Source organism: Euprymna scolopes, chromosome 6 (assembly GCF_053919585.1).
Source record: "Euprymna scolopes isolate OS-2025 chromosome 6, ASM5391958v1, whole genome shotgun sequence".
Lineage (NCBI taxonomy): Eukaryota > Metazoa > Mollusca > Cephalopoda > Sepiida > Sepiolidae > Euprymna > Euprymna scolopes.
The window spans coordinates 93,808,853-93,880,941 of record NC_136487.1 but is presented as its reverse complement, the minus strand read 5'-3'; the positions used below and the strand labels follow the sequence as shown (position 1 = coordinate 93,880,941).

At 35.0% G+C, this 72,089-nt stretch overlaps 1 protein-coding gene and 1 non-coding gene across 2 annotated transcripts; one reads left to right on the top strand and one right to left on the bottom strand.

Annotated features, from left to right (window-relative positions):
- Positions 1-29,966: 29,966 nt before the first annotated feature.
- On the bottom strand, positions 29,967-48,428 carry LOC145278324 (galactosylceramide sulfotransferase-like). The gene is made up of 3 exons (XM_080130613.1): positions 48,262-48,428; positions 43,254-43,412; positions 29,967-31,211 (listed from the first exon to the last, which is right to left on the bottom strand). The coding sequence occupies exons 2-3, from the start codon at positions 43,401-43,403 to the stop codon at positions 30,039-30,041; spliced, it is 1,323 nt and encodes a 440-aa protein (XP_079986739.1). The 5' UTR covers positions 43,404-43,412; positions 48,262-48,428; the 3' UTR covers positions 29,967-30,038.
- A 19,181-nt stretch (positions 48,429-67,609) lies between these two features.
- On the top strand, positions 67,610-67,691 carry Trnal-uag (transfer RNA leucine (anticodon UAG)). Its single transcript has one exon. It is a non-coding gene; the product is annotated as a tRNA-Leu (tRNA).
- Positions 67,692-72,089: the final 4,398 nt, after the last annotated feature.

The window sequence follows — 72,089 nt, the reverse complement described above, 5'->3', positions numbered from 1 at the left end:
AATTATATTCATAAAATATCTTTGTCGGTTCTTCCTAAAATCACCAAAAACACCGATAAAAATGACTTGATTCTTAAACATGACAAAAAAAGAAGACAAGAAACTTTTTTGAAGAATGCCGATATCCACTAAAGTCCAATAATTTAAATGGCTTACTTAATGAGCCACCATTTAATTTTTTTTCCTGATTTACAAATACTTAGATGTTGTGCAGTTTCTTTTCACTACGTTTTCTCAGCAAAAAATATGTTCACGCTGAATAAATTTGGAGGATTTCGAAAGATTTTTACAGTTATCAGATGATTCAGATGACGTAACGTAGATTTTTTTCTTCAAAGATAAAAACAAAATTATTATAAAAGTGTCTATTATTAAGCGAAGTTATTGATAGAGATAATGAACGCTAATAAGCAAACAAACGTGACTCATAATCTTCTTGCTTGTTTTGATCGGGAAAAACGCGTTGATGACTAAAAAGAGAAAAAATCAATAAAAGAGAAAACATAAATTAATTGAGCGTTGTTTTTTTTTAGACACAATAATTGATATGTAAAAATAGTGATTGATTTTGACGTTGCGTTTGTCGTTCGATCATTTCGATTAAAGTTTTTCCAAAAGATCATCTGTTTTCAAGTTTACAGACTCTATTATTTGCTTTTTTTTGTTGTTTTGTTTTGTTGAGTTGAATATGACAAATATCCAAATAAATTTCTGTGTAGGGTTATTAAAACAAGTTGAAAAGCAAGTATTTAGTTTGGGGTGGAACATTTTATATACAAACGCAAAAAGTTAGTATGTGAAAAGTAAAAAAAAAATAATATACATAGTTATTTTCCATTCATTTTATCTATGAACGCGGCGATTTTTTTTTTCATCCTTGCTGGCAGTTGTGTTGGTATAAGTTTAACTTTTTCGGTGTTTTTTTTAACAATAAAAATGGAGTACTTCAACACTCTATCAGCTTACATACCTTTATGAAAATGTTTGACAACGATTCAATTGTAAGGCAAAAGGTGTCCGTATCCTCCTGAAAAGGAAATCCGAGGTATCCAGGATGGATCCCTTAACAGCAACGAAGGACAAGCTGATTCTTATCCTCTATGAATTAGTCGTATAAGAAAAAAATAAACACCAAAAAATACATCAACTTTCACTTTTTTTTCAATTTTGTTTGTATTTAAATTAATTTTAGATACAAAATTTTTATGCCTTTAAAATTTTGATTTGTAGTTGATCAGGGAGAATTCTTGGTTAACCTCCGCAGTTGAAAATCAAGCTCGAGAAATTGTTTAATTAGAATGAATCAATGAGCCAGATATGTTTTTAGATTTCAGAAATTCTAGAATATACACAACAGACACATTCTCCAACCAAGGGAACTTTTCATACGATTTTGGTCTTGTTTCTAAGCCCAAACGGGTCAATCAGTTTAAGAACGTAATTGTAAAATTGAAAAAAAGTTATTTTTCTTAGAATAGCTTCAAACATACCTCGATAGTTCGTTGAAATTTGAGCAAATGTTCAATTCCATTTGGGTTATTGTTTATATTTAGGCTTTCTTTCAAAAATATAACATGCATCTGATAAAGGGAATTCTTGATGTTGAAATCCACATTTCAAAAGTAGACGCGAGTCGTTTAGCCACAGATTCCTTAATTTGTATTCGTCGAATTTTTCCTTTCTTTTGCAATCATAGTTTTAGAATGTACAAAATGAACCAGTATTCTCCAATTAAAAAAACATGTCATACGAAAATTTCTGAAAATTTCATGACTCAATACGAGTCAATCTGTTAATGAACGTAATTGCAAAAGTAAGAAATAAAAATCCAATTTTGTTGGTTCTTAAAATGGTTTCTGATGTACAACTTGGACGATTCTTTGCAATTGTTTAGGCGTCGATCATTAAAACCCTTTGATTTACCGTAATAGTTTAAATCCAAATTCAAAAGGGCAGAATATGTTTGTGTCTCATTGAGAAGTTTTTTTTTTATTAATTGTACATTGCAACAAAATAATTTTCTGGAATTTCCCAAGAGATATTCTGTTCATCAAAGTTCTTGCGGTCTTCGTTTTCTTTTCAACATAATTTGTTGAGTCATTCGATACTTCAGTCAATCAGATAATTTGAATATTTACATCAGCGCCATTGAAAAGTGTTCAAATCAAAATTCAATAACGTTTATTTTTATATTTATTTTAATCGTACGAATTTCGATTAAAACGTCTGATTTCAAAAGAAACATCCGATTATTTGAATCATAATTAATTATAAGCGATAATAAAATATCCAAAAGTCTCCAATGTCATTTTATCATGTCATGGAAAAATAAAATATCCTTTTTTATAAAATCACAGTTTTCTTTGTGATTCAATAGCCAAAAAACAAAATTGCAAATATTTGAAATGAAGTAGAAATACAGAAATTTGAATCAATTCTGATATTTCTTTATAAAATATTTTTCACAAATGTTCATAATTAAAATATTTGATATATCTTTGAGCGACAAATGCCAACTCCGAAAGGAGTATCTGGTAGACTCGTCATAGATTCAATGATCTTTATTAATTGTATATTCGAGAGAATAAATCTTCCAACTGAAATTTACATTCATCTAATAAAAGGTTGTATACGATTCTTATTTACTTTTTGAACTTTAGTCTGTCAGTTGTTTGGAAGTTAACATATTCAATCAAATCCGAAATTGGTATGAATTTTAACTTTGCCATAATTGTAAAAGTGTAAAACGAAAATCGAACATTGTTTGCATTCAAGTAAAATTTCAATTTACTGACTTGTTCCAATTTTCTTATTTCTTTAAATAATTTTTAAAAAAGAATTAATGTGATTAATAAGAGAGAATCCTTGACTGACCTTAGTAGTAAGAATGCAATTCTCCAATATTAGAAGCATCTAGCACTCACAGATTATCAATTTTATAGAGGCACAAACTAAATAAGCGAACCGAAGATCCTTTAATTGTATTCGACATTGTCCAATTTAGAAACAAAACGTGCCAAAAGTTTGGAGAAAGTTTTCATTAGTTTTGTAAGATTGATAACGATCGACTTCAGACAAACAGCGTTAATCTATGTTGTTGCTTCTTCAAACGCCGGAAAATGTCAGAAAGCAAAGAAATAGTTTGGTTAGTGATCAGATGCATCGGTAGGAGTTTCCGGTATTCTTTACACTGGACAATGTTAATATTGGCTAAAGATTAAAAAGTGGTCATATAAATATTTGTAAAAAGCACATCTCTTAGTGATTTTTCTTCTTTTTCTTTCTAACTGTGGTTGTCCAATTAAAATGGATGCACACCACAGTTAACGTCTGCAAACAAACAAAGAAGAAGAAGAAGAAGAAGAAGAAGAAGAAGAAAAAGAAGAAAAAGAAGAAGAAGAAGAAGAAGAAGAAGAAGAAGAAGAAATGGTTCAGGATGTCTTGTCCGCACACGTCGGCAGCTGCTTCGACAAACAAGACAGCTTATTTGTGGCTTATTAGGCCCTTGTTTAAATCATTCAATTTGATCACCTCTGTTTCTCTTGTGTATTTATTTATTTATTTATCATTTGTTTTTGAAGGCTCGATTTATCTGTTGGAGACTCAATCGATTTTTGTTTAATTATAAAAATATATGAACAATCCCTTTTCTTTGCTTTCGTATCGATTGATTATGGATGTTCCTTTGTCTTCTGGTTTTCATTCGTTTTTTTTTCTTTTGATAATATACTTTCTTTCTTATTTTGATTGATCTACGGAAGGGCAAGAGAGATAGAGATAGACAGAGTAATGAGAAAGAGAGAAAGGTGGAAAGAGAAAAATGTAGAGAGAAGGGGTGAACGGCTAGGAAAAATGGATAGGAAGAACAATGGATAGAGAGTGTTAAACGTAGAAAAAGAGAGAAAATAAAGGAAGTATTTGTCTCTCCTCCTCCTCCTCCTCCTATTCCTCCTCCTCCCCTATCTCTCTCTTTTTATCTCTCCCCCCCTCTCTCTCCCCCCCTCTCTCTCTCAATATAAGCTCAATCAGTAGCTGGATTACTGAACTTGCCCCTCTGTTTTTTTGAACTATGATTGATAATTTGGATTATTTGGATTATGCAAACTACTTGGGACTGAACCGGCTTTAAAGGAGAATAGCAAACACCTTTCCAAAGCTATGAGAGTTACAAAAAAATAAGGTAATCCCTTTCGATACTGTCTTACACGTGCAGGCGCCACAAGTATCAGGTATTGCCCACGACCACTTCCTCTTTGGTACAACGAGTGTTGTATTAATTCAAAAGACCATGTCACTAATGCCAAAGCCTTAAATATAACCTTATACGACAATCATTTTTTATGACGCGAAGAAACAGCTTAGTTAAAAGGAAATCGATGCATTATATCTCTTAATTATATTCTTAGCAAAGGCAAGATAATTGATACTTATATTTACGATATAGCCAACATATCATTATAAATAGCACGGGATACGTGAAAAGTTTATTCGACTTCCTTGTAACATTATTCAGAATTGTAAGCATTATGTTTTATATGCATACTAGCAAGTGTGTGGTGGATGAGAATGCACAACTCTTTAGTGAACCTAAATTGATTCATAGGGTTGTCGGAAGAGTGGGTGTTTCTTTAGTTGGAGTCACCAATGTTAAAGTTATGCCGTTATAAAATAAAACAATGACAAAGGTGATCCATACAAAATATTTCGGGGTGTATGCATTGAACTTCTGCATGTCAGTACAGTTGGGAAGCAAGAATCCGGAAAGAAATTCCAGAGTCAAGTAGTTCTGAGGAAGAAACTATTGGAGTAGAAAGCTTTATTATATCTAGGGATCTCTACTGTGTAGGGATGGGACTTTGCTGCTTGTCGACTTTGTCGGGGGTATTTACATCGAAGGGTTACAAGGGCTAGTAATTCGTCGGAGCATCCACCATTAAAATACTTGTAAAACGGGCAAAGGGATGCAACATTTCGTCGATGGGGCAGAGGTTGAATGTTAGACGGCAGTTCAGGACCTATCAGGTTGGCGACTCTCTTTTGAATCCTGTCCAGGAGTGAGAGACTAGTAGCAGATGCACCAGCCCAAATGTGACAACAATACTCCATACATAGGCGAATGGTGGCCTTGTAGAGGTACATGATCATTTCAGGCGTAATTAACTTTCTACCTCGGTAGAGAGAGCCCACCTTTTTCGCAGCAGCTTTGGCAATGCTCTAGATGTATTTGTTCCAACCCAGGTTCCCTGTGAATGTTAAGCCGAGGAGTTTGAAAGAAATACTTTCCGATAATGTATCTTTATCCATAGCTATTTGTGGTTGAAAAGGTTTCTTGTAATTATTAAAGGAAACAAGCTTAGTTTTGGCAATATTGAATGTGACCATCCATTTTTCCCCATTTCACTACATATTGGAGGTCTTCGTTCACTGTTTTGCCATTTCCTTAGATATGTGTTCATTCATAATAAACCAAATCTATCTTTATTCTACGTCCTTAAATTGTCTAACCACCCTAAATCCATCATTAAATCTATCATTCCTTCTGTTTCCAAAAGATTGTCTAAATCTTCGTCCAATTCCTCGATCTTCAAACAAAATTCTCACTTTTATAAAAATGCCCTTTTTAATTCAGGTTATTCCCAAGAAATCTCCTGGTAACGCTTATAAACTTAAGATTCACTCAGAAATTATTATTCATAATTTGGCGATTAAAAAAACTAACTTTAAAAACGAAATTAGTTACTCTAAGAATAATAACTATAAAAAAAAATAATCATAAACCAACGACCGGTATAAAATTGCTAAAAAAGCTAACAAATCTAGGAAATATAACGTAAAAAAAAAATAATAATGTAAAAACTAATATTCCTAAAGATCTTTTTTTTGGAATTGTAGAAAATTCTTTAAAATATCCCCATGAATATATTCCTATTCTGAATAATAAAATAAAACACAGTGAAAATGTCTTTCTATGCCTAATTTAGCACAGAACTGTATTCGATATTAAAGAAAATGGAAGACTATATTATTTAAACAGTGTAGTTCTATTAAAAACCGGCTGCCATGACTTACAAACATGGCATAAAATTCTCGGGAACTACAATATTCCAGATATCAAAAAGTTGCCAAATGTGGTTGACGGTTGGTTGGTTGTTTTTGTTTTACCGAATCCAAAGACTTTGAAGAAAATTTTTTTTAATAGAATATATTTGTTGTTTTCAAGTCGGTTACTATTTAACCCATAGTTGGGACCCTAACAGGTACTACCACTCCGGGTCAGAGTGGACCTGGGAGCAATGGCAATTAAAGGGTGGCTCCACACTTCCCAAAGCCCGCAAGCTCACCACTGGATATAGTTTAAGGTCATATCTAGGACCGTGGTTGACGGAATGAAAATAAAAACTTCAAAAAGCTTGACAAACTGCGACGTTTATAAACAAGGTAAAATGAAAAGGTTCCAAAACAAGAGGCCAAACAAGAAAACCACGAAAATCCCATCGTTGGTACATTGTGACTTGAACGGTCCCATAGAATCTATGGGGAGAGAAAACTTCAGGTATGCATTAAATTTTGTAGACGGTTATTCCAGTTTAATAGTAGTCTTAAAGAAAACATCAGATACCTTGCTAACAACTAAAAAAATATTTAGCTAACATTTCCCCCTATGGTGCAGTAAAGTGTATTTGCTTCGACAATGACACAGAATTCACTAATAAAGACTTTGAACTTTTATCAATAAACTATCGTATCAAACATGAAAAATCGGCCCCTAATTCACCTCACCAAAACGGAACTGCTGCAAGATCATGGCGGATACATTTGAAATGGCAAGAGTTTTACTCATCGAATCAAAACTCTCATGAAACCTCTGGGTGTATGCACTAATTACTGCTGCATATATACGCAACCGGTTACAAACAAAACAATTAACAAAAGACTATCCAGAACCCTATGTGAAGCTTTCTGTGGTAGAAAGCCAAATTTAAGCAGAACTTAAGCAGTATTTGGTTCAACTTGCTTCGCTTTTATAGAGAAGAAAAGCAAATTAAATATGAAAACCGGTTGGGGGATATTCCTTGGGTACAAATAAAACAGCCCAACCTACTTTGTATTTTTTCCAGACAAAAAAAAAAGAAAAAAGAAAAAAAAGGAATGAATTAATATTTCGCCAAATCATAAAACAAGCGACGACAATAAAGATGCCGCTGACGAGGACAAGTGTATTTATGATGATGACAGCGATAATGCTGATGTTAAAGTCGAAAATTCATCAAAACGTTATCCAAAAAGTAGAAGACGACCTGATGTTTCTGTGGTCAACAATTTGGAAGACTATTACTTATATTCCTTGCAGTTCTTTAATTGATATATTTATTATTTTGATTGTTTTATTCAGTAACAGATTTTCGCGTTCATTCATTAAACTCTAGAAAATTGATTTGAAATATAGACTAAATAGATTCGAAAATTTCTATTCTTTTTATATCCCACCTCTTCCATGTATCTTGTATTCTATAAACTTTCACGAAACTAATCTCTAGAATAAGAGTAGTGTTTTACAACGGCTAAATTTTAAACTTTTTCTTGAACGCTGAAGTGAATCTAAAGTGAATCATATCTTTGATATTTTCATTGAGACGTAAACTGTTAGCAGATAAGTTGTTTCTTATATATTTTCTGTTTTTATTCTAGGCAAATGTTAACTATTATTTATATTTATTGCAGTTCTTTCATTGATATATTTATTATTTTGCTTGTTTTATTTAGTAACAGATTTTCTCATGCATGCATGTATTCATTAAAATCAAGGAAATTAATTTGAAATATAGCATAATGGATTCAAAAATTCTATTTATTTTCAGTTAGCGAGAGGGGAACCTATCACTATACTTTCCCTTAAACACGTAAATTGGACTTATATATAGTACATTACTTTATATTATCTTTTTTTAATGGAGAGTAGACAATGCATTGTGGATGCGTTATCGGCAGCTCCCGTTACTCTTGCTTCTCCTTATTTGTCTCTCAGTCCTCATTTTTCATGAATGATTTTTTCTGACAAAGGGAGAAGAAAAAGCTGTATTGTAGGTTGGCATTATTTTGCGTGAACAGTCACCTGAGATGTCAGAAATTTTCTGTTTCTATGTCTATCTTTGTGAACATGTCACTAGTAAGGGTGCTGGGGGTAAACGTTGTATCTAGGCTGACCTTATCCGTCTGATAGTCAGGGAATCAAACCTTGGTTTAACTACTAAGGAGGCTGTCCTATCAGCAGGTGCAAAGTACTGGGGCTGCTGTAGTGCCATTTGGTGAATGGATGCTGAACCATGCAGTAGCTTCTGGTGGGGCTTCTCGGTGCCATATTAGTGGGTAATTGTTACGGCTTTACCTTATCATGTGCTACAAAAAATATATTTCTTCGTTTCTTTTTCTGTCTTACTTTCCCTCTCTGCTCTGCTCTAAACAAGTCTGTCGACCTATTCCATAAATCCACAAAAACATCATGACAAGTTTCAAGAAAAAACACACGATTAAACCCAAATCTTCAACTTCCAATGTACACCCCCACTACCATGTCTCCTTCTCCAACATCAGGGGTCTACGTTCCAATCTTCCAGAGGTTGAAACCCAATTACAGGAGACTAAACCAGACCTATTATTCCTAAGCGAAACTGGCATTAGACCAACTGTTTCCCTAGAAAAGTTTGGAATTAAAGCATACTCTAAGTTAACATTCAAATCTGACCCCCAAGATCGCCATGAGCGTGGAATATGTGCTTACAGTGAAGATGGCTTTCCATGTGGTAGGGACATCTCCAGAGAAGATCCTAAATGTGCTTCTGGGCTGTACTTGCTCACACGACTGCGTTTATATTTGCCATCTATCGCCCCCACAACAGCGGAGTTGCTATCTTTAAGAGTATATGTCAGAAAATTGACCACATCGTATCTGCTTATCCTTCGGCTCAGCCAGCCGTGGTTCTCTTCAGAATATGCTGCTGCTATTGCGCACAGAAATCATTTTTTTCCATTGCTTCCAACGTAACAGGTGTACTGAGATTAAAGCTGCTTTCAGGACTGCCAGCAACCGCTGTAAAAGATTAATGAAGAACGCGAGAGAGTTGTATGCACAGTCCGTCAAGTCCAAAGTGGCTGAGAAGCGGCTTGGTTCCCACCAGATTTGACAAATAGCAAACAGCATCCTGAACAGAAGCGTGTGCTCAATCCAAACCATCATCAATGGACCTGAGGTAATCTCGTTAGCATCAGACAAAGCCAAACTCTTTGCCAAGAACTTTGCAGCTAATTCTACCCTATGCGACCAAGGCCGCCAAGCCCTCGTATTTCCTCCTGTATCAGAAAACACGCTATGCGACATACAAATATCTGTGCGTGATGTTGCCAAGCTAATCAAAAACCTTGATTCCAGTAAAGCAACCGGCCCTGACGGCATTCCAATTATATTGCTCAAAAAGGTTCAACCTGATAATACCCTCCGTATAAACGTGTCTATTTTAACCTATAAATTTCGTACATAACCCCCCCCCCCCCGAATTATTTTACTACCTCTCTATTTTTACGAAATTTTATCAATTACTGTAATTTTATCATAATAATCTTTAGTTTTTTCAAAAATTTTTTTTATTCAATTTTCAACCAAACAAAGCACAGTGCCACTTTGAAGTAGGTGGCTACTATCGGGGACATAATTTGCGGGGGCATTATGAAGGGAGATGAGTAGCAAGATGTTTGTTCACATTATACTTGAACTTCTGCATATCAGTACAGTTGGGAAAGTAGAATCCCGGAAGGGAGTTCCAAAGACTTGCAGTTCTGGGGAAGAAACTATTAGAGTAAAAGGCTTTCTTACACCTAGGGATCTCTACTGTAAAGGAGTGGGACTTAGTTGCTTGTCGGGTTTGTCGGGGGTAATCACGTCGAGGAGGTACAAGTGCTTGCAGTTCGTCAGAGCACTCACCATTAAAGTACTTGCAGAACAGGCAGAGGGATGCAACATTTCGTCGATGGGACAGAGGCTGAAGCCTAGATGACAGTTCAGGAACTATCAGGTTGGCAACTCTTTTTTTAACCCTGTCCAGGAGTGAGAGACAAGCAGCAGATGCACCAGCCCTAATATGACAACAATACTCCATACATGGGCGAATTGTGGCCTTATAGAGGTACAAGATACTTTCAGGAATAAGTAGTTTTCTGGCACGGTAGAGAGAGCCCACCTTTTTTGCAGCAGCCTTGGCAATGCTCTCAATGTATCTATTCCAGTTCATCTTCCCTGTAAACGTTAGGCCGAGGAGTTTAAAAGAAGTACTTTCAGGCAATGTGTTCTTCGCCATTGCTATTAGCTTTCCTTTAATGTACTTGCAGCCAATTTTCCCCAATACCCCCTATCTGAATATCATATCTTATTTTCCCATTTATTTGATCTAATTTTAGATTTATTCAATTTGAACTGTTTTTTTTTTTTTATCTTTAGTTACCACTTTTTCTAAATTTTTTTTATACTTTAGCGATCATTATCCATAAATGTTTTTATATACATATTCATATGCTCTTTGTGTGCGCGCATGTGTGGACGGATATATATATATATATATATATATATATATATATATATATATATATATATATATATATATATTTGGTAAAACTGGTAATTAGTAAAAACCTGAAGAGTGTGCTCAATACTATTGCAGGGCAAATATGTGTTTTATTTTTTTTTTATTACCGTTTTATCTGTTTGGGTACATATGTTTCGGATGTTGGACCATGTTTACGATCCAACAGCCTCGTCAGACCTTACAGAAATGGTTGTTAGTATTAGGAAGAAGTGTTGGTTGATGTAGGAGATAATAAGGGGGAAGGAGACGGGTATTGACAATATTTCAGTTTTGAAGGTTAAAGTACATTAGATTGTATTGTGTGTGGGGGGTAGCAGATTCAGGTAGGCGTGGGTGGAGATATATGGATATAGGGAGGTGGAGGTGGAGAGAGGATGGTAAAAAAACGAGAGGGGTGTAAGGTAGGAGGGGGAAGTTTTAATTTTTAGGTTTTAAATTTTGACTTCTTTTTGCTTGTTCAGCAAGTTATATTAAGTAGATGAGAGAGAGAGAGAGAGAGAGAGAGGGGGGCAGAGAGATAGAGAGGGAAAGAGAGGGAGAGAGGGAGAAAGGGAAGGGGTTAGTGTAGATCTCATGTGTTTGACAAGTACAGGTTTCCATTTAAGATTTTCGTAGTCGCTATAAGTCGACTTGTTCATTTCAGTTTACAATGGGTTGTTTTTTAGGCAGTTAAGAGTTAATACATACGTTAACGCACGCGCAAATACGCATACATACATATGCATACATATGTACATTTCTACACATCCATATACAGATATATAGGCACGTACACATATATATAAACAATGTATATGCAGGCATACATGGATCCATATGCAGACATACACACACAAACCCACAACTCTAATACACATATACATACTCACATATATACATAGACACATATACATATATATATACACATACACCTACCTATATACATATACGTGGAAATATAGATCTCCAGTAAGAATTAAATGTACATATATATACATACATGTATGCATACATATACACACGCATGTACCCATATACACGTATATACAATTACATAAATATACATATTTATAAAAATATAAATATACAAACATACATAGACATATACATGCATAAATATATGTATATACACAGACATGTATATATTTATACTAAGTAAATAAAGTAAAGTTAGGATAAATAAATAATAATAAATAAATAAATAAGTAAATACATGGGTGTAGTTAATAATGCGAGGTTAGGTAGACTCATCGTTAAGTTCATATATATATCGGGTGGGATTCTCTCTCATCTACTTAATATACCTTGCTGAACAAGCAAAAAGCGGTCAAAACTTAAAACCTAAAAATTAAAACTCCTCCCGCCCCCTCCCCTCTTTACACCTCTCTCTTTTTTCTTTACCATCTTCTCTCCACCTCCCCCTCTCTATATCCATATATCTCCACCCATGCCTACCTGAATCTGCTACACCGACACACAATACAATCTAATGTAATTTAACCTTCAAAACTGAAATATTGTCAATACCCGTCTACCTCCCCCTTATTATCTCCTAACTTTTTCCTTTTTTTTTCGTATTTCTTCTAAAACACTTCTTCCTACTACTAACAACCATTTCTGTAAGGTCTGACGAGGCCGTTGGATCGTAAACATGGTCCAACATCCGAAACATATGTAACAAAACGGATGAAATGGTAATAATAAAAATAAAACACACGCACACACACACACACACACATATATAAAATAAATATATATATAAAATATATTCATGTATATATATATATATATGTGTGTATATATATGTATGTATATATATATATATATATATATATATATATATAAGTAATATTATTATATATTATTTTGTATTCCTGCACGTCACCAATTGAAAACGAATAGAGAAAAGTTATAAGCTTTTATACTTTTCGTATTCTTTTTTATACATTTCTATTCATATATATATATATATATATATATATATATATATATATATATATATATATATATATATATATATATATATATATATACTAGCTGTACCGGGCCACTCGTTGCTGTGGCTCAGTTTGTTAAAATGGAACACATTCCTCAAGAAAAATACTTTTATTATTTTTTGCAATTTTTTTTAATCAATAAAAGTTGTTATTTTTTCCCCCACAAAAAGATTAATTTTTTACCATAAATTTTTAGGTGAAAGTTTTTTTTCAGGAAAACTTGCAGTTTTTTTTTTTAAAGAAATTTTGCAGTAAACGTTTCTCTTTGAAAACGGAATTTTTATTATAAAAAGAACAGATGAATGCTTTACATGAACACTAAATAGTCATGTGAAAGTAGAGAAAAGTTTGATTCTTTTTCAAGAGAATGTACAAATTATTTTTTTTACAGATGTTCAGAAAATAAACAGAAAAAACTTCCATCATTAATTATGCAAAAAATAAATAAAATGTTGATTTAGTGTTTCAACATTATGCTTATAAATTACGATAAAACTTGCTGAGTATGCGCTGTTTTACGGTTGTTGTAAAAATGGAACGGAAACTTAAATTTCACTTCGTTTAATCGTTCTTAATTTTTTAATTGTGCCCCCCAAACGAATATAATCAAAACAGTAACATTCAACAATTGTACTTTATGTATATAAAACACAAATTATTTATATATAAAAAAAGGTTAATAACGAAAGGGAAATATTTCCATTTTTAAACGAAAAAGTCAGTTTTTTGTTATTTTTTTACATAAGTCCAGCTTACCATTCATATTGGAAATGTCGACATTTATAGGTTGTCGGGTACGTTTACAACGAATAAACACTCCAATCTAGTAGATGTATCAGAATTTTTGTAGGAATTTTTGACACCCCTATCACGAAACTGCGAATAAAATATAAAAACTCGTAATTTCTCTTTTAAAAGTGGGTTGTTTATTTTCTTTATGGATTATACTTCCAAAATAAACTATTAAAGTTGTTTTAAAAGTAATAGAAATATTTTTTTTTATTTTTTAAAAAACAGTAATGAATTTTACGAACTCAATATTTTTAAGTTTTTAAACTTTAAAAATCTATCAAAATTTTTCTATTGATTCTATTTTTACGATATTTTCAGGGTCAATGTGAAATTTTATGGTCTTTCCAATAAACCGAATATAATATTTTAGACAAACGTTTTTTTTAATTCACGCCCCTCCATTTTCAAGTGTCTATTAAAAAGTAAAGAATTAATTTACTCACCAAAGTTTTATATATCACAGATTGAAGAGAAAAGTTCGATAAGTTATATATTCAAATTTAAAACAAAAAAGCAGTGTTTTTTTTTAGAAATGTACCTGTAAAGTTCGAAGTTTAAAACCTTTTTTTTTAAACAACGTTGTTTGTTTTTTCTTTTTTTTTATGAAACCTTGGTCCTTGCTCCTTTAATTGAACAAAAAATTAAGGCTTGAATTACATTTTTCGAGTAGTTATAAGCTTGGAAAGACAGGGGGTTGAATAATTCACTCCTCCCATTTTGAAATGTCTATTAAAAAGTAAATAATTTACTCACCAAAGTATTATATACCACAAATTGAAGAGAAAAGGTCAATAAATAATATATTCAAATTAAAACAAAAAAGTAGTGTTTTTTAGAAATTTGCCTGTAAAGTCCGAAGTTTAAAACCATTTTTTTTATAAAAACACGTTGTTTGTCTTTTTGTTTTTTTTTAATGAAACCTTGGTCCTTGCTCCTTTAATTGAAAAAAAAATAGGGCTTGAGTTACATTTTTCGAGGAGTTATAAACTTGGAAAGACGGGGTGGAATTATTCACAATTTTTCACGAAATTTCTGACGCACCTACCAATCTACCCATGTTAAGAACAGCTTTCGGAATAGCCAGCATACCCGAAAAGCTATAAAAGTTTACATGTCGAATGTGAACGATGAGTTGGACGTAATGTAAATATGTACCGAATTTAAAAGGGAACGAAATTCAAATTTCCGTTCCATTTTTACAACAACCGTAAAGCAGAGCATTCTATGCAAATTTTACCTAACTTACTGTATTAATGCTATTTTTTTAAGAAAAAAAAATATTTAGGTTTGGCTATAAATTCCTAAACTCATTTCACCCTAAATAATTTAGATGACTGAAATAGGAATCTAATTGAATCTTTAATTTCCTGAATAGTATGCGAGAATTCATTTTTCTTCGAATTATATCGAATTCATTAATACGGACTTTAGGGGCGTTTTTCGTAATGTTACTGTAAAAATTATTTTTATTGATACAAATTAAGATACTTTATTTATATAAAAAAAGCAAAAATAAATTCTTGCGTTTTTTATTTACTACTGAAAACCCTAACTTTAGTAAAGGTATTTTTTGTTTAAACAAAATAAAACATTTTCACTAAGAGTTAAGTAAAAATAATTAGTTCATTATATTCTGCGATCATTATTTGATAAATACTGCAATTTTCATTAAAATTGGTTAATTTCCTGATTTTTAGTGAATTTTTAAGTAAAGGGAGGGGTCAAAATGTTTATACACTATGAGCGTCGGCATTCATTTTATCTGTACCTACCATTTTTCGATGAGTATTTGATAGGAAAGCGACCATGTGTGGTTAATCTAAATTAAATTTCAATCACATGGTTACAATATCAATAATCATGTGATTAAACCCATTGAAAATTTACCGATATTGTAAACACATTCTGTTTACATTAAGCCTGTAGTGTTTTTTTTAGTGATGCAGTTTTGGCAACTGAGATTTAAAAAAAACCGCGAGATCAGGAGAAAGAAATGTCCAGAAAATCGCTAGATTTTTAACTTTCATCATCTGAAATTTTCAAAAATCGCTACCCCCCCCAAACTCCATATTTTAACTTCCTACCATAAAAAATTATAAATATAGTATATTCAATATATAAAATGTTCCGTGTTTTCTCACTATATGCTTCTGGAATTATATTGAAGCGGTTCGCTCCCCAGAAGGCTTACATATTTTATCAGCTAGTTTTACCTGTTTTTTCAGAGAGGGTATTTTTTTTTTGCAGGAAACAAATCATAAACTCAAACCTTTTATAATAAAAGTTAAATTGAAATATACTGCAAATTAAACATCACAATAATGGTGCAACATATTTTGAAATTAGAAAAATAAAAAAACAAAAAAAACTTTGTTTTAGCATGTTAAAAGTATTTAGGTTGGTAGATAATTAAATTCTACTGTATTGGTATAAGTTTTTTTTTGCTGTTGTTTCTTGCTTTTTACAATTTTCGACTAAATACTTCTAAATTAAGCAGGGTTGCTTAGATCGTATTTTAAACTATACTTCGGAGGTTGGAATGCCCCCCCCACTAAAATGTACTTGGAAAAATCGATTTTATAGCGAGATTTAAGAACGGTTAGCCGAAAAAAGTGAAAAACAAAACAAATAATCAATAAATAATTGTTACCAAAGGCAATAAATGCTACTTTTTTTTACTTACATGAATGAGTTTATTTTATGTTTTAAAGTATGTTAAAGCGCTTTTTGCTTTTTTAATAATCTAATGCGGGTGTGTGGGTGCCAAATACCTCCAGATTTTCTAGAATTTCCCGCTAGATTGTAAACGAAATCTCCAGATCTAGCAGGAAAACCGCTAAATTGTAACACTGGTCACGTGACAGGAAGCGGTAATAAATAATTGTCCCTAAATAAAAAATGGCCTATCGGTACAAAGAAAACCACCTATTTATACTAGAAAAATTAAGTATAATGTTATAATTAAAAAGAAATATATAAAAACACACATGGATATAACAAAACATATTATACCAAAACGCGGAAGCCATCCGTCCAGTGGTTTTTTAGACTATTAATTGCGAACGAACCAAGAGTTACATTTATATATATATATATATATATATATATATATATATATATATATATATATATATATATATATATATTTCAAGGTAGCATTTTTCGTGTTAGAAGCGTCGATTGAATTTGAATTTTAAATTGAAAACTGAATTACAAAGCAATAAAAAATAAACAAGTATTTACTTATTTTAATATATTTCGGAGTTATACTCCTTCATCAGAATTTCACATATATTTCTTTTTTTACCTCGCCATGATGTTAAGTTGAAGAAAAAACAAAAAGGTTAATGAATAGTCCGCGTACTGTTATCTGCGATGTTGTTTTTGAAATGCCGGGAGAATGCGTTTGGTGACGCAATTTGAAATTCAAGTAGGGGTTTCCGTGCTAGAAGCGTTGATTGAATTTTAATTTTCAACTGAAATACGTATGAAAAACGTTTGAAAGCCGAATTACAACGCAATAAAAATAAACAAGTACTGACTTGTTTAAAATTAATATATTTCAGAGTAATACTGTTTTATCAAAATTTTGCCAGACGCACTCTTCCGGCATTTCAAAATTAGTGTTTTATCTTTATTAGTGCTTTTACCTTTACATAACTTCTTCCCTTCCAAATTTTATTAAAATTTCTTTCTGTCAGCAAGATGAAATTAGCAATTAACTTTACTATTTATGTTTTCCCTAGTAAACACCTTTGCATATGCATATATATATATATATATATATATATATATATATATATATATATGATGATTGCAACGTCTTGTCAGACGAGTGCCACTCCCTAAGACACTTAAAGTCCATGAGCCCAAAAATGACTTCAACGCCACAGGACCATTTTAATAGAAAAATGCCTGAGGGAGTATCTATACACAGATGATGTTACAGAGTCTTAGCTTTGTACGACAGCTAAGTCTCTCTCTCCAAAATGTTGAAATCCAGCAACAAGCAAGAGCAAGATAGCCAGCAACAAGTTAAACTGCAGACCAGCTTAATGCGGGTACTGGTCTCTCGCTTTATGGTTTTTTAAATCAGAGATTTGCTTATCCTAGAAAGGTTGCCTTCACCACGGCTTACGGGAGCTCTCTCCACTTTAACACACACATACATACACACAAACACATACTAGTGCTAGTTGGCCGTTGACCTCGAAAAAGGGTTCATTCGCCCTTTGGAAGGTCTTATTTTTAATCCTTCGGGAGACTAGCCACCCTCCTCACCAAACAAGTCTGATGGAGGAACCAGTTTAGTCGCCGGTGACCCGACCATGAGGAAGGTAGTACTGGGTTACATGGTACCAGTAGTATATGACATATATATATACATATATATATATATATATATATATATATATATATATATATATATATATATATATATATATATATATATATAAGTGAAAATGTGTGTGCGTGTGTGTATGTGCCTGTGTCTGTCTGTCTGTCTGTGTACATTTCTCTGCACAATATCTCTTTTAATTTTCAGTCTAAGGAATGCCAGCATATCAGATTTTAATCTGCCATTTTTGGTTCACCAAAAGTACGCTAGTGCGCCAAATTTCATTCCGTCATAAAAACAAATTTCTACAGAAAAAAAATCATTTGTACATTTTTATCTAGCGATTAAATATAAAATTACATATGAAAAATCACGTTTATTATTTATTAAATCCAACAACAGAACTGAAGTCGATGTATTGCTTATAAAATATAATTAACTTTTTTGATAATTCTCTGTGGCGTACCGGGAAAATATTTTTCTGATAGAATAAAAATGAATAAAGTTTATTTTTACAAGAACAGTTATACATTTATCTAGCTAATAAACCTAAAATTACATATGAAAAAACACTTTTATTATTTTAAAAAATCCAACTTATATTCTAAGACATCTAAAAAAGAACAATTTTAGGCGATTACATGTAAACAGCTTAAAAAAAAGAGTGCTAAAAGTACAATAATACACAAACAATAAGTTTCTTTTAGAAATTTAACGCAAATGATCACAGCTTGTTAAGGACGTAACCATCATAATATATATTTTTATCAAAAAGCTAATTTTGTTTTAGAAGCAAAACATTGACTTCAGCTCCGTTGTTGGATTTTTTTAATATTATAAACGTCGTTTTTCATACGTACGTTTATGTAAAAACAAGTTGTTTTTTTTTTAGAAATTTGTTTTATGACGGAATGAAATTATGCGCACTGACGTACTATTTGGTGTACTTTATTTTCAATTTTATAAGTTCCAAATCATCCAGAGCCTATTTTCGGCACTTTTTTACAATGTTTAAATCATAGTCATTTTTCCTCAGTTTTACATATGAATTACAAAATATCTGATATTTCCCCAAAACCTCCAGCCTTGATGAAGAGGAGACTAAAACTTGCTGCTATGGTTTCAAATGATCTAAAATAACAGCAAGAGGAAAACGTAATTCCAAATATTTCTCATATGTTTTATCTCCTCTCTTTGGTTTTCATACATAAAGTTCACAGTCTATCATTTGATACTGGAGATATTCATAATCGTACCCTATTCCAAAAAAAGGGAGATATAACATATGAGAAATATTTGGAATCAAGTCTCCTCCTGCTATTATTTCAGATCATTTTAAAGCATAGCAGCAAGTTTTAGTCTCCCTTCCATCAAGGCCAAAACTTTTTGGGATATATATATATATATATATATATATATATATATATATATATATAAATGTAACTGTTGGTTCGTTCGGAATTAATTGTCTAAAAAACCACTGGACGGATGGCTTCCACGTTTTGGTATAATATGTCTACTATATCCATGTGTGTTTTTATATATTTCTTTTTAATTATAACATTATACTTAATTTTTCTATGATAAATAGGTGGATTTCTTTGTACCGAGGGGCCATTTCTTTTATTTAGGGACAATTATTTATTACCGCTTCCTGTCACGTGACCAGTGTTACAATTTAGCGGTTTTCCTGCTAGATCTGGAGATTTCGTTTACAATCTAGCGGGAAATTCTAGAAAATCTGGAGGTATTTGGCACCCACACACCCGCATTAGATTATTAAAAAAGCAAAAAGCGCTTTAACATACTTTAAAACATAAAATAAACTCATTCATGTAAGTAAAAAAAAGTAGCATTTATTGCCTTTGGTAACAATTATTTATTGATTATTTGTTTTGTTTTTCACCTTTTTTTCGACTAACCATTCTTAAATCTCACTATAAAATCGATTTTTCCAAGTACATTTTAGGTGGGGGGGCATTCCAACTTCCGAAATTTAGTTTAAAATACGATCTAAAAGTGTAAAAAGCAAGAAACAACAGCAAAAAAAAAAAAAAAAAAAAAAAACACGGAACATTATGAGTTTTTTTGGGGGGGGGAATTAGCGATTTTGTAAAATTTCAGACGATAAGTTAAAAATCTAGCGATTTTCTGGACATTTCTTTCTCCTGATCTCGCGGGTTTTTTTAAAATCGCAGTTGACAACATTGCATCACTAAAAAAACACTACAGGCTTAATGTAAACAGAATGTGTTTACAATATCGATAAATTTTCAATGGGTTTAATTACATGATTATTGATAATGTAACCATGTGATTGAACTTTAATTTAAATTAACCACACGTGGTCGCAAAATGAATGCCGACGCTCAAAATGTATACACATTTTGATTCCTCCCTTTACTTAAAAATTCACCAAAAATCAGGAAATTAACGAATTTTAATGAAAATTGCAGTATTTTTCAAATAATGATCGCAGAATATAATGAACTAATTATTTTTACTTAACTCTTAGTGAAAATGTTTTATTTTGTTTAAACAAAAAAATACCTTTACTAAAGTTATGGTTTTCAGTAGTAAATAAAAAACGCAAGAATTTATTTTTGCTTTTTTTATATAAATAAAGTATCGTAATTTGTAACAATAAAAAATAATTTTTACAGTAACATTACGAAAAAAGTCCCTAAAGTCCGTATTAATGAATTCAATATAATTTGAAGAAAAATGAATTCTCGCATACTATTCAGGAAATTAAAGATTCAATTAGATTCCTATTTCAGTCATCTAAATTATTTAGGGTGAAATGAGTTTAGGAATTTATAGCTAAACCTAAATATTTTTTTTTTTGTAAATATCCAGATGCGCTACTACAGAACACCGACCACTCTAATTTGTTTGGGGGGATGTGATGTTGGGGCGCGCGCGCGCCAACATCACATCCCCCTCCCCGCTCGCGCCCCCAATGTACAAAGTAAAATCTTCGGAAAATGTTAAATGGGGTTCTAATTGGTAAATGTCGGTGTGTTACTTACGGAAAATTTGGAAATTCGATGTTCCAGGTAAAAAAAAAAAACAGATAAATTAACCCCCCCCCCTACTCCAACTTGGTGTGCTTTCCTTTTCTTATTTTATTTCTTTTTCAGCTAATTTTAAATTTTCCACCCAAAAAGCGCTATAATGTATTTTTGAAAATTAGAAAATTCTATGTCCTGGAACCCCCCCCCCAACGTAGTTTGCTTGGTGAAGCCGTCGTTTATGCTACAGCGTGCATGCGCGTAGCATAAACGGAAGCTGCAAAATGGTGGAAAGAAGTTCGTGGGTTCAGGGGTAAATACCATGCAAACGGTAAATTTGCCCCAAGTTTGACTATCAGATTCGTTGTCAGCGACCTCAATTGCCTATAAAAAAACAAATTAGAGTGGTCGGTGTTCTGTAGTAGCGTATCTGGATATTTACCTTTTTTTTTCTTGCTTAAAAAAAATAGCATTAATACAGTAAGTTAGGTAAACTGACGTTTTCGTTTAAAAATGGAATTATTTCCCTTTCGTTATTAACTTTTTTTTTTTTTTAATTTTTTTTTTAATAAATATTTGGTGGGGTTTGTATTACTGTACACATAGATTCGAAAAAGTTGTCCAAAAAGAAATATATAACAAATAAATGTTATCAAAGGCAAGATAAGTTACTTTTCTACAAAACTGGATATATTTTTCGTGTTTTTATTCAATGTAAAATGTTTATTCAGCTCGAAAACCATACAGTGTTTACCGATGTATTGGAACATTCAAGATGGCGTCTGATTCTCTCTTTAACACGGTAAGTGTGGGAAAAGATGTTATAAATAAAAAAAAACCGGATAAAATACTGTTAAAAACTCGCTCAATATATGTTACCGTGACATAGGTTGACATATATTCGGCGGGTTTTTAATAGTATTTTGTATAGTTTTTTATTTATAACACCTTTTTCCATACTTACGGTGTTAAAGAGGGTGTGAGACGCCATCTTGAATTTTCGAATACATCGGTAAACACTGTATGTTTTTGGAGCTGAATAAATATGTTGCATTGAATAAAAACACAAAAAATATATCCAGTTTGGCAGAAAAGTAACTTATCTTGCCTTTGATAACATTTATTTGTTATATATTTGTTTTTTGACAACTTTTTCGAATCTATGTGTACAGTAATACAAACACCCATTTTGTGTTTTATATACATAAAGTACAATTGTTGAATGTTACTGTTTTGATTATATTCGTTTGGGGGGGCACAATTAAAAAATTAAGAAAGATTAAAATGAAGCGAAATTTAAGTTTCCGTTCCATTGTTACAACAACCGTAAAACAGTGCATACTCAGCAAGTTTTATCGTAATTTATAAGCATATTGAAACACTAAATCAACATTTTATTTATTTTTTTGCATAATTAATGATGGAAGTATTTTTCTGTTTATTTTCTTAACATCTGTTAAAAAAAAAATAATTTGTACATTCTCTTGAAAAAAAGAATCAAACTTTTCTCTACTTTCACATGTGTTCCATTTTAACAAACTGAGCCACAGCAACGCGTGGCCGGGTACAGCTAGTATATATATATATATATATATATATATATATATATATATATATATATATATATATATATATATATATATATATACTCCTATAAATTCGTTTTTCTTTTGTGTGTATTGATATTCATATTAAAAACCCTCTTTTCTATTAGTATTTATTCGCTTTCCCACCAAAGCAAAATGTGACACGAGGTCGTTTTTAATGTGGGGTTAAACCAGCTTCCCGAAAAAAAGGCAAAAGTGGCACTCTGGTTGGGACCGAAAATACTAATTGTCCCAGTATAGAGGGTTTCCCCTCCATTGACCGGCAGTATCTGCAGACCAGATACTACACTTTGATCTCGGCTCGAAGGCCAAGTACCACAGGAAAAAGGCAACGTTTTGGTTTCGATTTTCGGTGGTGGCGCATGAGTCTTTTTTTTTTTAATACTTTTTAAATCATTACTATATATTGCATCAAATCTATCTATCTTCTATACTCCTATAAATTCGATTTTCTTTTGTGTGTATTGAAATTCATATTAAAACCCCCCTCTTCTATTTATTTAAAAAGAAAATAAAATTTTCTTATATATGGGTTGTGGAATTGCATTCACTAGCAAAAGATCAAGCTAATTTGCATATTTTTTTTAAACATTCATTTTAATTAATTTCCTATTAGTTTTTTCGGTTTTCTCATGGGATGACCATCTTTAGTTAACTATAACGTATAATTATATTCATGCAGATATTCTACATGATTTATACTTGCAAAATATTTGTGTAAAAAGTTTACAGTAAACACAAAATTGTTTTCATATATATTTATGTATACGTATATATTTTTGTTTACTCTATTATATCTATAAAAGTGAACGTGTCTGTGACTGTGTGTGTCTGTGTATCTGTGTACATTTCCCTACGCAATAACGCTGTCACTTTTAAGTCTACAGACTCGAAATTTGATATACAGGGTACTGAGGTTTTGGAAAATCTTTGTGATCGGTTTTCGGCCAGAAATTTGGCTGTTAAGGGGTCAAAGTTCAACGATTTGACCTTTAAGAACTCTACCAAACTTCTTCGACAATTTTTGGTCTAAACACTTGAAATTTTAGATATAGGGTCCTTGGACATGGATCTAACTTAATAACTTGATTTTAACCCAAAACAATAAATATTAAGGTGTCATAACAGGGGTCAAAGTTTTAAAAAATTGACCGCTTTTTTTTTTTTTGCTGAACATACACCTCCAAACACCCGGGCAATGCCGTGCTGAAATGCTAGTCTATCTATAAAAGTGAACGCGCGCGCGCGCGCGTGTGTGTGTGTGTGTGTGTGTGTGTACATTTCCCTACGCAGTAACTCTGTCAATTTTTAGTTTACAGACTCGAAATTTGATATACAGGGTACTGAGGTTTTGGAAAATCGATGTGATCGGTTTTCAGCCAGAAATTTGGTGATTAAGTTCAACGATTTGACCTTTGAGAACTCTACCAAACTCCTCCGACAATTTTGGGTCTACACACTTGAAATTTTAGATATAGGTTCGTTGGGCATGGATCTAACTTAATAACTCGAGTTGAGCCCAAAACAATAAAATTTAAGGGGTCATAATAGGGGTCAAAGTTAAAAAAAAATTAGCGTTTTTTTTTTTCTCAGCATACACCTCCAAACACCCGGGTAAGGCCGGGCACCCATTGCTAGTATATCTATAAAAGTGAAAATGTCTGTCGGTCTTTTCTCTATAGTAGTTAAGGAAGACTATTATACAGAAAAGCATTACTTTACATATTCGCACTTTTTAATATATACATCTGCACATAACTTTATGAACAGTACATAGGGCCCGAGCAAAGCCGAGTGGAACTGCTAGTATATCTATAAAAGTCAAAGTGTCTATCTGTCTATCTGTCTGTCAATGTGTGTGTGTGTGTGTGTGTGTGTGTACATTTCTCTACACAATATCTCTGTCAATTTTCAGTCTACAGACTCGAAATTTGATATACAGTGTACTGAGATTTGGGAAAATCTTTGTAATCCATTTTCGGCCAGAAATTTGGCTGTTAATTTTGACCTTTGAGAACTCTACTTAACTCCTCCGCCAATTTTGGGTCTAAACACTTGAAATTTTAGATATAGGTTCCTTGGACATGAGCATAAAACAATAAATATTAAGGAGTAACAATAGGGGTCAAAGTTTTAAAATTTTTTACCTCTGTTGTCTCTACCAAATTACTTAGACAATTTCTGATCTAAACATTTGAAATTTTACATAAAGGGTATTCGGAGATAGGGCAAGTTTTTTAATCGGTTTAGGTCGAAAATTTGAGCTACCAATATATAAATGTATGTATGTATGTATGTTTGCATGCCTGCCTAAAACTTTCGATAGAGGAGACGGATTTTCATAAGATCAGTATCGTTTTGAAGCTCGACCCATCAGACCACAAATACCGAAAAATTGGCTAAAAACATTAATTTCTTCACCCTTAACTGGGCACTTTTCAACAGGGAGGGCCGCTTTTTTCGCCGATATTTTCGAAAGTCATTCACTCTTTTCGATTGTCTAGCCTTAATTTAAACCTACGGCACTTCCAGTTGGCCGGTGGTCGTAACAGCAAAGACGTCACGTTTTTCCCCCGTTTTTTCCTCCTTCGCGGTACGAGTTTGAGCCTGCCTTCCTACTACCACTTTTTTTTTATTATTTTGCTCAACACACACCTCCAAACACCCGGGCAACGCCGAGCTGAAATGCTAGTATATAATATTGATTACCGATTCAATTTTTGTCTCGGATTATACAAGTCTCATATTTATTCTTGAATATAAAAAAAAAGACAAGTGAATAAATTTATATCATTACATTTGTTTTTGGTCGTCGTATTTTCTTGTTAGTCATTAGAGATTTTGTAGAATCGTTTTTCGTTGTTTTCTTTTATCATTAACTCGTTTTCTGACAAACAATGGTTTCTTGCCCAACAATGCAACAATGTTGTTGGCCAGTGATAAACGGGGAGAAAACGCGAATCAAAATTCAATGATTGCTGCGGGTGTACAGTCAACCGATCACCATCCTACAAAATAATCCGTACTGTTAGCAGTTGTTTACCCAACCGAAACTGCTTAGAAGATATTCATTGAAGTATCTGCATTAGATTCTATAACGTGATCAACTTTGAGTAGTCTTACTGGATTCGATTCTTGACTTGGTTTGGTTTCTCTGTTTTGTGGCATATAAACTCTGTGAAATAGTCTGAGTCTAATCGAATCAAATTTCAGCAAATCAAAAATGTGTCAAGGAAGTACATGTCCGAGTCCTTCAACATTTATATTCGCAACAGAACGTACATCATAATAACGTTAGCACTCTTTGCCGAGGAAACTGCTAATAAAATCAAATAACAATAAACGACCAACATCTGAATAAATAATTTATTTGGATCACACAATCATAACAAAAACGTGGCGTTATCACGCACTGTGTGAAAAAGGACGTCCTTTTTTATTTTTGAAAAAGAAGGAATCATTTTTTCTTTTTTTTTTTTTTTTTTACATAGGCATCACCACATTATCAAGGCCAAGAGGCCACTCAAGGATAAGGGTTAAAGAGTGTACAGTAGAAATTGGGCAATATAGTAATCATTAGTAATGAAAATTTGGTAAATTTGATAACTTATATGGAACGGCTCATCAAGAACTTATTTACTTTAGACTTGAACACAACCATATTGTAGTCAGCCGGAAAGCAGGAAAACGGAAGACAATTCCACAGGCGTGCAGTTCTAAGAAAGAAGCTTTGTTCATGGAATCTACGATTAGGTTTAGGCACAGATAAAGAGTGGGGGGGGGGATTATTGATAGTGTCTACAGCTAGACGAGTGTTTCTTGTGAAAGTTTGGCGAGGGGGGACCATAGATTGAATCTCAGTCGAACATTTCCATGAAAATAACGATACATCAGAGACAAACTCGCAACATCTCTTCTGTGAGATAGAGGTTGCAAGGAGGAGAAAAGGACATCTCCTACGAGGCTACGAAGTCTATTTTGAACTCTTTCAAGGCAGGACAAGTCCTTTCTAGCAGCTCCTGCCCAGATGTGGCAACAGTATTCCATCCTTGGACGTACCTGGCTCTTATATAGATAGAGAATAGCATCAGCAGTGAGATATCTACTGGATCGATAGAAAGATCCCACCATTTTTCCAGCGGCCTTGGCAACAGATTTGATGTACGTGTTCCATTTAAGATCAGGAGTAAAGGTCAAGCCCAGAAGCTTGTCAAAACTTGAGGCCTCCTGAAGACGAGAGCCATTCATTTCAATTGATGCCAAATGTGGATTAGAATGTTGATGATGTAAAGAGAGAAGCTTGGTTTTATATGCATTAAAGGTAACTAGCCACTCCTTTCCCCATTGTACTACGTGCTCAAGATCAGAGGAGAGAGAATTGGAGAGAACTTGGTCGTTTACTGTCTTAGATGTGCTACCATAAATGGTAGTGTCGTCAGCATAAATGTCTACAAATGATGTAAGGATGTGATTTGGAAGATCATTAATGTAGATCAGGAAAAGAGTTGGGCCCAAGATGGACCCCTGAGGAACACCGGCATTAATACTGTGAGCTTCTGATTTTTGCCCCTCAACTACTACTCTTTGATAATTTCTACGTGGGACAAGCAATAAAATAGTCCGATTGTTGCTTTTAAGACAATCTTCATCTGCGGTCTTAAACAAAGAATTAATCGTAACGACTACACCACAGGAAATTGGTTTGCAGCTAAACGTTTCAGTGGTGTATACGTTCTAACATAAAAAAAAAAAATAACTTGTATTTTCTTTAAATATAATTTTTTAAAAGTTTAACCATTTAAAACCTGGTTAGAACATCGGCAAAAATCCTCTAACCCAAATAAGTAGGCACCGCCAAAAATGGCCGCAAAATCAAGTTGTTGTTGTTTTTTAAAACTAAATTACATTTATTAAAATCCATTATTTCTGAGTAACTTTTTTTTTCCAGAAAGATAAAACCCTGAATTTTATCATATAGAAAACAGAATAATGTAAAACTTTTTCTACTATTTTTAATTAAATTTTAAATGTTAAATTTTCCCAAAAAGTTAACAATTGACATTTTTTGTCTTGCACAAAAAACGTACTTAAATATTTATAAAAAAAAGGTTTTTGAAATAATCAATTTATTTATTTATTGTCTAACTAAGATTTAGGATGATTTTCTAAGAGAATATGCAAAAATATTATAATATAAGTACCTGAATTTCAAATAATTCCACTCATTCATATAGGTAACCAGATATTTCGCGTCGATGTAGAGTCTAGATCGACTCTGTTTACGTTTGCGTTTGATAAGGAGAAAACTATGGAAGACCAAACAGGCCAAAAAAACTTATTTTTCAGTGACGAAAATTTCAGTGTATTATTAAGCTGAGGCTGGCCAGTACCAGATGGGTGACCATTTGTATGAGTTTGGTTTTTAATGTGTATGTGTGTGGGGGCCAGGCTCCCCAAAATGAGGGGGGAAATTTAAAGCAGAATAAAAAAAAATTATTTCAGCGCGTTTGGTCCACCGTAGTCGAAAGGCGGCAAACGTTTTCAAACGGGATCGAAAAAAATGATGCTATTTTTAACACAAAGGGCACAATATTTATCGAATTTTTTTTTTTGTATCGATTATTCAAAGCATGCCCTGTTTAATAATGGTCATGCATTATTCGGCTCGCTAAAAACAAAAAATTGTTAATTTATTTATCAAAAATTTTAAAATGGCTTTTTTCGTATAAATATTAAAAAAATTTGTTTTTTGTTTTGCTTAACTTAAATTAATTATTTTACTTAACATATTCACCGAATTTCACACTTCAAAACTCAAAAGCGGGATAATTAAACACAATCGAAGTTCTGATATTCAGACGTCAAAATAAGGTATGCAAACAAGTTTTTTTTTTTTTTAAATCTATATTTCTGTCCCTTACAACAACACAATATGTTTTGTTCAGTTTCAGATGATTATTTTAAGCATATTTGTTCCCACTTCAAAACAAGGGAGGGGTTTGTAAGCAAAAAAAAATATATATATATAAATATCGTTTATGAAAAATAAGTACACTGTTATAAAGTTCATTCTTCTCCTAATAATCGCTGAAAATTTCGTATTGCTCGGATAATTATCTGATTTTTGGTAGATTTTTAAAAAGACGGTCCGTCAAAAAGTACTGACCTGCCCCCCCCCCCCAGTTTTGGCGGTGCCTAAAATAAGACATCCTATTTATAAACGGATGTTTCATCAAACACACACACACACACACACACACGTCTTTGTTTTATATATATATATATATATATATATATATATATATATATATATATATAGATGTGAATTATAAGGGAAAGCCTGTCTCTCTCAGTATAGTCTCGTAAATCACTTGCATAGATATAAACTTGACACACACGCACGCATATGCACACACATACAGAGATGACGAGTGTTAACTACCATTCTCTTCAGTAGATGCAAATAGTATTGCTTCAGGAAGTAATTTTACACGTGTGTAAGTTGACAAACAACATCTTTCGATCTTTCTATCCAAGTTTATGATGCAATAAATTCATTTTATAAATAGCAATTTGAAGCGTCTTATACAGTAACAATATACAACAATTAGCACTATGTGCCATCTATCATACAAAAGTACTAAAGCCAGCACATCAATAATATATATATATATATATGTAGAAATCGCGATAATACGAGGAAACTTTATACGAACATAATGTATTAAAAGATTAAATAAAGCAATTTGTATACAATTAAGATACAAGAAAATAATAATTGTCGCTCTCAGATATTTATAACGAACCCCACTATTTAAAAACTACATAATCACATAATCACATGAGTAAATGTGACCATGCCTCTACGTTATATTGTTAAGATATTCTCCTTGAAAATTGAAGAAAGTGGTAGTAATACTATTGGTAATAATAATGGCTATGATTACAAAAAGTGCGTTAACAGAATGTAGGTCGAATTTGTGTATTCGTTAGAAATGCACTGAGGGATTAAAATATGTTTTTCCGTCGGTTGGTTTGAAACGTAAACAAAATCATTCATTAAGGAATGCACGGAAGCAAACAATTTAGAAAAATGCTATTGGTGGAATTGAAAAAAGTCCTAGCGGAGATTGTCACTGGATCATGAGGACATCTGGGTGTTTGCTCTCAGTGGTGGAGCCATCAGGACACTAAGAATAATAAAATTAACAAATGTGAGAAAAGGATGGTGTTGACACTAAAACATTAATAAACCTTCTGTGGTAAGTGTAGTCAATATTACTGTTTGATATTTGTCCTATAAGAAAAATATGTAAACAGTTATGAAGGTGTATTGGGGGGGGCAGTTTAACATCAAATGAAGGGCGCCAAAATTCTTACATGGGGCTGTGAAAACATTTGCTAGTAAGTGAGATTCCGCGGCAAAAAAAGTTTCGTTGGATGCATCTCAGATTAACCAATATCTATCACAACCAGAAGACTAGACTGTGAAATAATACTTGCATAAGAAAAGAAAAAGACCACAATCAATAAACACTGTAGAAAAAGTTTAAAACAATGGAGAAACAATTGTGGGTGGAAGCAAAGAAGAGAACACCAAATAATGTTAGCTGGAGGAGTGTTATTACTGGATTATATACACTTAGGGTTTGGGTGATAAAGTTGGAAAAATTACATTAACAGAAAGTTCGGGTTGATTTTGGTTTTGTCGTTTGATAGAACTCTTTCGTTTCTGCATTATAGCGTGTATGCAAACGCGACAATGAATTGTGTGATAAAAAATTACAATCAAATGTCGTAAAATTGAACCCATCATCCCAACGCGAAGGCGGCACGAACAATGTTTGATTCGATCTGAAGTTCATCTTAAAACCGTAACAAAATTCAATCACGTCCTTGTGGACGTTTTTAAAATGTCTGACCTCTTCAAAGAACCCGTCACGTTGACGGGCGATTTTCTCCCAAAACGTCCGATTGAAATACTCGTACAAGACGTAATCCACATGATTGTAAGTCATGTAGAGTTGGTCTTGGAGTTTCTTTGTTTCGGAACTTATTTTTTGAAACGAATTATAAGTATTGACATTGACTTTTCGGTAAATGATATCTTTGAATGTCCAGCACATCATACGACGGAGCAGAATCAAAGACTCATGGAAGTATTCCACCAACATCACCAGGGAGAAATCTTGGTCCAACATGTTGATGTACTTGAGGATTGCTTTAGGGTTGGAGCCAATTGATATCCGGCCATTTGGAAACCCTAACGGCATGCCTAAACAGTGAAACATCAGGTTTTCAGTCAAGGAAAAATTATTAGGAATACAATAACGTTTCTCTGATATTGCACTTGATTTGTATATCGACTCATACATTCTATAATTGGTCAAATACTCACCAACAGCATCTGGCTGTGTTATATTAAGAAGTTTCTGAAGTTTAAAATAACGGAATGTGGAAATCAAATGTTTGTATGGTTCGCGAATGATCGTTATAAAAACCGTATCGGATGGCATGAGATGGCGCATAAAGGTTCGGTTGTAAATTGCGTGTTCCGTCAGAATGTTGTAACCGGTTCGACACTGAGGGCACAAGGGTGACTTCCGAGGTGGTTTGTAGTCGCCTGGTTCAATCGGGTAAGGCCAACCCAAGTAGAGACGTTTCTCGATGGGCAACACAAAGTTGAGATTTCGGGTTAACCCGAAACGCCGTAGAATCGTCTCCAAAGTTTCCGTAGCGCATTTCATGCATTTGATAAAAACGAAATTTTGTTTCTCCCGACAAGTTTTCAATCTAACATTATTTTCTTTCTTTGCAGGTTGAGTAAAATAATCTTTAAGCCAATGAACCTGGAAAATAAAAAAATAAAAATTTAGATATAAAAAACCGTTAAAATGTCTTATTTATCATTTACTTCTTTAAAAAAATTGCTGTTAATAAAAAATATAATATTTTTACCTCATAAAAGCCTTAATGTTATGAAATTGCATTATTTTAGCGACAAATGTTCTCTTGTGAGATATATGAAAATTGCCCTGTTTTAGAAAGATTATATATACAGAGTGCGGAGAAGTCCCCGGTCTTGTAAAAATGTTAATTTAACAACCAATAAGGGATTAAATCAAACAAAAGTCATGCAACCTATTTAACATTATTTTTTTCAATATGGTCGCCTTTGGCTGCAATTATTCGTTTAAGTCTTCCCCTGAAGCTCTTTATTGCATCACGTATGGTTTCTTGGGGATTTTTGGCCCATTCTCTCTTAAGGGACTTCTTCAGAGCTTCCGTATTATCATGAGCAGGTCTCCTTCTCTAAGATGTACCAGACACACAAGTTCAAAGGGTTTAAGTCTGGAGATGAAGGAGGCCACACTTCCTTCCTCCAAAACAACAGAAAAGTTACTATCACACCAATCACGCGTTTCATTTGGAATGTGAGAGGGCATCCTGTTCAAATATGAAGGGCCTATCTTTGAAATGTTTCTTCTTTTCAACATTTGCAGGAGTCAAAATATCCTCCATGTACGAGTTTGCGTAAATTTTTGTGCCTTCTTTAACAAAAATGAGAGGTGATCTCTAACTTTCAGAGATGGCAACCCAAACCATTACCGAGGCAGGTTTTTTGGCGACGGAAAACAGATTTCACGAAATAGGGAATGCTATCCTCGCTCTTTGCCAAAATTCTATCATTCTACAAGTTGAATTTGGCCTCGACAGTGAACATTTTCTCGTCAGAAAAGATGATTTCACCAGTATCCGTGTAATCCTTCATTTGATTCAACAGAATTATGGCTCTTTCCAACCTCTTTTATTCCTGCAACTCCGTGAGTTATTGTCTGCTCCTCATCTTCAAGGAGAACAACTTGAGATCTTCGGACGCATTTTTCGTCAATTTCTAAGCTCCTAGCCATTTCCTTCTGCTAGGGTTCCTCCCTATTCGCTACCTAATGACCTTAATTTTGGATGATGTACGAGTAGTTCGAGGTCGTCCACATCTGGGTAGATCATCTGGTGTTGTGCTGTCGATTTTGGGGCTTTTAAGAGCTTGACAATCTCTGGTTTGTCTTTTTCGCGTAATGTAGCACATTGACTCATTTCTACAAAACAGAAATTACATTTAGGAAAATTTGGATCTGAAACATAAAAATATATGTATCTGCAAAGACACATTTAGAAAATAAATAATATCTTAATTTTTGAAAATTTGATCGAGAATTTTCTCCGCACTTTGTATATATATATATATATATATATATATATATATATATATATATATATATATATGTGTGTGTGTGTGTGTGTGTGTGTGTGTGTGTGTGTGTGTGTGTGTGTGTGTGTGTTATCTTTTTGGCAAGGAAAGCGCTGGCCACTTTTACAGGTCTAAGGAAAATTTCCCACCAGAGAGTAAAAGCAAGTTGAAATCCAACGTATATAAAGCGAAGATCACAAATCAACCCAGAAAGATATATAGGCATGACTCAGGGAATGTTCAAGCAGGCATTTTTTTGCACACATAACTTCCTTTAGAGAGAGAACAAGAATTAAAACAGCCTTATCAGCCCGATATGGGAATTAAAAGACGAGGGATCACCTTTCACTATAATATGGAAAAAAATAGAGAGAAGTCTATCATACTCTCCAGACTTGAATCAATGCTCCATTTGCCACGTGGATAAGTATTATATAATGATGGCCATCAACTGTCTTTGTATGAATACTTTAAACAACAGGAGCGAATTGTTCAAGGCATGTGTACACAGATGTGATGTAAGCTAGGAAAACCAAATGACGGATATAGAGATTACGCAGTAATTTTAAAATAAATTCAAGATATAAACCTCGCCACACAAGTAGAAATAGGGGAATAGATAACAGACATACAGATTAAGCAATTTAACCAATGCAGGTAGTTTGTAAATTTAATTAAAATTAAGTTAAATTTGTCACATTTTTAATTTCAATGAGACTTTTATTTCATTTCGCTAGAATTAATTTGTTAGTCAATCGAGTTTATTTTTTAAAGTAAAAGTAAAATTTAGGCAATTTTAATAAGAAATTAAAATATATACTTTTAAAATAAATTTGAAATATATTCGAAAATAAAATTAGAAATTTAGATTTTTTAAGTAAAATTAAAAATTGGTTCTTATAATATAAAATAATTTTTTCTTTAAAAAAAATCTTTATTAGTAAACTTACAACATACGATTATAAAAATATAAAAAATACAAGTAATATATAAAAATGTATAAAAATATATAAAAGTATACATGTATGTGTATAAAAGTATTTATGCAATGTATATATATATGTGTGCGTGTGTGTGTGTGTATGTGTATGTGAGTAATAATACGCGTGTGGACGTATAGATGCATGTAAAAGTGCGTGCATAAATCAGTATATAAAAATAATAATATAAAAAATATATATGTATGTGTGTGCGTGAGGAGGAAAATTGATTAATTTTTGTTCTAGTTTTTCTTATTTTAAAATATTTTTTAAAGTTTAAATTATTTTTTATTTCTTAAAATTATGTTTACAGTTTTATTTAATATTAGGAATTAACCATTTAAAAATTCTTTTGTTTCTTTTACCAAAATCTGCTTCGCTGAAACCGGAAGTTTACAATTTAAAGGATTTGCTGAAACAAAGCTGACTTAATTTATCGATTAAGAAAATTAAATGATAAACAAATTATTGGCAAAAACCAAAGGAAAGTAATAAAAAAAATAAAAAATAAAAATAGAAATGATAAAATACCATCGTAAATTGCCAAAACAAAAAAAAAGAAAAGAAAAAGTATTCTATGCAGCGTGTGGGACACCATTTCCGGTGAGACAGATATGAATAAAGGCTGGAGAGAGTCTAATATAAAAGAATTAAAGACGCCCCTTTTTTTATTAGGTTTGAAATTGACGGTACGTATCTTTTTCTGTTCTGCATAAATATATATTACGCGTTATTTTGAATTTTCTTTTTCTGTTTTGCACACAGAAATTGATATATAGTGCTTAATTGATTAAATCAATAAACATTTATTTTTTATCAAAATTTTCGACGATCTTAGCGTCTTCGTCACTATCAGTTTGCGTGGTTTCTTTTTTTCCTTCCTTGTGACATGATGTTAACAATAAAAGTAAAATGCGGCTGTTCTTACAATGCTGATATTTTCAAATGTCCAAATCAGGAGATAAACGTTGGTGCGTGTGGAATGAATTAGTAAAGTTTTTTTTTTCTTTCTGTGGTAGAAGAGTTGTTTAAATTGAAATATATAAGTTTAGAAAATCAGTACAACACAGATTATGCCACGACGAAACAAAAAAGAGAAAGAAAAAGAAAAAAAAACTGATCCTAGTAAAATTATAATTTTTAAACAAATAAATGTTTGTTAATTTTTGTTACAAAAATTTGCGTTGTATTGGCTTTCTAAACTAATGTATTTCACGGAGAATAAAATCTTCACAAATTCATTTGATGATTTGGACATTTGAAAAAATCACTATTGTAAGAACAGATGAATTATACTTTTCTAGTTGACACTATTCTACGAGAAGGAAAAAAGAAAAAAAAACATAAACTTATCTTTATGAAGAAGGTATGATCGTCGAAAATCTGATTCTCAAGCAAATAAATGTTTTTTATTTTAAAAAAATCTGTATTGTATTAACTTTATAAACTTAGTCGTAAAATAAGCTTAGATATGGTATTTTAATTTATGCAGATTTCGTATTTATTATTATTATAGAGACAATTCTCTACTAACAATTATATTATAACCGATATATAGTCATAGCCGCCTGACATGGCCCGGTCGTAAATACGCTTAGATATAATGTTTTGATTTATGCGGATTTCATATTCATTATTATAGAACTAATACGCTGTCGATTATTATATTGTGTCCAATATATAAGTGATTTCAAAAGTAAATATATATATATGCTCATGTGTACAAAAGCACTTCAAGTCGACTTACGCCACACCAAGTTGCAATTTTGTTCAACTTTCACCTCTTAGCAACTACTTTTACCGATTACAGAACTAATAAAATTTGTTTGAAAGGTCCAAAATCCCCTATATATCAAGTTTCAAGTCTGTATACCAATAGTTGATAGAGGAGTTTGTGAGAGGCTGTTCCTCAGATAGACAGACATACAAAATCTCTTATATATATATATATATATATATATATATATATGTGTGTATATGTATATGTATATAATCCACATACAGTACTGTTTCGTTGTATCACAACTCATGTGCGGCTAGACATACGTCTTTCCCCAGCTGTGGATCGAACCTACAACCGTCGAGTTAACAGACGGCAGGTCTAACCATTGAACCAGGAATCAGTGCTGTAAATATTTCTCCTCGAGTGTGTATTAAATCCACACCCGCCCGCCGCTTACAGTGCTCAAATCATAAGTTACGCGTTGGGTGAAAATATATTTACAAAGTGCTCAACCTAAAGAGGGGGGGGGCTTTTAATTGTCATCCACATACCTACAGACAAAGTCTCTTATACTAGTACGCTGCACGGTGTTGCCTGGTCGTAAATACGCTTAAATATGATATTTTAATTTATGCAGATTTAGTATCTAATATTATAGATTCAATTCTCTACTGATTATACCTAATATATAGTAGTGATCTCAAAAATTAAATATATGACTTGGGTGCCACCAACTAGAATCGAAACAAGCAGGGAAGGGATTCCAAGAAATAGGAGTCCCGAGAAAAGAAGCTATCAGAATACAAAATCTTCTGATATCTAGGAACCTCTACTGTGAAGGATTGGAGTTTTGCTAACTGTTGGTTGAGTCTAGAGTATTTACGTTGGGGGTGGGTGCAAATGCAATGAGTTTATAGGAGCACATTCTGTGAAAGTATATGTAAAACAAGTACATGGATGCAATTCTGCGGTAATGTAACAAGGATTAGAGCTTAGTAGAATGTGCGAGATTAGATATTTTTGCGCCCTGTTCAAGACTGAAAGGCTATTGATTGGTGCACGAGCCCAAATATAGCAACAATCTTCATCCACGGACGAATTGTACAGGTTTATATAAACAACTAGGATACTGGCAGATGTAAGAATTTTTCTAACATAATAATAACAGTTCAAGGAGTTTGAAAGTTGGACGAAAAAAGTGTTATCACCCACGACAATCGATGGTGGGAAAGGTTTCTTGTAGTTGCTTATGGAAAGGAGCATGGCATACTGTTTATCCTAAGAAATATTTCAAATACTTCGAACCGACTCGCTGTTACCAGTTCAGACTGTCTAAAGATATCAGCTTCCTGGCCTAAAATACATCAAATATTGATGTTATTGTTTTATTGTTTTTTTTGGGGGGAGGGGTGTCCTTTATATTTGCAAAACTTAATCTTGCTTGCAAAATCAAGAATAAAAACAACAATTTTCTTCTACAAGACAACCAAATCAAACACTATGAATAAATATTTGAAGATATAAAATATCTTGAAGCATAATAACTTTAACCAAAATGATTGGATTCAGTATTAAGTAACCCGAAAAGTGTTGATATACCGTAAAACAAAAACTTTTCATAGATTGCCAAAGTGTTGAAGAAAAATAAAGAATCAGAGATGTTGGAGCGATGAACATAAAGAGTAAAACCACCTTATGTTCTTCTTTCATTATACTTTAATAAATATTTATAATCAGGATTAGAATTATCTGCTGGATAACCCAAATCCCCGGGAAAAGTCAGTTAGAAGCCTAGATTCGGATGCTCCTGTGAATAACGTTAAAGAGGTCAAAATGCGGGATCTCTGGAGTTTAGGTCAGCAAGATTGACTGACTTTTCAAGACAATGCATGATGGAATGTTGACATTATCTGTCCCAATAAATTAGATGTGCAGACAACGGGAAAGAGAGAGAGAGAGAGAGAGAGAGAGAGAGAGAGAGAGAGCACAATCAGCTAAGCGACACACTTTTTCTCCACTACCAGAACACATCCACCCCTACCTACGCGCCGTCACTAATGTCAAAACTCTCGTTCTGAAACTGAAAAGGTTATTTTGAATAAACAAAATATTTTATAACCAGTTGTGTGTTTTTTATTATCGTTGCCAAGAGTATATATCAAGACAATGACAAAGCTTGATTTTTTTTTAGAAATTATATAGACTGAAAAGCACATCTGACGATGTAGTGGAGCAGCTTAATGTGATTTTTTGCCGGAATCGTTCATTTGGTGATACAAGCATGAAATTTGGCATCAATAGTCTCTGTAAGTTACTTTTTAAGAAAAAAGTGCTGGCCATCAAAAATTCCAATATGGCGACCATTTTTTCAAGATGGCCGCCAGCAAACCACAAATTTCCATAAACGTTCATTTTTTCCAACTTTTATGCCTAAAAAGGACTGCTAATGCAAGGATGACAAAGTGGATAACCTGTTTTTGCCTATAAAATGCCCCAAAAAGGCTTACCAACCATGCTAGCCATCCTGAAGAAATCAGGTGTTCTTAATTCCGTTACCTTCCTCACTCCATACAAGCCCCTGAATCAACCCATTGAGAAATTGTGACCAAGGCGGCACATCTCACGAGGATCAAATTAAGTACCACCGTTTTTTCCACAGAAGGAGAATTTTGCAGAATATTATGACGAGAGTGTATGTCATTCACTACCAGGGCACACTGGTGACAGACACTGCTGTGGAACTCAGCATGGGGTTCAATATCAGCTAAACTCCAGTTTAGTATCCCAAATGCTATCTAGCCAGCCCCTAAGGTTGGATAGCCGCACCTGGATTGACAGGATGTGCCAGCGCGGGAGAGCCGAGCCAAGGATGACAGGGGCTTTATTGTTATCCGGATGGTGTACATATCGCACGGGATTTAAATGATATTGGATGAACGATCGGGTTAGGTGTACGGCAGCAGCATGAACCTAACTGTATCCCATCAAAGTGAGCAAAGGTGGTAAGGTGGTAAAAGGATAAACCCTCGGCCTACACCACTTCAACGACTCTTACGATGGATGCCAAAACTAGACAGCAAACTGACTGGAGTAAATGTTGGCTTTGTCAGGTTGACAAAAGAGATGAAACTCTAATTTCACCTCTTAGCTCATTCCAGAGGAAACAGGACTATGCTGGATATGCGAAAATTGCAAAAAATGTGCCTTTGTTTTATGCCCTTAATGATATGCCAATACCCTTTAATCCAGCACGGTTAGATGAAGGAGAAGGCATAGAAGCCACACTGATACGAAATAAAGCAAAATATCACCAAAGCTGCCGATTATTGTTCAATAACACAAAGCTGTCAAGAGGACAGAAAAGGAAAATAACCCCCAGTACATCAGGCACAGAAGAGAACCGTGAGAAGAGACAAAGGACCTCAGACCCTCCAGAGGTACAGTGCTTCTTATGTGAAGAAGAGGATGAAATATCAAATTTAAGACAGGCAATGACCATGCAGCTGAATGAAAGGCTTAATCAGTGTGCCCGGACCCTAAACAATGGAAAGCTCCTAGCAAAGTTAACTGCTGGTGATGTTGTTGCCCAAGATCTGAAGTATCACCCTCGATGCTTGGCACAGTTATACAACTCAGAGCGAGCACATCTTAATGTCATGAAGCAAGAGGAGAATGACAGCGGTCAAGGGAAAGACGTTTACCCCCTAGCGTTTTCAGAGCTTGTGATCTACATCATGGATAGCATGGTTACCGGTACAGAAACAACACCAGTGATATTTCGACTTACTGATCTAGCCTCACTTTACAAGCGTCGGCTGCAACAACTAGGTTTGGAATCCCCAGAGGTCAATTATACCAGATTAAAAGAGCAGTTACTCTCCAGGATCCCTGAGCTTGAAGCACATAAGAAAGGGCGAGATGTCCTTCTTGCATTCAGAAAAGATGTAAGCACCATTCTATCTGATGCTAGGAAGTACAGTGAAGCCATTCATCTGGCTAAAGCTGCTGATATCATCCGGAAAGAGATGCTGGCTCACAAGACAAAATTCAGCCAGGCATTTCAAGAAGGGTTTGGAGAGGAAGCCGTTCCCCAGGCACTTCTGCAGTTTGTTTGCAGTATTGAGCATGGGGTGGACATAAGGTCCCATCTAAATCATGGTATTGTGCAGTCAGATGTGGCCATTGCTCAACTACTGCAGTTCAACTGTTACTCAGAGTACAGGGAAGGTTCGAAATCTCAAAGACATGCCAAAGACCGTGAAACACCATTTGCTGTTTATGTTGGAATGAAAGTTTTTGCAAAGACAAGAAAGAGACAACTGATCAACAAGCTGCACGAGAATGGAATAAGCATATCTTATGACAGAGTTTTGGAAATATCAGGACAGTTGGGTGAGACTGTTGTAAAGCAATATGTGGAAGATGATGTCGTGTGTCCACCAAATTTGAGGAAAGGGCTGTTCACAACATCTGCTGTAGATAACATAGATCACAACCCAACAGCAACAACATCAAGCACATCTTTCCATGGTTCAAGTATTTCAATGTTCCAGCACCGAAGTTCAGATAATGTAGGAGAAGCACGCATCTTGGCCAATGTTGCAGAAGGTCGGACGAAGAAGGTCCCGGATCTTCCAGAGTCATATAAAAATATTCCACCAGCCTTCTTCCATAAGAAGAATCCAGAACCAAGCATCCGTGATGACTTTTCACTTCCAGATCCCAGTCTTTTCCAAGAGGAGGTCAAGCTTGAAAATGAATGGTTGGAAAAGGTCCATAATACCACTGATGTAGATGGTTCACCAAATGTAACATGGTCTGCCCATCATGCAAGCAACCAAAGAGCAAAATTTGTGACTAGTATAAATGCTTTGCTGCCCCTTCTGCAAGATCAAGCACACAGTGTTGCCACCATAAAGCATGCTATGGACAAAATCAAGGAAACTGTGTCGTTCCTCAACCCAGGACAAACACCCGTTATAACAGCAGACCAGCCACTCTATGCACTGGCGAAACAGATACAGTGGCATTGGCCAGACATATATGGGGAGGACAAGTTTGTAATAATGTTTGGTGGACTACATATTGAAATGACAGCCTTTAAATCAATAGGGTCAATGTTAGAGGGCAGCGGATGGACTGGTGCACTTGTTGAGGCAGAAATAGCATCTTCAGGCTCTGCAGATTCATTTCTATCAGCTACAAATGTTACAAAGACTCGCCAAGCTCATCAGGTTACAGCAAGCAGTTTATTCAAGCTCTTGAAGAAAGGTTACAGTGCATATCTTGTTGAACAGGAAGACAGTGATGAGAAAACTGTCACCTTTGAAGAGTGGTGTGGCTTCTGCAGTAAAGAGAGTCCTCTGTTTCAGTTTTGGTTCTTGATTCTGAACATGGAGCTGACCATTCTGACACTGATACGTGCTTTCAGAGAGGGAAATTTCGCATTGTATCGTGAATCTCTGGCAGAACTGATACCCTATTTCTTCGCAAACAACAGTGTTAATTACGCACGATGGCTTCCAGTTCATCTTCGAGATATTAAAGCTTAGAGAGGCAACACCCAGAGGTTGCACAACAATTCCCAAATGGAAACTTTGTAGTTCACAAATCTGACAGGCATTTCTCATCAGTCGCCATTGACCAAGCCCACGAACAAAATAATGCTAGCATCAAAGGAGATGGTGGAGCTATTGGGCTGACAGAAGATCCAGCAGCTCTTCGAAGATGGATGGTGGCTGGGCCAGAAATAAGGAAGTTGGTTGCCGACTATGAAACAGCATCAGGGAGTAAGGATATGAAGAGTGACACTCGTCACCATGAACAGTCACCTGCAGCTCAGAAGACATTCCTTGAGAAGGTTCAAAGGCTCACCATGGTCCTAGAGGAAATGGGCAATCCATTCACTGATGTGACAGGAGATCTGCTGACCCTTGACACAAAGGACATAGCAGAATCATCTGCGGCTGAACGTGTTGCTACACATCTTCAGAAGGGGAAAGAACAGTTCAAAACGTTTATGGATAAACTTAACGATGGTCAATATTTTTACCAGTCCATCAAGAAGAACAGCATAGATTTCTTCAAAACGGGGACTGGCCAAAGCAAACAATCTGAGAAGAAACTGCTAAAGGAGGATTGCCACCTGTTTTCCCGCCTTTTCATCTCTTGCCAAACTAGAGGTTGTGATCTACAGGAATTTTTCAAGCATGAGAACCAGTCGTTTCCCCCCTCTCTCAGCAAGAATGGTAACCTACGTCCAAGTACCAAGTCAGATCTTGTGGAAATTCTCCAAGGGTAAGTCCAGCTTCCAGAGTCCAAGCCAGAATCTGATGTACTGATTGTTGATGGGGCTTCACTGGTGAATGCTGTTGCACCAAAAACACCAAAGACATTTGAGGAATATGCCCAAAACGATATTCTTCCCTTGGTGCAGAACTACAGCCACACTCACAAGAGAACAGATATCATTTTTTATGTATACCATAAGACCAGCCTTAAGTCAGAAGCTAGATCTAAACGTGGAAAGGCCATCAGGAGGAGAGTTACCGCAAAGAGCAAACCGCCTACAAACTGGAAGAGCTTCCTTCGAGACAGCACTAACAAATCAGAACTCTTCCACTTCCTTGCCGATGCCATAGCTGAAATGACCACAAGCAATGCAGTCCTTGTGACTAGGGAGGAAATCGTCCTTACCAGTTCCAATTATACCAACTTCAGCTTAGAAGAATTGGCACCCTGTACGCATGAGGAGGCCGACACACGGATATTCTTACATGCTTGGCATGCAGCTAAGGAGGGCTACAAGTCTGTACTGGTTGATGCAAATGACACAGACATTGTAGTAATTGCCATATCAATGATGCCTTCTCTCACAGCAATTGGTCTTCAGAAAATGTGGGTGAGATTCGGCAAGGGGGAACACACCAGGTGGATTCCTATACATGACCTTGTGTCCAATCTAGGACCAGAGAAATCCAAGGGAATGTTGTTCTTCCATGCCTTCACAGGGTGTGATGTTGTATCTTCTTTCAATGGCAAGGGAAAAAGACAGCCTTGCAGACATGGAATGTATTTAATGAAGTCTCAGCCACATTTGCAAAACTCAGTCTCAGCCCATCTGAAATTGAGGAGTCTGATCTACAAGTATTGGAGAAATATGTAATTCTCATGTATGATAGGTCCAGTGCAACCTCATCAATAGATGTCGCAAGACTTGACCTCTTTGCACGGAAGCAAAGGTCATATGACTTAATCCCACCAACTCAAAATGCACTCAAGGAACATGCCAAAAGAGCTGCCTATCAAGCAGGTCATGTTTGGGGACAAAGTGTCATACGTGATCCAGAACTTCAGTGTCCTTCAAAGTGGGGATGTTCAAAAGAAGATGACTCTTGGAAAATTGTGTGGACTTCACTGGAACCGATTTCAAAATGCTGCAGTGAACTGACAAAATGTGGATGCAAGACTGACTGTGGTGGAAGGTGCAAATGTAAAAAGACTGGGTTGCATTGTACTAAACTTTGCAGTTGCCCTTGTCAAGCTTCTACAGGAACACTAGAACACTGAACGAGCTTAAAGTGAATAATATTATGACAACAAAACCAACTTAAGCTCGATAAACGCACTGTATTATACAATAATATGCTGAAATTTGTCAAAATTTGGACTCCTATGGCGGCCATCTTGGAAAATGGCCGCCATATTGGAATTTCACGTGGCCAGCACTTTTTTCTTAAAATCTACTATCCAGCGAATATTTATGCCAAATTTCATGCTTGTATCATCAAATGAACGATTGTTTGGGTAATCTGCTCCACTAATGCGGCTGCAGCGAATACATAACACATCTATGAAATGGGCATAGAAATAACCCTACAGTGCAGAGGGGGGAGGATACTCTGTATCCTAAAGAGAACCTCGCTTGGCCTAAACTCACCATCTCAAGTTCATCTGCTCCTTTTCTGCTTTTCAGTTGGGTTTTCGGTTTAAATTTGAACGCCCAATGTGTTCTATAATTGATGTAGGCCATGCATAGGAGGAAACCATAAAGACACAGCAGCAAAAACAACAGTGATTTGTATCTCATGGCCAACACCTGAAAGAAGCAAATAATAAAAATATAGGTGGATATTTGTGAGAATGAGCCGTCTGTTTAAGTTCAGTATGTGTGTGTTTAAATCACTTGTTATCAACCATCGTGACGTGGCACATTAGTGTGCCACGGAATGATTGTTAGTGTGTCGCGAAGAATTATAGGTGGATTTTAGAAGCTGTTATAGGTGAAAAACAGCTTTGATGTCGTTATAACCGGAGTTGTTTGTATTAATATCCACACATAATTACTTACAAAATGCTGGCGTTTAAATATAAAAAGAAGAAATAAAATGCATAAGAAATCGTCGTTTTAAATTGTTAGATACTTTGAATTTACCGATATTTATAAACATTATTAACAATATTTATAAACATTATTAACAATATTTATAAACATTATTAACAATGTTTATAAACATTATTAACAATGTTTATAAACATTATTAACAATGTTTACAAACATTGGTAAGTGTTGTAATGCTTTATACCACCTATCTATATATTTTTTTTTTGCAAATTCTTTGTAGGTATTAATCTAATATTCATCTATTGAAAATTAAGATTTTATCCGGGAAAAATTTAGATTATAGAATAATAGAGTGACGACAGACATTTTTTATATGTTTCCATCAGTTCGCAAAACCTTCATTACCAAGATGATTCCCATCATTAGTATGCATTTCACATGTTCGTGAAATCGTTTTCACATCTCCAAGAAAGTTTGTTGGTCTCAGTAAGGAATTAGGAATTAATGAGATTTATGTAAATAGTAGTAAATGGGACGTGAGCGAGGGTAGTTAGATTGCTGACTCCGGTTGAGGGACTGGTGTGGGAGGGGAGAGTGAGGAGAGCATGCCGTTCTACGGTGAGTGGCAAGGACAGATGGGTGTGGGGGAGGAGAAGGGGTTATGCGAAACATTTGAGTACATTGGTACTATTCTGAAATGTGACTTGATTTAACGTAAGTTTTTGCGTTTTGATATATAAAGCTTCAAGTGTTTTGAGATTTTTACGTTCGTTTCGTGGTGTAATATTTTAGTCTTGTTGCGTACAATTTCTCTGAAATTTGAGAGGGGCAGTGATGTTTTTTATGTAAATGTTGGAAGACTGCACTAGATTCGACATTATGGCATGTGAGGAGACGGGATAATGTTGTGGTCGTATGTCCTACGTAACTATTAGTTGCATTGTTGTTGTAGGAGTTACATTCTCCCAAGGGACATTTAAACTCATAGATTACGCTTGGTCCGTTCTAGTTGCTTGAGCGGGGGGGGGGTGATTTGATTGACTGGGTTTTGTGTTTAAAATTTTTTATAATAAATGATGAATCTAATGTTATCGATGTCTACAGGGGAGATGTATTTATGGATGATGTTTTTATAGCGATTTCTTCTAACTTCAAGCCTGGGTGTATTTGATGGCGATAGAATAAGTTGATTGCATTGGAGTTGTGATTTTGGGGGGATGTTACTGTTGGTGGGAGTGTTGTTTAATTTCTGGAGCATGGAGTTTATGTGTTGATCAACAATATAATTTAGGAAACCGTTGTTGGTAAGGGCTTGTTTAATGTTTTTTAGTTCGTTGTGTAGTAGTTTTTTGTTGGAAGAGATAAGTTTTGCTCGGTTGAGGAAGTTTTTGATGATAGCTAGTTTGTATCGACGGGGGCATTCACCCTTGAAATTTGGAAGGCAAGAATTATAGCAGGTAGGATTTTTGTAGATGGGGGTGCTAAAATTGTTATTGGAAGTCTCAATTACACGCCCTTTTCATAGAACTTGCTTTCCTACTAATTATGCTCTTCTTGGAATAAGGATTCCTTTCGAATGTCAACCATCCCAAAACCCATTAATGCCTAACAAACTACTAAGAAACAAGTAGACCTCGGTAATAATCTAAAACATTCTCTCGATTCAGTTAGAATAACGGACGACATTAAAGATTCGTGAAATAGTCTCAGGGATGTGATCTATGCCTCATCGCTTGAAGTACTCGTGCTTTTTATTTACAAGCAACAACAATGAAGAGGCGAAAATGTTAATCAGTTAAATTCACAGCATGTATACAACGTGGTCAAGAAGTCATCTGCCAAACACCAAACGTATAAAAAGTAAATCATAAAACACACTTGATGATCAGATTAAGTGACTGAGCTTCATAAGGCAGCGAACAAAAGGACACAGAATTTCTTCTATAAGGGATTGAAGAAAGTATATGGACCGAGGTAAAGTGATAAGTCTCTGGTGCTGTCTGCTGATGACGAAACACTCCATACTGACAGGAAAGAAATCTTGCTACGCAGGACGGGGAGTGATCGGCATGATCTTTTCCACTCGCAATGTTGTGGAAAAAAGCGAAGGAAAAATAAGGCCAATAGAGAAACTTTGGAAAGCATTAAAGAAACTAAGTATTTCAGAAAATATGCTTGGTGTAATATCGTTTTATGAGGGCATAAAGAGGATTGTTGTGTCTGAAATGGAAGTTTCTGAACCGTTTCATGTCTCCAATGACACAAAACAGGCTGCGGTTCTTTTTGTACTATTTTTCTCTGTGATGCTCCAATAGCCTTTAGTTGTTATAATAGTGGAGCTGAATTCCAATTTCGCACAATGATTCAAAGTTAAAACCAATCGAGTATCATTCCTGATCTATTTACAGATCATTCAGATCTTGTTGAAAGGATCTGATGGGTCGTTTTGCAAAGGCTTGTAACACTTACAATAAACGTAAAGAAAACTAAAGGTTTGTATCAACCTCCTCCTACACCAAAGCAGATCAAAAGCATCAAGCAAACTCCTTATGTTCACCAACTTCTAACAGTTTCTCATAACAATAGATGACAAAATTCTTAAGTATGCCAAATCATTCACATATTTGGAGAGTACATTGCTGGATGATGTAATTATCAACCGGATATCCAAAAGCATCTAATGCCTTTGGTAAACTCTCCACCACCGCTTGTGGAATGATAGAAGTGCTAGATTAGACACCATTCAGGTTTATAAAGTTCTTGTTCTCTCAATGCTTTGTTTAGATCTGAAACGTATACCAAGAATGTATAGTGAGCTTAAAAAGCAGTAAACGAAAGACTGTCAAGCTCTGCACCCGATACAAGGACAAGCTGAAATATAATATTTCAGCCCTCAATATTCCAATTAAATCGTTTGCAGAATTGAGACGAACGTGTCAGGAGGAAATCAAGAATTTTGAAGCCCATCTTACCAAAGATCTATCTGAAAGGAAACGATTAAGGACCAAGACACATCCCACACAAACGCCAGCCATCTCCGATAGTCATCACTCATGGCCAACTTTTGGCTGTGTTTGCATATCACTCGCTGAACTTTATTGTTATCTCGATATAAACATCCGAACTGACCATTAAACTATTAAACATTCATATGTCGAAATCAATATATATATATATATATATATATATGAATCTGTAGTCTTGTTTACAGTTAAAGAAAGACATACTTTTTAATGGTCCAATAAAACAATTTTATGTTATTGAGTAATGTGAAATGGTTTCTTTGTGTTTACCGACAGGAAAAAGTAGTTAATAAAGACAAAAAAAAAATTGTCGTAATTTACGAGGAGGGGTTCCTTTCTTTTTTTTTTCTTTTTATGGCAAATGTAATAGTTTTTAATATACACACACCTGTTCTTATTAGATTACTGAAGTTAAGCATCGTTGAACCTGGTTAATACTAAGTAGGTGACCATTTGGAAATATCAGGTGATGTATGTATTTTCGACTTATCTCAGCATTATTTCCAATCGTCCTTCTCCTTTTCGCTAAAATCAAGCAGTACTCACTCAAGGAAGGAGTTGTTAAGAATTGCGCAATCCTTGCTTCATAATTCAGCGCCTGTCATTCATCATCCCTTCGAGGTGATCAGATGATTGTTATTCCGATGGGTGAATACCCTATAGTCATCATCATCATCATCATCATCATCATCATCATCATCATCATCATCATCATCACATATATAGCAAGTCGCTACATGTAAATGTGTGTGTGTATGTATTCAAACATTTTTCGATAGAATAAAATAATCAAACTCGAAAAATTGTAATGCAGAAGAGAATCAAATAAAATTATCTTACATATAGAAAACAGAATAAGATTTGCCCATATACCGCTGATGGATATAGCTTTCTAACCAAAAGCTAGGTATAAAGGTTTGTTTCGTCAGCAATTTGTTACATTAAAAAAATTCATCTTTTATATTTAAGTTAACGATCACTTTTCTCTTTGATTAGTAATTAAAAAAAAATAGAAGACTACCCTACAGTACGAAGGCCTCTTACTTAAACCCATTACACTATTAAAAATAAGTAAGAAATGTAAAATTATGTTGAAGTATTTGTATTACACTTAAAAACTGCGTTTATTGACGCTTACACTGCTAATAAAAACAACTACAGTAATGTTTTACAAATAATATTAAATATATCTTTACATTTTTAAAATATACATTACAAAACATTCTTAACTTTTCTTTGTTTGAAAACAAGTATAAAATAAGTAAAAAGTATAAAACATAGCAAATGAAAGCGCAATTTAAAAAGCAACAATATTCTAAAAAATATTTGACAATTGGAGCAGGGAAATTACTTTTTTCTCTTATTTGTAACTTGAAAATCTGTATTTATAGCAAATTTGAAATATAATAAACGATTTATATGGAGTTCAGAGTTAGAAGCAGTGGTTTCTTGACTGATTTAATTTTTCCGGGAAAACGTGGATTCTGCTAGTTATAAATATATATGTTTCCTTTTTTTTTCTTCTTTTTTTTTCTTAGAATAGATCGATTAAATTATTGCGATATAAAAAAAATACTTACTTAATCAGCTTCTTTTTTTTTAATCAGTCTTTTAATTTTGCCAGATTTTTTTTCTGAATTAAAATGAATACAACCGTGTTCTTGAATGGTCTATTCTTTCTCGATCCTTGCTTTATGAATTTTGTCAATATCCCGACCTGGAACATAGAAACTTTCTTTTATAAATCAACAAAACCACGAGTGAGATTCGTTTATCAGAAAGAACGCTCTTTTTCAGAGTAATATAGTTTGTATTGATATTTTAGAGAATATATATGTATTGATATTTTAGAGAATATATATATATATATATATATATATATATATATATATATATACATATATATATATAGTTTGTATTGATATTTTAGAGAATATATATATATATATATATATATATATATATATATATATATATATATAATGTGAATGATCAATAAAAATGTCTGATCTGTTAAAATACTCTGTTATATGACACACATACATATATCAAATAACGCGTCGTGATTGTCCGCATTCAATTGTATATATATTTACATGCCACAGCTTGAGGAAGTTTTATTCACGTCAGTCGAGAATACGTCCTCGACATGGTGTGATAGAATCTTGGTCATTTTTTAGTAGAGAATAACTTTGCATTTGTCAGGCTGAAATGTGGTTCTGGGTAGTCCTAGAAGGTCCACACTCTCAAGTCGTTGCCTCCCGTTCTTTCGGATCGAGGAATGCTGACGAAGTTGCCCAAGCAATTTTTAAAAAGCTAGATTGCCTCTCATTTAGAGGCGGTGGCTTGACACTCCTCACATTCTGGCCTTGTGTCACATGTTCCTGTGATAGAAAGGAAGTAAATACTTACAATGAATATATATTGTCGGTGAAGTTTCCTTCATATGAAATGAATAAACAATGTTGCAAATCTTGCTGTATTTATACAATATATTTATAACATATGAAGTGGTATACTCATTTAGTATAATATTTTTTTTGTTAATAACAACAATTTTTTTGCATATATTCACGTTCCATCTACAGTCATATAAGGTTAAACCTCGTCAAGCTAGATTCTAAATATGAAACTGAAAAAAGGATTCGCTAAAATAAATATGTTAGATATGAATGCTGGTATATAGGTATCTTGTAGCAGATGAAAATTGCAACAAACACAAGCAGGAGTGAATTTTCGCGACTGCAGATTTTGAATCCACTTTCTTTCTGGCTTGTCCAATCAGAAGCCAGCTCTCAGTCACGTGACCAAGTGTATAAAACGTTAAACCGGCAACACGCACGCACGCATGCACGCGCGCGCACACACACACACACACACACTCTCTCTCTCTCTCTCTCTCTCTCTCTCTCTCTCTCTCTCTCTCTCTCTCTCTCTCTCTCTCTCTAGATTTTGGACGGACAACAACAGCACGTTGAAAGGATCTGTCGCCTACAACTTCTCTCTTGGGAAACGCACAAGAGCTTACCCAGCCTATGGGCTCGGGTTTCGACAAGCAAGCCAACATGGCTATCTTCACATACGATAAACACATATACTCTCTTTTTAACTCAGGACTCTAATCTTTTGCCCCCGTCCATACATGGATGCACGCTTCTACTACTAACTTCTAGGAGACAAATAATATATCATGGCTATGCACCACTACTACATACACAAACATACTCGAACAATATTCTCTTTCAACATCTCCCCAGAAACTATTTTAACCCGTTTTATTATTCTTACTGCCAAAGATAGTCAATAAAGTTGCTTTTAAATGTTAGAATGAGATTTATTGTCTTCTTCATTTCTACAATCTACTTTACGTAATGGATGTGCTTTATCAATATTATGTTTTACGTACAGAAATGTATGTATCTATATTAGTGCATGTATATTTTTGCATCATTTTTTATTTTATTATATAGTCACATTTTATTAATGAGTTATTATATATGGTATTTGCAATAATCAAAGTCGGTGGATTTGATTTTGTATAAGTAAATATGAATCCCCCACTAAAACTGGTTGTATAATAGAATGAATAAACGAAAAACTGGAAGGTCTATTGGTAAAATAGAATAATTTTCTTTCATTGAGTAATTGAAAATGGTTACTTTGTGCTTGCTATCATTATTAAATTACTAGCGGGGCTGCTTGGTCTTGTTTGGTCAGTTAAATATATTTTAATTTATGCAGATTTCGTATTTATTATTAAAGAGTCAGTTCTCTATTGAATATTTCATTGTGCCTGATTTCAAATGTTAAAAAAAGATAATAACTTGGGTGCTATCAGCTAGAATCAAAACTAAAATGTTTAACGCTCCGAGCGAGTTCCCTATCGATTGAGCTATCACCAGATAAATAAGAAAGATTTAAAATTAAACTGCTTGAAGCTACATTTGCATTTGCGCGTGCGCACAAGTTATAGAACTATGTAGGCAAGTTAAAATGAACAATTCGCATTTAAACTTGCCGACATATTTCTGTATGGGTTATTCGTCCATCCAAACAAAGATTTTACTCATTAGAAACCATTTTTGATATATGATTACTAGGGCTATGACAAGGGAATATTCTTTTCATTATTTTTACTCTCGAGTATATATCATATGTTTTTAGCTAGAGTGAGGTGGTTTTCGATTGATTAACGGGGTCTAACTGTGTCGGGTATATACTCGAAAGTCAAAACAATGATAAGAATATTCTCTTCTCATAGCCCTAATGATTACTATTTCCTGTTAATTTCAGTAGTTTAAGAGCTTATCGGTTAAGAATTTACAATTTAGAATTGCAGCGTTATATATGCACTCTCTATATATACATATATGAAATTGGAAACATCATCTGTTGTTGCCAATGAGTTATCACTCCTATAAGAACTAATCACTAAATTATATTACAGATGACAGATGAAAGCAGTCTAATGTTATTCACAAAACAAAAAAAAAACACAGTGAAAACAAGTCTAGATTAGGGGAAAAGATATTGCGGAGAGCGGATGCAAATGAGAGGTGTAAAACAAAGATGTTTCGCTTATCGATTCATTATCTGCTTTTTTTTTTCGTCATTATACTCATTGATAAAATAATTCTATAACGAAAGTCAATAAATCACTTCAGCATAAAGAAAATGTGGAAACAGCCGGTACAACCTCAAGTATATATATATATATATATATATATATATATATATGTGTGTGTGTGTGTATATGTATGTGTGTGTGTGTGTGTGTGTGTGTGTGTGTGTGTGTGTGTGTGTGTGTGTGTGTGTGTGAGAGAGAGATTATTATTTCATGTATTCACATACGTCATAAGGAAATATAATATTTAATGAATCGATTTTCGATATTTACTTCAATGATGAGCAGTGCTGGAAAAGAACTAGATAGTAAATTTTGAAAATATATTCATGGCGAGTAAGCTATGCAGATGCTTCTGCATTTCATCCTCGCAGAGAATAGTCTGGCTAGGATGCATGACACTTGTGTTTTATATATATATATATATATATATATATATATATATATATATATATATATATATATATATATATGCACATATTATTTAGCCCAGTTAATTAACCAATCAGATTCTTTGTTATTCCTTCCCACAGGTTAATGTTTCCGTTAGCCACTTCACTCCAAGCAAAAGTTTGGCTGACTTTCTCTTCATTTTCGTGTGGAATTATTTATTTTATATGCTCTTACAAATATATTTGATAAAAGCGATATCGGCCTATTTTTTTATAAGGGGGTATAACGCGACTTGGTTTTAGCAAATCCTTAGTTGCCACTCTAACGAGTGACGGGGTTGTGATCTCAAACGGATATCCAGCTGAGCAACTTTACAAGTAAAAAAAAAATGAAGAAAGAAAATTTCTAATAGTTCCCGAATCTTCTCGCCGGGAAGATGCAACGGATTTACTCGATGGACCAATATGATGTCAATCAGAAAGAAAGCAACAAAAGCTATACTCGCTAATAACTAGGTTATATTTCAAACGTTTTACTTAAAGCAAAGACAATAGTTCACACAGTATACAATTAAAAAAAAGTGAAAGTAAAAAATAGTCGACAAAAAAAAAAAAAAATTGTGTACCAACATTCAACAAGCGTCAACGATGGGCGTCTTTGATTCTTTTCTCTTTCGATTTTTCCTTCTCTCTGAAACATAGGTTTACGTTGTTAAAAAAATCAAGTTTTTTTTTCTAACTAAATTTCCCGTGCATTTTTTTTTAATGTCTAAGGGTGGGTGTTTACCGTTTCAAGTTCGACACGCTGTTCCTTCGTCCGGTTTTTCTGCTATTGCAAGAGGCTTTACAGATACTCTGGTAGAATTCTGACAGAAACTGCCGTTTTCGGTGAGTTTGAAACTCACTACTGATTGATCTCTCTGCTGACCGATGAACTGATTCTCCCTCCCTCTCTCTCTCTCTCTCTCTCTCTCTCATTCACTCACTCACTCTTTCTGGACTGACTGTTTCTCTCTGCCGAAAAACAGCTCTGCACTATTTATCCCCAAAATGTGGTCGTGCAGAAGTGCAATTTCTCTCCTCAATCGCCCAATCAACGCGTTTACCTCGACTTATGCAGAAGTGGTTTGGTTAATCAAACGCGCCAGATCAGCTGACCTAATTTGACAAGCAATCACAGCATGTCCTGGGGTTTAAGTGAGGTCAACAGGTTAATTCTCTGGTTTTGACGATTTCTTTTATCCTCACTCGAAATGACATTTAACAATAATTTTAAAATAATTCTTTCATTTGAATCTCAAAACAACTGTAGCAGTCGACACTCACTACAACACAGGCAGGAACCATTTCTCGCAACTCGAGATTTGAAATCCATTTTCTCCCTGGCTTGTCCAATCACAAGCTGGCTCTCAATCACGTGATCAAGTACATAAAAGGCGATATCTGAATACCTATTCCTCTTTCCCGCTGCTTTGCCCAGCAGCACACACCGCCGGGGGGGGGGGGCGGCCGAACGTGAGTACAACAATCTAATAATGGCTCTCTTCTAATTACCAATTATTTCCACGTGCGTTATCGAAACGAACATTCTTTGTCAAACTAAAGAACATTCATCAACACCCCCCCCCACACACACACCTACTCTTTCTTACCACGAGACACTAACCCTTTGCCCTTTCTCTACTATCAGACGCACGCTCCTACATGCGTAAACACACTAAAGTCTTTGCCCTTTCTTTCTCCTTTAATCGGCTTCCTTTGTTCCGGCGACTACTATCTATTAACACATGTGAACTGAGCTGTTCTTTCCTCAACAAACCGGTAATATATTGATTCTATCTTTACACAAGAACACTTCACCCTACTAACCTCGTTTCTCTCTTGTACACTTTACTAACGAAGATAACAAATAAAGCTGTTTATTAATATAGAATGAAACTCCATTTCGATGTCCCTCATTTCTATATTTAATGAATTGGATGTGATATGAGCACGCGACTCCATTGCGTTGTTACATTTCTCTATTTGGTGACCCCAGGTGAAGGTTACGTATAAATAACAACAAACTTTCAGTATCGCTACACTTAATATTGCCGAAGAATTTTTTTTCCTTTCAAAAACTCATTTTGATCGCATACTCGTCCCGAACAAAACAAAAGAGCATTAAAAACAAAACGAAATAAAACAAAACAAATAAACAAAGAACATATTTTCTTTTACAACGGCTACATTAAAGAAATACTTCCCACATTTTCACAGAAAAAAATTAAACGTTTGAACCGGATACGTTTCCTCTCAATAACAAAAAAAAAAAAACAACAAAAAAAAACACCTTTCTTCACAACAGCTACATATAAAAAACACCAGCCTACAAAAAGAGTTAACACTTTCTTAGTATACAAAAATTCTAATATCTGGTCCGGACTTTCGCTGTTTTTCATGCTACCTTTTGCTATTACCAACTCCCTGCCTTTTATGCGCATATTACAACAACAAAAACATGGGTCAACTCGACTCCATTTACACACATGGTGTAAATATTGCCTGCTAAACACTCCCCTCGCAAAATAACCTCACAAAAAAAATTATTTTCACAGAAGAGCAACAAATTTTTTTCCACAGAAAAAATAAATAACTGTTTACTTAACATTCGAGTCCAAGTAAAACGCGTTACTGACGACTAACCATCCAAAACATTCTTCACAAAAGAACGCACTCGAAACATTTATTTTTTCACAACCTCCACCGAAGTAAACTCGTCAACAAAACAGTTTGTCACCGATGTTTAGCAACAAACAACAACTTCAAATTCTTCTAGAATCTTTCAAATTTAAAGAAATTATATTAAATTCTACGAAACAAATTTGAACACAGTCACAAGCATCAAGCCTTGTGTTGACACAAAAAAACGGATTTTACAAGGAACTGTCATGGACGGATATATTACAAAATCCTAACAACTTCGAATTTTCTAAATTACAACTGATATACATAAAAGAACCTTTTATTTCGATGAACATTTTTTGGTTTTCTTCTGAAAACGATTCCAACAAGAGTTATCTGTAGCAGCCAACGCTCGCTACAACACAGGCAGGAACTACTTGCAACTCGAGATTTGAAATCCATTTTCTCCCTGGCTTGTCCAATCACAAGCTGGCTCTCAATCACGTGACCGAGTACATAAAAGGCGATATCTGAATACCTCTTCCTCTTTCTCTCTGCTTTGCCCAGCAGCACACATCGCTTTGGTCCCCGGCCGAACGTGAGTACAACAATCTAACAATGGCTCTCTTCTAATTACCAGTTATTTCCACGTGCGTTATCGAAACGAACATTGTATCGAAACGAACATTCTTTGTCAAGCTAAAGAACATACATCGACACACACACACCTACTCTTTTTTACCACGAGACATTAACCCTTTGCCCTTTCTCTACTATCAGACGCACGCTCCTACATACGTAAACACACTAAAGTCTTTGCCCTTTCTTTCTCCTTTAATTGGCTTCCTTTGTTCCGGCGACTACTAGCTATAAACACATGTGAACTGAGCCGTTCTTTCCTTAACAAACCGGTAATATATTGATTCTATCTTTACACAAGAACACTTCACCCTACTAACCTCGTTTCTCTCTTGTACACTCTACTAATGAAGATAACAAATAAAGTTGTTTATTAATATAGAATGAAATTCCATTGCGTTGTCTCTTATTCTATAAACTAACCCCAGATCTCATCATTGCAGTCAAATGTTTAACTTTTTCCGAGTTGACATTTATTTGTTCTCGCTCGAAATGACATTATCTCTTTTTGCACAGAGATAATTAATGATAATTTTAAGAAATAATATCCAACCAAAGTAGCCGATTATCTATTACTCAGCAGTCAAATCATAAACGAACTTCAACCTTTTCTCCGCATAATTAAATCCATAAACTAAACAAAGTATTTATTTGGTATTCTTGCTGGTCCGTTAGTTCAATTCCATTACGTAACCCCCAAACACGCACATCAATTAAATTTTCAAAGCGAATTAACACCTCCTATCCTGCTCGGAAATATCTTTAACCAACAATTATTATTTGACATTTTCGTGTGGATACTGCGTTATTTTATTATGCAGCCAAACACACATACACTGGTCCTTATAATTACTAGTTGACATTTTTTAATATTAATCAGGCCCCATAGGTATTATGGCAATTAACTTGGCCTGGGGGGGGCTTAATTTGCTGGAACTAGCCGTATCAAGGGGCATTGGGGCTCTGCTTAAACAACAGCGTTATGCAGTCACTACTAATACATTTCCAATTCCGTATCGAGCGCTCTGGTTATCTTCAATCCATGAATGAAGCCTAATACATAGATCCGCTCCGTTCAATCTTAGTAAAGGGAGGGGGGAATCCACCATTGAAAATGTGCCACCCAACTCTATCCCTCCAAACAAAAACCTATGAGGGGAAATCTTTGTATGATACCGAGCTGTGTATGGGCTAATATGCTTGGATGCCTCGAATAGAAAGGGAAGTGAAAGTGGCAGGATAGTCCGGCAGGTGAGTAAAACGCATAAATATTCAACAAAAGCAAAAATAGTAAGGGGGATACAAATCTGGAGAATCAAATGTTATAATTTTGATCTTTTTTATTTTAAAAAAAAAATCAACAACTCAACGTAAAAGGAAAGTAAACTCGAAAAATGAAAGTCTCTTAAATTTCTCAGTTGCAGGGTAGAACGATGGGACTAAAAATCCTCAGGGCATTTAAAGCTGACAGTAAAATAATTTCCTCTGTCAGGAGGATTACTTATTGAGCCGGAATATAAAGATGAAAGTCAATGTGCAAATCGACCAAATGCACGTGAACACGTCAGTTCCAAAGGTATATAAATCGAGTCGCCAGCCGTTAAAACACCACATAAGGTATTTAAAAGGAGAGAACCTTGAAAGAAATAAAGAATGAAAATTAATTCGTCACCAACCTTTCCACTGGGTTAAATCCACCTGAGGAATACATGATTCATGCATGATGACCTCATGCCATCCAAAGCGTTCGCTCTCTTTTTAATGCCTTTTTGTGTGTTGTTTTTCCTTACTAACGAATGTGATCCGATCGTTTGCCGGGGAGAGTTACTTGGTTTGTCCTGTGGACGTTTCTGTGATCTGTTGTTACATCCTGGAAACGACAATCATCTCCCCAGGTTTTAGACACGATCAAACAATAGACGATAGACGTTCGTTACATCAAAGATGAATCACTAGAGTTGACTTGATTCGTCTTGAGGATCGATTGGTGTTGATTTGACATCGGCTACATCTCTTGTGCGTCTCTTCTTGACGTCATTATGGGCAGGATTTTATCACCGTTGTTGATTGCAAGGACCACTTTGCTGGAATTGAACGCTTGTACAAAATAAGCGACAAAACATCCTTTTTTTTTTTTACAAAAACAATAAAAACATTTTTTTTTTTTTTTTGCACGAACATTTAACAGTATTGGACAGTTCAAAGGAAAACTTTAATCTCAAAACTTCATAAATTTATAATGGAAGTATCGAACCCTCTGTGCAACTGTAATTTCACTGTTTTATTGAATACTAGCGGGGTACCCGGCCTTGCTCAGTTGTAAAATATGCTTAAAATATTTTAATTTATACAGATTTAATATTTATTATTAACCAATGCTCTTTTGAGTATCATATTATACCTAACATATAGTACTAATTTCAAAAGTTTAAAAAATGACTTGGGTGTCATCAGCTAGAATCCAAACTAAAACATTTATCGCTCCAGTCGCGTTCTCTACCATCTGAGCTATTGTCAAATCGATACAAAATATTTAAAATGAAACCACCTCAAGCTACCTTGGAATTTGCGCATGAACACAAGTAATAGAAATATGTCGGCAAGTTGAAATGAACATTTTGCATTTCAGCTTACCGGCTTATTTACTAGGCGTTATTCATCCATCCAAACAAAGATTTTACTCGTTAGAAACTATCATTTCTGCATGATTACTATTTCCTGTTAATTTCAGTGTTATATGACCAGTAGTTTAATAGTTTATCGATTAAATATTCACACACACACACACACACACACACACACACACACACACACACACACATATATATATATCGTTTTATTCGTATAGATTTTTACTATTGTGTTCTTGTGTAAATTTTCGCCTGAATTTTTGTTGGATAATTATATTTTTTTTTTGTTGTTTTTTTTTTTTACATAGGCATCACCACTTATCAAGGCCAAGAGGCCACTCGAGGACAAGGGTTAAAGAGTGTACAGTAGAAATTGGACAATATAGTAACCGTTTGTAATGGAGATTCGGTAAATTTGTTAACTTATATGGAACGGCTCATCAAAAACTTGTTTACGTCAGACTTGAAGACAACCATATTGTAGTCAGCTGGAAAGCAGAAAAACGGAAGACAATTCCATAGGCGTGCAGTTCTAAGAAAGAAGCTTTGCTCATGGAATCTACGCTTAGGTTTAGGCACAGATAAAGAGTCGGGGAAACTAGTGATAGTGTTTTCTGCTAGACGGGTGTTTCTTGTGAAAGTTTGGCGAGGGGGGACCATAGAATGGAGCTCAGCCGAGCACCTGCCATGAAAATAACGATGAAGCAGAGACAAACTCTCAACATCTCTTCTGTGAGAAAGAGGTTGCAGGGAAGAGAAAAGGACATCCCCCATATGCCTACGAAGTCTATTTTGAACTCTTTCAAGGCAGGAGTAGTCCTTTCTAGCAGCTCCTGCCCAGATGTGGCAACAGTACTCAATCTTTGGACGTATCTGGCCCTTATATAGATAGAGAATTGCATCAGCAGTGAGATATCTACTGGATCGATAGAAGGATCCCACCATTTTATTTAATGTATGTGTTCCATTTAAGATCAGGAGTAAAGGTCAAGCCCAGAAGCTTGTCAAAATATGAAGCCTCCTCAAGACGAGAGCCATTCATTTCAATTTATGCCAGATGGGGATCAGAGCGTTGATGATGTAAAGATAAAAGCTTGGTTTTAGATGCATTAAAAGTAACAAGCTGCCTCTTTCCCCATTGTACCACTTGCTCAAGATCAGAGAAGAAAGAATCAGAGAGAACTTGGTCGTTTATGGTCTTAGATGTGCTACCATAGATAGTAGTGTCATCAGCATAGATGTCTACGAATGATGTAAGAATGTGATTTGGAAGATCATTAATATAGATCAGGAAGAGAGTAGGGCCCAGGATGAACCCCTGAGGGACTCCAGCATTAATACTAAGAGCTTCTGATTTCTGCCCATCAACCACTACTCTTATGAACCTATCAGAGAGAAATGATTTAATAATTGAGAAGACATTTCCAGCTATGGTATAGCTGGAGGTTTTGTGAAGTAAACCTTTATGCCATACTTTATTGTCCTAGAAAGGTAGTCTCCATCGAAAGATTCACTAATCCTATGAGATATAACTGTAAGCACATCTGCTGTAGATCTAACAGGACGGAAACCATATTGCGTGTCACTAAGAAGGTTATTTTTGTTGAGATGTTTGATTACTTCTGTATTTAACACAGATTCTAGCAACTTACTCATGACACACAGGAGACTTATTGGCCTGTACTGTGAGGGAGATGACCGATCACCTGAATTCTTAAATACAGGGCATACTGATGAGATTTTCCAGGGTGACGGTAAGCAATTCTCCTTAAGACAATGTTTAAACAGTTTTGTAAGGATGGGCGCAAGTTCTGGTTGAAGTCTTTTGAGTACTATAATTGGAATACTGTCAGGGCCGGTTGCTTTACTGGAATCAAGGATCTTGATTAGCTTAGCAATATCACGTACAGATATTTGTATATCACATAGTGTGTTTTCTGATACAGGAGGAAATATTGGAGGTTGGCAGCCTTGGTTGCAAAGGTTAAACTTTGCTGCAAAGTTCTTGGCAAAGAGTTTGGCTTTGTCTGATGCTGACGAGATTAGCTCAAATCCATTTATGAGAGTTGGGATAGAGCTCACGCTTCTGTTCAGGATTCTGTTTGCTATTTGCCAAAACTGGTGGGAACCAAGCCGCTGCTCCGCTACTTTGGACTTGACAGACTGAGCATACAACTCTCTTGCGTTCTTTATTACTTTTTTACAATGGTTGCTGGCAGTTCTGAAAGTGGCTTTAGTCTCAGTACATCTATTACGTTGGAAGCAATGGAAAAAGTGATTTCTATGCGCAATGGTAGCAGCACATTCCGGAGAGAACCACAGCTGGCTGTTAGGTTTTTGCTGGAATTTTTTGGAGGGTATGAAACGGTCTATACCTACAATTAACCATTCTGTCAGATCTGATACTATAGAGGACACATCCTTTTTAAACATGGAACGCAGAGGTAGATCTGATATAAATGTGCGGAAGCTATCCCAGTCAGCCATAGAGTATCGATATACTGTATGATGGGGAGGTATATCTGGGGACTTATTACATTTCATTTTTATCTTAACTGATACAACTGAGTGGTCGGAAGATCCAAGTGGAGACAGAATAGAAGCTGAACACAGTTCAGGGCAAGTTGTGAGAAAGAGGTTTAGGAGACTTGCATACTGGCTGTCAGAATCGGGAACACAGGTGGGTTCGTGAACAATCTGAGTGAGGTCATAAGCAATGGAGAAATCATGACAAAATCTCCCCTCATCATCGGTCTTGTTTGAGTGAGTTAACCATTCCACATTGTGAACATTGAAGTCTCCACAGACATGAATATTAGCTGAAGGATAAGCAGATAGGGCGTGGTCAATTTTCTCAGATATGCTTTTAAAGATAGTAACTCCGCTGTTGTGGGGCGATAGAGAGCAAATATAAATGCAGTAGTTTGAGCTAGTAGTGTTTTGCTTTTTCTTCTACGAACCTTAATGATCAGGTTTGCCTCAATTTTGACAGGTTTTATTCTGAATGTTTTTCTAATGTAATTCTTCACATCAGTTACATAGTCTCGAGAATAATTTCTTCTGCTTTTGTATAGTTTGCTTGTTTTGACAATGTCAATTATTATTTCTCTTTTTTCAGAAGTGCATTTTTTTTTTATTTATACTGAGAATGTGATTAGGAGTAATTTTTTAATTTATACTTTACTTTTCTGACATATGCTATGTCCGATTCCTCTATGCTTTTAGAATTGCTTCTCGCGCTTACAACCCATTGACAATCCTCCGCAAGTTTCTGTAGAGTGAGATTGGGTTTGCTTTCAAGTTTTGCTAGTACGTTTCGTCTAATTTTGACATTCTTTGTTGACACTCGTCTTTGAGTGATATTGAGGTATTTAAAATCATCTTCTGACAATTCCGCTAGTCATTTACAACTGACGCGAACACTAAATTAAAATGTTTCCACCTTTTTTAGAACAAAGATGTATAGGTACTGAAAAGTTCTAATAGTAACTTCAGGGTTTCCACAAACTCCAGAACATGTTTTATTTTTAGGTAAGATACAGTCTATGAATCTGCTGTGTTCAGCAGTTCCTAACTTTTGTGAAAGTAATCAAACTTATTTTACATCATGACAGTCTTCGCAATCAACATTGAAAAAATCTTCATACCTTTTCAGAAAAACGTTAACGTCTGTCTCCATCAGGTAAAGGTCTCCATAGCGTTCCATGTTGTGTTTTGTGAAAACGTTGTTATTGTCCATGTTTGGTTTATTGTTCAGGCTTTTGAAAAGTAATTCTTGATTTTTTTTGTAGCAGTTCTTCCATTTTTTGTTGTAGGATAAATCTCTTCAATTTCCTGTTGTTGTAGAGTTGTTTTTTTTCTAATTCATGTTGCTGTTGAATTCGCATTTCTTCAGTTATCTGTTGTAGATTCTGTTGTTCCATCTGGGCTTTCATCATTTAAACGATGGTGGCCTTAAATTCATCTATCTTGTAAATGTTTTTTATTTTTACAAGAATAAAAATAACTTACTCAAGAATAAAAACTTTTTTCAAAGACATTAAAATAAAATGGAAGTAGAAAGTGGACTTTGGGTTTACTTTCAGCAACCCTGTTACTCTCACACTCATTATTTGGTCCTTTAATCCTCACGTTTCATGAGTGATGTTTCTGACAAAGAATTATTTGAGTTCGTTCTGTGATCGTCTAAATATTCTTATGCAGGTGTATGTGTGTCATACATGTATTCGACATACCTTATCAATTGCGTCATTGGTCTTGTGGTCCACCTTGAATTAATCTGTCCTTGGAGGGAAGCTGGAAACCTGTAGACCTATGCATTTCACTCCAAAACGATGGTTGGTTTTATATGTAATTTTTATTCACTTTCCAGGTGTCAAACGCAGAAGAATGAAAAGTGAGTTTCTTTGCTTGCGGTTAATTCTAATCTGGACTACATGTCATCTCCCTCCCAAGGGGTGGGGAAACAACCGTTAACCTGTCCACTCTTCTTTACATCCAAATTCCAACTTCGACTCTTTGTCCAGCTAACCTGATCATGTGGCAACAACCACATCCTTCCAGTTAGCTATTTTTAGAACTTCCGGTGCAACTTGTCCATTTTATACCTCGATATGTTTTGACAACTTTTATCAAAACATTGCTTCATATCTCATCTCTTATTTACCTCGCCAGTTAGATAAATAGCTAAATCGAGACAGATCGACAGGCAGATAAATAACAGATAATTTGTCGTATTCTAACCCGACGGTCCTATCAAATCAAATGCAGGTTGTTATCGGTGACTTGATTGAACCTGAGTAGAACTATGCCGTAGAAAGGAAATTGATTCAAAACAACTTGCACCTGATCTGCACGATCTTAGAGGGAGGAATAGAAGACAACACAGAAGCTGCGCTGATCAATTTGGATCAGTCCCAAGCTTTCAACAGGGTTGACCATCGCTTCCTGGCATCTGTTCTAGAGACTACTGGATTCAAACCGGGGTTCCGCAAATGGATCTCCATACTGTACCGCACACCAACAGCATTGGTACAGGTAAACAGAAAGCGCTCAAAATCTTTTGCCATCTCCCAGTTGGTGCATCAGGGCTGTTTGTTGTCATCTCTGCTTTCCATCCTGTAGTGGAGTGGTGGTATAAAAGGAAATGCGTGTTCTTCTCACGTTCAGGTCACCAATTTGTAGTGGACTGGTGGATATATTATATATATCCCCCAGTCGTACAAAATAGGAAAAATGAATTGAGTTGAGACAGAAATGAACAACACGTTTATTGAAATAAATGAACTAGAATTTATTTCATGGAGAAACAAATGAAATAAAAAGGTACAGCACGTGTTCAGTTTGGGAGCGGTTGGTCTGTCAACCGCTCAGCTCAGGAGCCGAATCGAAAATAAGGAAACAGCTCAGGTCTCTTGCTTTTGTACTTGTTTCCGGTGGTCTTTTGCGCATGTGTGGATTTCCTTTAAAGGGAAATGACGTTGCCCATGTGTGTACGTTAGCATGTGTCTGTATGCACGTGAATGTGAGTGTATGTATGTGGACGTGAATATATTTACATGTGTGTACATACGCGCATATGTTTGTGTGTGCGCGTATGTGTATGACAAGAAAAGTGGCTTGAGATGTGAACGCGTGTTTTGTGTGAGACTAGAACAGGCTTGCACAATCCTTGTGTTTGAGCTGCTACTTCACAAGCTAAGGCTTGGGGACGCAAGTCCAGTCCTGCGCAGAATCACTTTGCCTGAAGGATCAAAAGCCAGGGTTTCCGTGTTTACCGATGACATCACCATTTTTATTTAATTAATTGAAATGTTAATTGAGATGAGTATAATTTATTCATTTATTTATTGCGGACTGTTATCCTCATCCTTTAGTTGTTTTTTGTAATACATAACATATACCAAGCTACGAGGAAACACTGGTCAATGTGCTCTGTTTCACCAACTCAATATTTTTCAATAAATCAAGAACTTTCATAGGTTTTTGGCTATCCTGAAAAGGAATATCACAGGGAAAATTAGTGCAGACAAATAGTTTTTGGGGTATAAATACCTATATTTTGAAATGTAAATCACTGGCAGCCATGAAAGTGGCAAACACTCAGTTTTTTTGTTTTTTCAGCACAATTCTGAAAGCAGTTCTTAACATGGGGAGGTTGGGGGTGTTTATTCCGAAAGCCGTTCTTAACATGGGAATGTTGAAGGGTGTTTATTCCGAAAGCCATTCTTAACATGGGAATGTTGAAGGGTGTTTATTCTGAAAGGCATTTTCTTATTTTCAACCTCCCCATCTTAAGAATGATGAAGGGAATTGGTCGATATTCACCAATGCTTTGTATCACAGCTGTGGCGTGAGCAAAAACAAAACAAAAACAAAAAAATAAAAAAAATAAAAGGTGTCAGTAAAACACAATATGAAGACCAGTTTCAACATTTAATATAGAAATTTATTGAAGGGAACATCACTTTTTTATTTGTATGCATTTGTGATATGTCATCGTATAGGAGAAAAAAATGGTGAAGTTTGTTTTTGATTTTGGAATTAAATGAGAGTTTTTTTCTGGATGGAGGAAATAATATTATTTAAAGAAAAGGGGCAAAAAGGAATTAAATTTCTTTTTAGAACAAATCAGATGCAATTAAGGGTAAATCCTTTCCATGCAAATGTGTTGATTGTCCAGGAAGTTATCTGCTCAGCTCGAAAGACGAGTAATGTTGAGTGAGAAAACATATTGTTTCTTTTAGACAAGTCGTGTGTGTTTGCACCATATTGCTGGAACGATAGGCAAAGAGAGAAAGAGGCAAAGAGGAAAAGACGCGCAAAGTCATGTCAGTTTTTTATGTAGACAAGACGGAATTAGGCAGCGAGTTGCTAACTTGTTGTACTGCAGTGCATCTTAAACTGGTTCAGATTTTGCGCGCTGTGTTTTCACTGGAGTCACCTTTTGGGGTAACTCCAGCGAAACCATCAGAAAAAGATTTAAGAAATGTGTTTTTCTTCGAGCGTTGATTGGACGGAAAGTGGATACCCTATCACGTGGCATGCTTTGTCTTACGTCCGCACGAAAAGATAAAGTTTTACTTTTTATGTCCGCAAAATTTGCACGTGTAACTGAAATGTTATTTTTTTATTTTATTTTAATGTCTTTAGCGTCGCCGTATCGCTACAATGGCTTCCGAAATAAACAAGTTGGACAACCAGTGCACATTGACCGAATTTTCTTCAATCTGAATTCTTGAAAGTAATTTTTTGTGGAATTAGCCAAAATAACGTTGGATAAACGTTTGCATTTCGTAGACTTAACTTAACAGTTCATCTGCGCACGCTCACTGAACCAATGAACCATTTCATTGATATAACAAAGATGGCGCCCAATTCAAACTACTAGAAATTACATTGCATAATACAGGTATTTATATCTCGAAAACTATTTGTCTGTATTTTAAATTTCCCCGTCATATTCGTTTTTAGCATACTCGAAAACTTATATAAGTAGTCACTTTTTTTTTTTAGAAAATGTTGAGGCGTCTTCAGTTGGCGTAACGGGACAGAGAGCGAAATAAAACACCTTCCGTGGGAAGAAGTGGATAAAAGTTTCTTCAATCTTGGGTTTTCGGAGGTAGCGATACAACTTCTTAATTCTTACGTGTTTTCAATGAAAAAAGAAGAAAAAAAGAACAACAAACAAAGAGAAATAAAAAATATTTCCGTGTTTACAAAATGGGGGATCGATTTATGTCTGTAACTAAAAACTGAGCACAGCACAGACAGCACCCCTTTGCAAAAAAAAAAAAGAAAAGAAAAAAAAAACGAACAGAAAAAATTGGTGGGGGGGGGGGGGGCTCGTTCAGGTCCGCCGTTTATTTTTTAATTAATGGTCTGGTCAGAATTAATATTCTATTCGAGAACAGCGTCATTTTAATTATTTGCTTTTGTGATGAGGTGAAGGCTGATGTTTTCAGTTATCGTGAATTACCACGGGTTCTGCGAGTATATTATTACGATATTGTTTTGTCATTAAATAATTAATAACCAAGATGTTTCGGGTTTGTACTGTACACATAGATTCGAAAAAGTTGTCAAAAAACAAATATATAACAAATAAATGTTATCAAAGGCAAGATAAGTTACTTTTCTACCAAACTGCAAACTGGATATATTTTTCGTGTTATTATTCAATGTAACGTGTTTATTCAGCTCGAAAACTATACAGTGTTTACCGATGTATTCGAAAATTCAAGATGGCGTCTGATTCTCTCTTTAACACGGTAAGTTTGGGAAAAGGTGTTATAAATAAAAAACCGGATAAAATACTGCTAAAAATTCGCTCAATATATGTTACCGTGACATAGGTTGACATATAGTCGGCGAGTTTTTAATAGTATTTTTTCTAGTTTTTTTATTTATAACACCTTTTCCCAAACTTACCGTGTTAAAGAGAGAATCAGACGCCATCTTGAATTTTCGAATACATCGGTAAACACTGTATGTTTTTCCAGCTGAATAAACATGTTACATTGAATAAAAACACAAAAAATATATCCAGTTTGGCAGAAAAGTAACTTTTCCTGTCCTTTGATAACATTTATTTGTTATATATTTGTTTTTTGACAACTTTTTCGAATCTATGTGTACAAACCCGATGTTTCATATGACAGCTGTCTTAAAGGGCGCTTATGTCAACGGATCATCAAATCTAAGGGAGATAACAAGCATAAACATAGCAAAAATAAGAATATTTTGCAAGATATAATTTGGGACGCTGAAACAATCAGTTGAACAATGAAAGAATGTTAAATGAAAAAAAAAAAAAAAAAGGATTACAAGATTACTGTAGCAGAGTTCCGGAAATTGCTGAAGCAATTTACGAAAAGGAACTAAGTTAGCGAATTTAATCAACGAACTTAAAAATATAACCATGTTAAGTAGCAAAATCAACTTATTAACGTACACAAAACAAAAGTAAACAACCTGTTACAATGAAACTATGTTAATTAATCAACAAAAATTAACAAGTTTATTTAATTTATCAAGTTGTTGTCCAATTAGCCAAAGAAAAATGCTTCCCTTCCCTTCTCCCACCACCACCAACCCTCGAACACTTTATCATGTGCAGAATCGTTTGAACGTTGTTATTTTTTCCTACTTTAATCATAGACAGAAATGACTGATTACCTAAAATAAAGAAAAATTTAATTTTTCATTTTTTTTATTTTCGTTTAAAAAAAAAATACATTGACGGTTTAAATACTTCAAAATCTCATTCAAAAAAGTTTTAATCATCCTGACGCTGAGTGCTGACTGATTAAAAGAAAAACAAATTTCTTTTTTTTGTGTGTGTAATCAATTTTTTTTTTTTCGTTTAACATTCTTTCATTGTTCTGATTATTTCAGCTTCCCAAATTATATCTTGCAAAATATTCTTATTTTTGGTATGTTTATGCTTAGATTTGATGATCCGTTGACATAAGCGGCGATATTTTAATGCGCGCTGTTCTAATCTATCGATATTTTTTTTTTACACTTGTGCAGTTTAGCATCCCTAATTCAATTTAAAAAGCTTAACATGTGACAGGTAGCAGAGGAGAGGGGGTGTTATTCTTCTTTTCTCGGACGAAACTCTTCTAAAATGAAAACAATTTGCTAAACTGCACTAATGCATTTTTTTCTACAAATGAATGATAAAAGTTAAAACTACACAAAAAACTCATACTACAGTACTAGGCTAACGAGTATGTTAACAGTATTATTAATAAATAGCATATACTTTCGTATTAGTAACTCGATCACATGTGCATGTACACATACGTAAAAATAATGTGTACATAATTTCACATTAAACCTTAGCTATCTAGCTTTTCACGTTATTCAACGGCAGAAGAATCAGCACACGTGGATTTCCAACACAAATAAAGCAATACTGCAACTACTACTATAAGTTAAATGAAATATGTGGGTTATCGGTCGCCAGCAACGTGGTAGCGTGGCCGAGCGGTCTAAGGCGCTGGTTTTAGGCACCAGTCTCTTCGGAGGCGTGGGTTCGAATCCCACCGCTGCCATTAATGATTTTTAATGTTAAATCGCGGAAATTTGGATGATTTCAATAGATATGTTTTCTTACATTTTACTTTTAAATAAATAATGTTTACAGTGAATTTATTCAATTTTCGTGTTCCGTTTGGGATCTATACAACAGGAGAACGACAAAAAATAATTTAGGCGCACAAAACATTTCTTGAAATTTTAATTAATAAATGCTTCAACATTACTTTCGAATTATCTTTTGGAGGGAGGATATTATTGATCGCCTGAGGCGTTCCTACCGAGAAATGCTGAAGTGGGAAGCTAGTAAAAAAAAAACAAAAAAAAAAAAAAACAGATGTTCCCTGACAGCATATCTCATAATAGCTGTATAAAACTAGTGTCAAACAATGACTGGCAATATTTAGTTTTCTTTAAAAAATACTTTGAGATGTCATCTCGCGTGCACAAGGGATATATTACACCTACATCGTTTGAATAAACTAGGTTTATCAAAATACACTAATTCAAAGACTAAGTTTGAATCAACAAGACTATTCTAGAAGTCTAAGCCATGTTTAGTTTCAGAACAGTTTCCGATGGTTCGTTGTTCTACACAACTCCTGGGGGTGACTGGTTCTAAGTAGACAGTTCTCGAGTTGGAATCCACAGAGTAAAAGATTCTTCCCATGTTGACGCGAAGAAAACCTATGCGAAGTTGCTACAGAAAGGTTAAATATTTATGGAGCAATTCTGGTTTCTGATTTGTTATTAGCTGAACGTGAATTAATTCGATTCGTCAGTTCCTAACAGCATCGTTTATAAATAGAATCTCCTGACTATGCGGGATCATACCCCATTATTAGACGAAAATATTGCAACAACTATAGTTCGTTTGATTTGTCGTGTAACGTACAGAGTGTCTTTTTTGATACGAAAAATGAGTAATGAGCTGCAAATAAACTATGAAGAATGTAAAATTCGAGGCCTTAAACTTATCGCACATTTTAATTAAACGATGAACACCGTTTCATAAGAGCCTCAACATTTTTGCCGAGGAGGACCCATCTTTGGAGTAGTACCCTAGGTGAGAATTGAGGCCTGAAGATCTTCCTAATAAGGTACATAGAGAAATTGCTGCCTGACTCAAATTCTTGACTAAGCTGCGTCAACTCTAAAATCTGCAGCATGGGCATAAATCGTTTGTTGTGGCATAACAGTGCACTTTGTGCTGAGTCATTTTTAAAATACAAACCTGAGTAATGTAACCCGACAGAAGTACAGTCATGGTTCACTTGAGCAATCAATCTGAGAGAGCATTATTGTTATCATAACAACGCTAAGTTCTCTTTTGTCAAGCTCAGTCCTAGAAGTTGTGTCTTGCATTACTTCTTCTTTATGATAGGTGGATGGTTTATTGTTGATCTCCTGAGACACCCCTACTGGGGTATACTGACGGTTCTGGTCATAGCTACTTTTGTAGAAACTAGTGGCCCCTTAAGATTAACTTTTCCTACATTCTAGCTTTGTGCCACATCTTACTTCAATAAAATGCAAACAAATCACCAGCTGTCTCAGATACCGCTACGATGTAACCTGCATCCAACTGTTGACTGTCGACCTATCAAGTCGGAGACTGCATAGCTCAGCATTAGTAATCGATATACCCCCATTCCAGCATTCCATTCGTCCATCTTAATACAAAAAACTACTCTTTTAAGGACAACTTTTCCATTCCAATTTAAACGTGAACAAGTGTAACTCACCAACTAGTTTGAAATGTTTGAAATGTCTGCTTGACATCTAACCTGGTAACTAATTAGAGCAAACAAGTTTTTTTTTTTTTTAATTTTTTTTTTTTATTCAATTTTCACCCCAAACAAGGCACAGTGCCACTTTGAAGCAGGGGGCTACTATCAGGGACTTAATTAGCGGGGTCATTATGAAGGGAGATGAGTAGAAAGATGTTTGTTAACATTACACTTGAACTTTTGCATATCATTGCAGTTGGGAAAATAGAATCCCGGAAGGGAGTTCCAAAGACCCGCAGTTCTGGGGAAGAAACTATTGGAATAAAAGGCTTTCTTGCACCTAGGGATCTCTACTGTAAAGGGATGAGACTTAGTAGCTTGTCGGGTTTGTCGGGGGTAGTTACGTCGGGGAGGTACAAGTGTTTGCAGTTCGTCAGAGCATTCACCATTAAAGTATTTGTAGAACAAGCAGAGGGATGCAACATCTCGTCGATGGGACAGAGGCTGAAGCCTAGATGACAGTTCAGGACCTATCAGGTTGGCGACTCTCTTTTGAACCCTGTCCAGGAGCGAAAGACAAGAAGCAGATGCACCAGCCCAGATGTGACAACAGTACTCCATACATGGGCGAATGGTTGCCTTATAGAGGTATAGGATACTGTCAGGCGTGAGTAGTTTTCTAGCACGGTAGAGGGAGCCAACCTTCCTTGCAGCAGCCTTGACAATGCTCTCAATGTATCTATTCCAGTTCATATTCCCTGTAAACGTTAGGCCGAGGAGTTTAAAAGAAGTACTTTCAGGTAATGTGTTCTTGGCCATTGCTATTGGTGGCAGAGAAGGTTTCTTGTAGTTATTGAAGGAAACAAGCTTAGTCTTAGCAGCATTGAATGTGACCAACCATTTTTGTCCCCATTCCACTACGGATTGGAGGTCATCCTCTAGTGTTTCTGCCATTTCCTTGGATATGTGTTCATTTGTTTTCCCCTCATATCTGTTATAGAGAGTGGTGTCATCGGCAAATATACCCATCTCCGAAACAATTTTATCAGGGAGGTCGTTTATGAATATCAGGAATAATAGAGGTCCAAGGATAGACCCCTGAGGTACTCCCACATTTATGTCGTATTGTTTGGATGTACGACCGTCGAGGACAACTTTGATTTTTCTATTGCTTAAGAAGGATTTAATTACATTATGAATTCTTCCAGTGATTCCATATGATCTAATTTTCCTTAGAAGACCATCGTGCCATACCCTGTCAAAAGCCTTAGATATATCGAGGGCCACCGCTCTACCCTCCCCTGTTTTATCCAATGAATGGTATATACGTTCAGAAACTACAGTTAAGATATCTGCTGTTGAACGGGCTTGCCTGAATCCATATTGTTTGTCAGTCAGGAGTTTAGCAGCTGTTAGGTGCTGAACTAGGGCTTGATTAACTAAGGACTTAAATATTTTGGCGAAAAGCGGGAGGAGGCTAATGGGGCGATAATTTAGTTCTTTCACCAGAATTCTTGAAGACTGGTACCACAGAGGCAGTTTTCCAGCAGTCGGGAAAACAAGATTCGTTAAGGCATTTATTGTAAAGTTTGGACAGAACTGGAGCAATCTCGGCAGAGCATTTTTTTAATAGCACAGCCGGGATGAGATCTGGTCCACATGTTTTTGAGGTGTCTAGGTTTTTTATAATAGCATGTACCTGAGAAGGGGTGATTTTCAAATCGTCTAGTGAGGCGTCTGTTCGCAGAGGAAAATCAGGGAGTGAGTGGTGTACCGAGTTCAGTGTGGAGTTTGAGGCAAACCGACTGGCAAGCAGATTAGCCTTGTCAGTTGCCGTGCAAGCAACCTCATGATCGTTTGATAGTGGGGGAATAGTTGACTGTCCATTATTTACTACGCTGTTGTAGATTTTCCAAAAATCCCGGGTTCCTAATGTCTGTGCTTCGATGCGTTTTCTGGTGGTTTCAGAGTAATCTGTCTTAGCTGTCTCTATCACTCTCTTACAATTATTTCTAGCTTCTATAAACTTCTGTTTATTTGAGCTGGACTTATGTCGGTTGAATCTGCGGAACGCATGCTGCCTTTGACAAATGGCAGCTGCACAAGCAGAAGTAAACCATTGGGGGGAGTGGGGCTTGCTATAGAATTTCCGTGCGGGAACATGTGCTTCAATAGCAGTTTTGAACCATTCAGTGGTCTCATTTGCACACTGTTCCGCTGGAAGAGTAAAGATATTTTGCCATGGGGCATCTCTGATGAGCTCCCTGATGGCTTCCCAATCAGCCTTTTTGTAATACCTCGTTGTTTTGAGTAGTGGGTCTTCAGTTTTAGGGCAAGAATTTAGGCTGATTTCTACCATTATCACAGCGTGATTAGCATTCCCGAGTGGGCTGTGGGCATTTGTTGTACAGTCATTGGGAACCGTTGTCAGAAAGAGATCTAGAAGTGAGGCATGTTGATCTTGCTGGTCTGGGAAACGTGTCGGAAATGTAACCAACTGAGATAGGGAATGGGATATAGAGAAGCTATGTGTTGCGCTACCAGCTACGTCTGTATGATTAGAGAATCCTAGCCAGTTACTGTGGTGGACATTGAAGTCACCAAATACATGTATTTGTGTGCTAGTATCGAGGGAGAGTGCTATGTCTATGCTGTCTGAGACTTTGTTTATTAGGGTACAGTCTT

Excerpts from the sequence above, each read along its gene's own strand:
- LOC145278324 (XM_080130613.1), bottom strand. The coding sequence starts at position 43,403 with ATGAGATACAAATCACTGTTGTTTTTGCTGCTGTGTCTTTATGGTTTC. Across the intron at positions 31,212-43,253 it reads GAGCAGATGAACTTGAGATG|GTTCATTGGCTTAAAGATTA; the intron begins GTGAGTTTAGGC and ends TTTATTTTCCAG.